The sequence below is a fragment of the Dendropsophus ebraccatus genome, chromosome 14 (genome assembly GCF_027789765.1).
Source record: "Dendropsophus ebraccatus isolate aDenEbr1 chromosome 14, aDenEbr1.pat, whole genome shotgun sequence".
In the NCBI taxonomy this organism is placed as follows: Eukaryota; Metazoa; Chordata; class Amphibia; order Anura; family Hylidae; genus Dendropsophus; species Dendropsophus ebraccatus.
The window spans coordinates 17,653,552-17,724,089 of record NC_091467.1 but is presented as its reverse complement, the minus strand read 5'-3'; the positions used below and the strand labels follow the sequence as shown (position 1 = coordinate 17,724,089).

At 43.3% G+C, this 70,538-nt stretch overlaps 1 protein-coding gene across 2 annotated transcripts; it reads right to left on the bottom strand.

The window, feature by feature from the left end:
* Positions 1 to 11,883: 11,883 nt before the first annotated feature.
* On the bottom strand, positions 11,884 to 65,426 carry LOC138771714 (serine/threonine-protein kinase 17A-like). Of its 2 annotated transcripts, none has more exons than XM_069951635.1 (8): positions 65,120 to 65,426; positions 54,920 to 55,373; positions 28,176 to 28,388; positions 16,676 to 16,820; positions 16,160 to 16,286; positions 15,104 to 15,152; positions 14,333 to 14,512; positions 11,884 to 13,050 (listed from the first exon to the last, which is right to left on the bottom strand). In XM_069951635.1, the coding sequence occupies exons 2-8, from the start codon at positions 55,015 to 55,017 to the stop codon at positions 12,798 to 12,800; spliced, it is 1,065 nt and encodes a 354-aa protein (XP_069807736.1). In that variant the 5' UTR covers positions 55,018 to 55,373; positions 65,120 to 65,426; the 3' UTR covers positions 11,884 to 12,797. The 2 variants fall into 2 exon arrangements, with proteins under 2 accessions (XP_069807736.1, XP_069807737.1); XM_069951636.1 differs by lacking the exon at positions 65,120 to 65,426 and adding an exon at positions 43,890 to 43,991 and having other exon boundaries at positions 54,920 to 54,983.
* Between the last annotated feature and the right edge of the window lie 5,112 nt (positions 65,427 to 70,538).

Sequence of the window (70,538 nt, the reverse complement as noted above, 5' to 3'; positions counted from 1 at the left end):
ATATAGATAGGGAATAAACTCCTGAGATGGGAATACCTCTTTAACAAGTTGAAGTTATGGTTAAGTGTTGTTCCAAATATGTCAAGAAGTGTTGTCATGGGGACACAGGCAAAGTTTTTAATGAGAGATATGAACTTCAGCCTGTGATATTTTCACACCGGAGTCGGGTATGAATAGACAACCCTTAAGAAGTCATACTAAGTCAATGAAAAGACCCCTATCCATTCTTGGAGGCTGTTAGGACTGTGCACGCTTACTGCATACTTTGAAGGGAGCCATCTTACAAGGGAAGCTTATGGCTTATCGCTGACACCATTGAGGCGCTATGTACGTTATGTCCAGTGAATGAATTGGTGCTTGTTGGTTTATCCTTGTGGAGATTGTGCGCACACTTTCACCTTCCAGGTACTGAAGTCCCAATCCATCGTTGCCGACAACTCTCACTGTCCCGTATATGTTTACAATAGCGATTCCCCACTTTATCAGAATCCATTGATGTGACCCCCGTTGTTGCTGCTGTGAATCGGTAAATGAAGTTTCTCCTCGTCTGATAATAAACCTTTAATTTATGACATCCAGGACGCAGGCTCTTGTCGTCATTTGCAGCTTTCAATCAAACCACATGGAGACTTGACACTGATTCCTTCAGAGACATAAGCATGGTATAGAGATTTCTGCAACCCCATTTAGATTAATGGGACAGATGGAGAAATGTCTTTTATGTGTAGATCCAGAACCAGTCATTAAAAACAACTTTGCATATTAAATATCTAACATATTTGTAATTCACCTCCTTAAAAAAAAAAAGTAGTTTTCTGTATGAAATTTAAACATTATAACACTGGCCACTAGGTGTCACTATTTTTAGCTCCACTGCCCACTGTCAATGAATGCGTGTCAATAATTATAGCTCTGTATGTATTATCATGACTGGAAAAAAATCAATATGTCAGAATTTTTCTTTGGTCGTGGTTCGGGCACTGTCAGAATCTACGGATCTGTAGAGTGAGGTGCTCCATACGTTTTCTATACAGCCAGTGCACAGCAGCACAGAGATAGCGTGGAGAATATCTCAAACAAGCGCTACTCTCCATTAATCCTATCGATCAGTGGGGGTCACCTGGTGGGGGTCTCCCCTACTGATGAAAAGATTTGACTCTATGACGTTAAAATTTTCAGAAAAACTTAGCGGCAACAAACTAATGCAATACTGACCTCTTGTGGTCAGATTTATTTAAACATTTATTTAAAAAATTAAGCTGGGGATGCTGAATAGACCACAAATATAACTGTTTGCTGGATTATTAATATCTCTTTATTTTTTGCCACTGGGGTCCTGCCAAACTGATTCTGAGCCTAAGAACTCAGCCTTAGGGTCCATTTACACAGAAAGATTATCTGCCAAAGATTTGAAGCCAAAGCCAGGAATGGATTTGAAAAGAGGAGAAATCTCAGTCTTTCCTTTATGACCTGATCTTTGTTTATAGTCAGTTTCTGGCTTTGGCTTCAAATCTTCGGCAGATAATCTTTCTGTGTAAATGGACCCTAAGATAATTATTTACCAGGCCGGTCATTGTAAGGAGTAGGAAAGGTCTGGTAGTTGGACATGCCAAAAAATAAAGTGATTGTATATGCTGGTAATATGCAGTTGCACCATTTTATCCCTGTCTAATAGGATGTCTGACCACTATGACCTCCTGCGATCCTGAGAATGAGAATCTCGGAGCTCTAGCCTGGAGAGAGCATTAGTACGCGTACTCAATCACTGCTCCATTATAGGGGTAGTTCAGCAAGGAAAAAAAAATCTCTAAAATCAGCTGATGTATGTCCTGCAGGAAGTGATGTATTATTTTCAGTCTGACACAATGCTCTCTGCTGCCACCTCTGTCCATGTCAGGAACTGTCCAGAGCAGGAGCAGATCCCCATAGAAAACCTCTCCAGCTCAACTGACTGGAAAGAATACAGCACTTCCTGCAGGACATACAGCAGCTGGTAAGTACAATCTGTAAATCTGGCACCAGTTGATTTGAAAGAACAAATTGTTGTCAATTGGGGGAATGTCAAAGAAACCTCTAGCAGCTCCATAGGCAGTGAATAGAGCAGCTGTGCATGTAGCATTGTGCTGCTCCATTCAGGGCCCATTATGGAGACCCAGAGGTTGTAATAAAAACAACTTTAAATCCCGCAGCGCTGTGTCTAACAGCCGGGGCCTTCATTTGTATATGCATTAGGCTGGCGCACCCTCTCTGTCCTTCCTCCCCACCCTCCTCATCATTAGGAATGCTCCAGGCAGATTGCTTCCTATTCCCCATCTGTGTGTATAATGAACATGGGCTGGATCGTTAATACACCTGTGCAAAGCTCAAACATCAGTAAATGGTCCTGGATCATTCCTAATGATGAGGAGGGTGGGAGGAAGGACATAGAGGTGGTGCCAGCCTAATGCATATACAAATGTAAGCCCCGGCCGTTAGACACAGCGCTGCTCTATTAAAAGTTGTTTTCTAGGACAATAACTGCATCCCCTGCTGAACGGACCCCAGGACAGATCTTGGATTAAAAGCAGCTATCTGAAGGTACAAGCGGTTTGGGGGGGACAGATTGTGGGTACAGAGTTGCTTTAAAGGGGTTATCCAGCGCTACAAAAACATGGCCACTTTCTTCCAGAGACAGCCCTACTCTTGTCTCCAGCTTATCTCTTGTCTCCATGTTTTTCTGCTCAATTCCATTGCAGAAATCAATAGCCCAGGCTATTATGCCATTATCTGCATTTAAAAAGCCTTTCCCCAGGTCCCCCCCCTCCTCCCTCCTCTTTTCCATCCACTGTAAAAAATCAGGAAATTGTGACTTGTGGCATCAGATGTACCCAGTCTGGTCTATAGAGAGGGGAGGGTGAGGAGGGAGTTAGCCGACAGCAGAAAGCTGATAGAGGATTACAGGCACAGAGCTGGGTGACAGCTGTAATCAGAGGTCAGGGGTGACTGTCAGAGGAGATAAAGGCAGAGGTAGTTCTAAATTAGCTCTTTGTTGTCCTGTTTTGGTCTTTTTTTTAGCTCTCCATAGGAGAACAGTGAAGACAGGGGGGAGAGCTTCATACTGCTTTCTCATGATAGAAATGCATTTTTCGGCTAATAAACCTAATTACAAAGTTTCTTAAAATCGCCTGTACTATTGATTTCTGCAAAAAAAAAAAATTCACCACAGTGACACTTTAGGTTAAAAAACCCCTTCAATATTAGTGCCCTGTTCTATGTGAAATCTGAACGAGCCTTTCGAGAAAAGCTTGTTCAGATTTCATGAGCCGAAACGCGCTACAATGAATAAACACAAAGTTGGAATCAACTATGTGAACGATGTGGATGCGGCTTTACCACTAAATATTCACCTTTACACCTGCGCTGATCCAAAGAAGTGGGTCGATAGCTGCGTTCAATAGAGTTGTGCCTGGTACATTGCACAATTCGCTCAGGTGCGTGGATTCCAATCGCACTGTAGCTGAAACTCTATTATCTACATTACTACACCAGGAGGTGCCCCTGTGTTGTCTTTTTTTTTTTCCTCTCAAAAATTCAATATGTATTACCGGTCAGTTCCCCCTAGATGGCGCTGTTGGACTAACATGATGTCACATTACTAGGTTCCTGCAGGTAAAGGCAAGAATAATAAGTGTTAATGGTTGATGCAAGATAATTCCTGTTATATTAGACCTTAAGGGTGCTGGCGGTGGGACACAGACCTGTCAGTAAATTATGAGCCATCCAAACTGTGACTTTCACCATGTACACATTTATCGCTTCCTAGCGGATGTAATTATCTGATGCCCCCCAGGATTCTGTATGTTTTTCATGGACAAGTTGTTCAGACCTGACAGGCTACTAGCTGGTTAACTTCCAAGGTTAATGTACAGTTTAGTGTTTGTATCACTATGTATGACACATGGCAGCATATTCTAGCACAGGGGTAGGGAAACTTGGCTCTCCAGCTGCTTCAAAACTACAACGCCCATCATGATTTGGCTGCCAGGCATGATGGGAGTTGTAGTTTTGCAACAGCTGGAGGGCCAAGGTTCCCTTTTCTAGTAAAAGCTTGTCCTACATCAGTGTTGCCACAAGGGGCGCTGTTGCATTGTCTGTTAATGGGGTAAGGCGGTTTTCTGTATTCCCATATGTTAGTAATGAATGTGGCATTCCTGCAGTCCAGTAGCCTCCTAGTTCCCACACTCATCTTCCCAGGCCGGACACTATAATTATCACAGGAATACGACCCAAATACACCAAGGTTTTAAGACTTCTATGGCCAATAAAAGTCACCTTTCTTTCTTTTGAGTAGCGCACAGTAAAATAGTAATGAAGCATTAAAGGGGCGGAAAAGTCGAATTAAAAAGCCTAATAAGCATTGGGGGGCAGTCATGGGAAGGTCAAAGTTTTAGCAGAAAGGACAAAACTACTTTTGCCCTGTTGTGTTGTAGTCCATATAATTCCATGAGAGCTTCATATTGTACAGTCATGGTAGGGCAATTAAAGGGTTAGTTAAATGGTGCCACGTTTGGCCACGGGCTGTGACTAGTATTGCATCTTAGCTTAACTGACTTAAAGGGGTAGTGCGGTGCTAAAAAATTATTCACAGAATAACACACATTACAAAGTTATACAACTTTGTAATGTATGTTATGTCTGTGAATCGCCCCTTTCCCGTGTCCCCCCACCCCCACCCGTGTACCCGGAAGTGTGTGGTGCATTATACATTACCTGATCCGTGTCGAGGGCCATTCGCCATTTTGTGCCAAACGTCATCTTCGGACGGACGGACGGCCGAATCCCTGCCGATGTCCCCCCTCCGCGTCATCAGCTGCTCAGCCGCGATTGGTTGAGTATAACTGTGCTCAGCCGATCGCGGCTGAGCACAGTTGTGACGCGGCGGAGGGGGGGGGGGGGCGGCGGCAGGGATCCTGGAGCTGAGGTCCTGGAAGGCCCCTATCACTACATACAAGCAGTGGTCTGAAAGACCGCTGCGTGTATGTAATGCAGCTGCCCCCTTAACCCCTTCAGCTCCCGCACCGCTGTCTCCATACATTACCTGGCTCTGGCTGCACGGGGTCCCGGGGTCCTGCTCTGCCGCCCAGCCAATCAGTGGCTGCGGCTGGGCAACACACTAGTTTTTTGCTGCGAGTTGGTATGTGTGAAGGCACCCTTAAAGGGGTTTTCAGGGACTTTTTCTTTTTTTCCTATGAATGTCGTGATTGGTGGGGTTCTGACTTCCAGTAAACCCACTGATGAGCTGTTCAGAGGAGATGTAGCAATGGAGATAAAAGCAGACAGCACTGTGTAATTTGTAGTGGCCATTATGGGTTATTGCAGCTCTGTTTCATTTGAAGTAAATGGGAGCTTATCTGCTGCAATCAGCTGTCAGCCGCACATCCCCTGTTACATGGGGAGATGTGTGGCTGACAGCCAATGTTTTATTTTAAGGCTGCATTCACACGTTCCGTGTTCTACACAGACGTGGAATGCCTGTAACGGACTCTCCCCTGCTCAGGCAGCATCTGTGATAAAATGCTGGGAGCGGGAGAACTGTACACATATGCGCTGTGCTGTTATGAATATCTGTACAGTTCCTGCCCTGCTCTCAGCACCTAATTACAGATGCTGCCCGGGCGGGGGGAGGGTCCGTTACGGGCATTCCACGTCCGTGTTCCATGAGAATGCAGCCTTACTGTCAGAATGTGTGAATGCAGCCTTACTGTCAAAACAACATTGATCAGTGATGTTTGCTCATTCACTGGTCATATTACACGGCATGATATTGGGGGGGGGGGGGGGGGTCCGGCCCCATGTAATGAGGCTCTTAGGGTGTCTTTACACAGAGAGATTTATCTGACAGATTTTTAAAGCCAAAGCCAGGAACAGACTATAAACAGGAAACGGGTCATAAAGGAAAGACTAAAGGCCCTATTCTACAAACAGATCTGACGATAGATTATCTGCCAAAGATTTGAAGCCAAACCCAGGAAGAGACTATAATCAGAGAACAGGTCATAAAGGAAAGACTGGATTTCTCCTCTTTTCAAATCCACTCCTGGCTTTGGCTTCAAATCTTTGGCAGATGATCTGTTGTCAGATCTGTTGGTGTAATAGGGCCATAAGATTCTCCTCTTTTCAAATCCATTGCTGGCTTTGGCTTCAAAAATCTGTCAGATAACTCTGTGTAAAGGCAACCTAAAAGTCTGTTTCCACATATGCACTTAGATTGCATTACCCCCTCCTGGATTATCATCAAGATTAAGTGGCTCGTGGGAGAGACCATGGTGAATAGTTCCAGCATATGTGGAAATTGCTATGTTTCTAAGAAAAAGATGATTTTTAATAATGCGAGATTGAGGGTCCCATTGTTTATCAATAGATTATCATTGCCAGTTGTCCTAACAGTGCTCCGGACAGAGGAGTAAACTGCTAATAGCATGGGAACGGCACCACGGAGGATGGTAACAGACATCTCTTCATCCTCAGCACCCCATGTATAACAGGGAACTATCAGCAGGTTAGATTCATTTAACCTGCTGATAGTTCCCCCTCAAAAATAGCACTAACAGTGGAGCATACCCTAAGGGCCCTATTCCACCGGACGATTATCGTTCGCATAATCGTTAATGATTAACGATCTCAAACGACCGCTATTGCGAAAGACCTGGAAACGTTCACTCATTTCCATAGAACGATAATCGTTACTTATAATCGGAATTGCGATCGTTTTTCTTCGCTATTTATCCGCTATTGCGTTCGTATCTATTGCGAACAACCGAACGATTTCTTATTCAATGCGAACGTTTTGCGAATGAGCAACGATAAAAATAGGTCCAGGTCTTATAAAGCGAACGATTTTTCGTTCGGTCGTTAATCGTTAACTACATTTCAACCGAACGACTATCGTTTAGATTCAAACGATTTAACGATAATCTGAACGGTAAGGGCCCTATTACACGGGACGATTATCGTGCGAAAAATCGTTTGAATTTAAACGATAATCGTTCTGTGTTAATTGCAGGCAACGATCGAAAAATCGTTCGTATGTCGTTGATCTTTGATTTAGGGCCCTATTCCACCGGACGATTATCGTTCGCATAATCGTTAATGATTAACGATCTCAAACGACCGCTATTGCGAAAGACCTTAAAACGTTCACTCATTTCCATGGAACGATAAAATGGAACGATAATCGTTACTTATGATCGTATTTGCGATCGTTTTTTCTTCGCTATTGCGTTTGTATCTACTGCGAACGACCGAATGACGCCTTATTCAATGCGAACGATTTGCGAACGTTTGGCGAACGAGCAACGATAAAAATAGGTCCAGGTCTTATAAAGCAATCAACGATTTCTCGTTCGGTCGTTAATCGTTAACTGCATTTCAACCGATTATCGTTTAGATTCGAACGATTTAACAATAATCTGAACGATAATCGTCCTGTGGAATAGGGCCTTTAGGGTCCATTTACACAGAAAGATTATCTGACAGATTATCTGCCAAAGATTTGAAGCCAAAGCCAGGAACAGACTATAAACAGAGATCAGGTCATAAAGGAAATCCTAAAATTTCTCCTCTTTTCAAATCCATTCCTGGCTTTGGCTTCAAATCTGTCAGATAATCTTTCTGTGTAAATGGACCCTAAAATGGTGAACAATTTCAGGTTAGCGATAAACAATCTCGTTTGCGATTGTTAATCGTTAAAAATCGCTCATTGTAATAGGACCCTTAGTTCAGAACACCTTCCTTCAATGATGGAGTATATAGCAGTATATTAAAGGGGTTGTCCAGCGAAAAACTTTTTCTTTCAAATCAACTGATATCAAAAAGTTATATAGATTTGTAATTAATTTATATTAAAAATCTCAAGTCTTCCCATACTTATTAGCTGCTGTATGTCATGCAGGAAATGTTTTATTTTCAGTCTGACACAGTGCTCTCTGCTGACATCTCTGGCCGAGACAGGAACTCTGTCTTGGTTTTCTATGAATCCCCATAGAAAACCTCTCCTACTCTGGGCAGTTCCTGTCTCAGCCAGAGATGTCAGCAGAGAGCAGTGTGTCAGACTGAAAATAAAACACCATTTCCTGCAGGACATACAGCAGCTAATACGTATGGGAAGACTTGAGATTTTTAATATATTAAAAATCTATATAACTTTCTGACACCAGTTGATTTGGAAAGAAAAAGATTTTCACTGGACAACCCCTTTAAGGGTCTGCAAGCTAGCTGGAGTTTCTCAGCCTTACTACTAGCCGCCACAAGCCCGGTAGGAAATTGCATTGGTTCTGACCCGCCACAGTAGCTATTCATCCGGACAACACAAGCTGTTTCAGGAATTTCGTTCTGTTTTTTTTCCCAAACGAGGTCGAGCTCGGAATTTGAGATTTCATCTTGCAAAGGAGGCGACTAAAATAGAAACGAGTCTCTCGCTCACAACGTGTGGGAAGTTTACCATCGGTAAGTGACACGCCGATTCCGCAAAGTCTTGACGGCAATGATCACAGAGACCAAGTCAAATATTTATATCTTTATTTACAAAACATCCATATTAACAAAGTGACACTGGCAAAATATAATAATTCTATCATACAAGATCTGTTGGAGTACAGATGGATCACTTACAGGTGCGACACGGTACAAGCCATGACTGCAACACTGATCACCTATGGCAGGGGTAGGGAACCTTGGCTCTCCAGCTGTTGCAAAACTACAACTCCCATCATGCCTGGACAGCCAAAGCTTTAGCTTTGGCTGTCCAGGCATGATGGGAGTTGTAGTTTTGCAACAGCTGGAGAGCCAAGGTTCCCTACGCCTGACCAATGGGGTGCCCATGTAGCCCCAGCCTAGAATAATGTTACATATACAGTGGAGACCTGATGGGAATTGTAGTTGTACAACAGCTGGAGGGCCGCACCTTGATGTCGTTCTATAGACAATGCAATTCCTATGGATGATAGATTTCAGACCTATTTTGTCTTGAGGAACCATAGGCTCATTGAACCTATGGCCGCCATAGACAGTAAAAGTACTTCCATACCAGCATCAGCCTGGATTACCCAACTCTATTAGACAATAGATGGGAGAGGGGGACTGAAGGTTTTACCTAAAGGAAACAATAAATATTTGCTGAAAATTCGAGATTAGATTTTTATTTTATTTTTTTTATTAACGGTTCCCAGGAAAAGCAAAAAAAAAGTGGAAACCCGCTCTAAAATGACCAGGGAACCTGTCATCATTTTCATGCTGCGCGAACTACAAGTCACTGGGGTTGTCCCAGCAGTTTCTCCCCTCCCCAACCAGCCTTGATGATAAGATGTCTACCTATACCCAAAAAAGGAAAGCGCTATCAATAAAGGCCAGGTGGGCGGGGAGATGCCACCTGGGACCGCCCCAATGACTCCTAGTCCAGGCAGTATGGAAATAATGGACTGGTCCCCTAAAGGAAAACATTCCCTTTACTTAAGATCTGAAGCAAGACACTTAAAAATGCACAAGATGCAAATGGCCACTTTCAGCCCCTACCGTTCCTGCGTCTTGCTAAGTAACCAGCATCTGACTGTTTTAAAAGCGACTTTTCTGGCTGCTTTGTGATAATGTATCCACTAGGTGGCGTTTATTGCGAATAAAGTTTATAGAAACAAGTGCTCTATGTGCTCTCTACACCCAGACAACTACATACCTGCAAAGGAACACACAGATATTTCAATACACTTAAAGGGTTTTTTCAGGCAAAAATGACTGATGACCTATCTTCAAGCTAGTCTATCAGTATCAAATTGAAGGGGTGTTGACATACTGTTTGACAGAGATATAGCATATAGCTATAACACTGAATGATGCAAGAGAAGCAGACAGCGCCATACATTGTGTAGTGGCTGTGCTGGGTTACTGCAGCTTTTATTTAATTCAATAGGAGCTGAGCTGCAGTAACTTAACATGGCCACTACACAGTGTATGGAGCTGTTTGCTTCCTGTTCTCTGCATATGCTTATGCTGCACGTCTGGCAAACAATCTGATATTCATGAAGAATACATCATAAGTGAATTTTGAGCAAAAATGCCCTTAAAATTAAATTCATCAGGCAACCCATTGATGCCGTAGTAGCACAAGAAGTTGCAACCATCTTTTTCTTTAGAAAAATAAAATAAACCACATTTATAAATATATCAAATTTTACATAACTCGGGAATATATACATCTTAAGTGAATAGGTTACATGTTAAATCTATTCAGTGCCATTTTACAATTGTTCACCAAGGGCTATACAATATGTTCCGTATAATACGTGTGCATAGTAGGGTCTATGTGACAGCTGCAATTCCTGGACTCCTCACAGGGATCCTCCAATTATTTTAGTTTTTTTTCTTTTTCTTATTATTTTTATTTCATCCATATATCCAGGGTATGGAAACTAAAATGAAGTCACTCCATGAAAGGAGCCATGTTTTTACAAGGGTCAGAATTTGTAACAAGTTCCTCCTTGTCGAAGTCTATTGTACAACCTGCACAATGGTTGTAAGAATGGGTAAGGGCCATATCCTGCTAAAATCTATACAAATCACAATACGGCACCCAACCATGCCACTTTTCAGTTGTCAGCAATGGCAGACTAGACAGGAAAGAAATATTCTAGCCAAGGAAAGTGTACCTGTCACTTTAAAAAAGTTTGACACATTTTGAATGTTCAGACCCAGACCAGTCACTAGAATGAGTGAAGAGAGAAGTGTATGCCTCTCTCTACATGACTTATGCCGCGTTTACACAGAACAATTATCGCTTGAATTTTCACAATAACGATCGCATTTGAGCGATAATCGGCTCGTGTAAACACAATGAACGATCAAGCGACGAGCGAGAAATCGTTTATTTTGATCTTTTAACATGTTCTCAAATTGTTGTTCGCAAAAAATTTGCAGATCGCTTCGTGTAAACAGTTTTTCAAAGATTCACCCTATGTGTGAGATCCTAAAAATGATCGCAACAACGATTTTTCTAGCGATTTATTCGTCTAAACGCTGATCATTATAAAAACCAAATCGTTGCTTCAAAATCGTTAAATGATTGATTAGACAAATTATCGCTTTGTGTAAACAGACCATTAGGACCCTATTACCATGGACGATTAACGTGGGAATAGTCGTTAAATCTTTCCGTGTGTATGTAGGCAACGATCATATGGCTAAAGGCCCTATTACACTAAACGATTATCGGCTGTACTAGGCCAACGGCCAGCTTATCCGGCTGATAACTGTTTGGCGTAATAGCTCATTTTAAAAGACCATGATCAGCCATCATGCACAGTGTCGACTGATCGTGGTCTTTCAAAATGTTTAGAAATGTTGCTGGGTGTAATATGGCCTTAAAGGGGTATTCCAAGAAAATCAACTTTTCCCCTATCCACAGGATAGGAAAAAAGTAGGAGATTGCAGGAGGTCTGACCTCTGTACCCCCCACCGATCTGTATTATTAATACGCCACCTGACTCTTGGCTCTATTCATTCCTATGGAGCGACGGAAAGAGCATAGTACGCTGGAAGAGCACTGTACTCATCTCTCTCCGGCTCCATAGGAATGAATAGAGCCGCGGGTCACGTGCCATACCCATACCAATACAGAAGCCGGGGGCCAGATATAGAAATCTGGACATGGTACGGAGGTCGGACCCCGGTGATCTCCAACCTTTTGTAGAAAAGAAAAAATCACTTTGTTTACAAGGACCCTTACAGTAGGAGTCCGTCTCAGGTGTGTCTCAGCGCACACTTCTCCTCACTCATTTAGTGTCTCACTCAGACCCCCAACTGACAGACAATTTTGACTCTAGGATATGTCAAAAAGTTTTTTTTAAAGTGACATAAGTCTATGACATAAGTTTATGTGAATACAGAATTATTTACAGTACCTAAATCTAAAAGTGAACCCAAAATGAGTAATCTCCCTATTAAATACAATGCCATGCATTATAATGAAAGAAAGGCTTGATATTTTGTTGGCACCTCTTGTTCCTCACCTCCGGAAAGTCACCAGATAGCTGGGCCACAAACACTGGAGCTTATGTCAATGTGCCCGATTGTGGGTTTTATGGGCATTACTGGGTGGTTTGGAGTTAGAGCTTAAAAAGGTTCCACAAATGGGGTTTCCAATGTTTGGGAGGTATGGCTTCTGTAAATATCTGGGTGCAAAGTAAGGGTTTCAGACCTTTACCACCATAGCAGCCATTGCGACTGCTACGGGGCCTGGTGGCCCACTCCTGCAATACACTGGACCCCCTGAGCCGTCATCATTTGGGGCACCTAGTGTCCGAGCGGGCCTTCAGGGTGATACAAATGTCCCTTTAATTTGCAGTTAAAGGGACATTTGCCCCACCCTGAAGGCCTGCTCCTTGCTTGCTCCTTTCTCCTTGCTAAATTTGCTATGGGGCCCAGCCATTTCTAGTTACCCCCCTGGTTTTAGACTTAGATGGGATTCTGAACCAAGCGTAAGATCAAGCCGGATCTTAAAGACACCTTCAAGTCACGTAAGTTTTATACGCTTTAAAGTTGGCCAGAATTCTGGTTATACGACAACAGACTGAAGCCTAAATACGGATAGCTTCTGAGAGTCAATGATATCCCTCAGGCAATGAGGCAGCAATACAAACACGGTATTGCCTGAATTGACCCGTTTTATTCCTGGCGTGTAAGACACCTGGTGTTGGTACAAGACGCAGATCTCCTAATCCGGCCTTGAAGGACAGAAACCGCTTTGGACTGAGTCAAATATCCTCCAGATGTTAACACACAACTTCCGTCTGGATTTCCTTCAGGGCTGTAAATTGGTTCCTCACGCCTTTGAGGTCAGTCTCTATGGTTTCCCGACATGGACAGTGAACTGTATAAGAGGCCAAAAGCACAATTTCATCGGACTCTTCAGGAGCCTCCAGTTCACTTTCATCCTGCTCAAAAGTTATGGCCTTCAAAGGCTCTGGCTCCTGGTATGAAGTAAGCCATCCGTGTGTAAGACACTGGTCAGCTCGGGCCCGCTTCCTGTTGAGAGAGGGTTGAGATGGGTTTACTTCAAGATTTGGACGAGTTACAACAGATCGTATCACCTTTAGAGATGAGCGAACCTCAAGCATGTTTGGGTTCCTCCGAACCCGAACTCTCAGTATTGATTACCAGTGGCTGAGGAAGTTGGATGCAGCCCTAAGGCTACCTAGAAACCACAGAAACAGCCTATGGCCTATGGCTGCATCCAACTTCTTCCACCACTGGTCATCAAATGCCAAGAGTTCAGGTTCAGAATAGTTTGCTCATCTCTAATCACCATTCAGAGTGCTCAGTAGGTCTGGACCCACAATGACCTGTAAAGTTGGCCACTCAACGTAAAAAGTGAATGAACAAATGTTAAAATGACCAACAGCTATAACTCCTGATCCCCCATATACATGAACGTTTGGCCATCCACTGTAGAAGGTGTATGGCTTACTTTAGAGGCCATTATGGGTCCAATCCTATTGAGTAGTACAGTACCCCATGCCTGCTGTAGGTCACGTCAACATTTTTTTTTATGCCTATTTTAGTTTCTACATACAGCAACATAATCACTACAGTATAATCACTATTTCAGACTCCAACAAGCTACCCACTGCCCATGTTGAGACTAACAATTCATTCCATATTTGCTATTATCTATTTAGTCTCCTTCTCCCAGTTCTGAAATGCTGCTTTCTGCTAAAGACACCAAAAAACTGTGTGTGAGCTGTTTTCTCCGTCTCCCCCTCCTCCCCCTTCCTTCCAGAGATGGCTGATGTAAACAAGTCCCTATCTGCAACACTGTAGCTTCTCTGTAATGCCAGGAGAATTAATGACAGTGAGTTCATCAACAACGTGACCTCAGATTAACCCTCCCAGTGTTACAAAGAAGCTACAAAGTTGCAGATAAAGCCTGCTAGGGACTTGTTTACATCAGCCGTCTCAGAAGGGAGGGGGGAGGGGGAGACAGAAAGAAAAGTTCACACAGATTTTTGTGTGTTTAGCAGAAAGCAGGAACTCAGAACTGGGGGAAGGGGACTAAACAGATAATAACAAGTATGGAAGGAATTGTTAGTTTCACCATGGGTAGCAACATATGAAAAGTTATGTTTGAGCAGAATACCCCTTTAATTATCCTAAGAAAGAATTTTAAGTACCAATATCCAGAGGACAGTAATAGTTCTTAGGCCTAATTTTTTTGAACTATCAGCCTATCACCACCATAAACCAGTCTGAAACTTATGCTTCTTCTCCTCAATTGAGCTTCTTTTACGCATTTCCCATCTTTCCTCACCTTGGGTTTTTAACAAGTAGAGACTTAATGAAGTTAATAGCCTCGTCGGAGATTCCCTCAAACTCTTCGTGTGTGTACTGAATGGCCACTTGCGAAATATTTAGGAACGTCTCCTGCTTGGTGTCTCCCAGGAATGGAGATATTCCAGTAAGCATGACATATGTAAGCACCCCGATACTCCTAAAACACAAAAACAATCATTTAGACAATAGGTATGGAGAGTAATCTAGGGGGAAGTGCACAGCTGTGATAACATGACGTTGCAATGGATAAAGTACTGTGTAAAGTACTGTGAATTTTCATCTTCATTCATGGACTTAAAGGGGCACTCCAGCTAATATATATATATATATATATATATATATATATATATATATATATATATATATACACCCCAAATCGACTGCTGCCAGAAAGTTAGACAGATTTGAAATTTACTTCTATTGTAAAATTTCAAGTCTTCCAGTACTTATCAGCTGCTGTATGTCCTGCAGGTTTAAGTGGTGTATTCTTTCCAGTCCAGTGCTCTCTGCTGCCATTTCTGTCCAGAGCAGGAGAGGTTATGGGGATTTGCTACTCCTCTGGACAGTTCTTGACATGGTCAGAGGTGGCAGCAGAGAGCATTGTGTCATACTGGAAAGAATACACCACTTCCTGTAGGACATACAGCAGCTGATAAGTACTGGAAGACTGGAGATTTTGAAAAAAATATTTAAAAAATTTCTGTGGGGTCCCCCTAATACTCTCATGATAAAGTCAGATTCTACTTACCACATATCTGTCGCCGTGCTGATTGGTTCATAACTCAACACCTCAGGAGCTAAAGTCAAGAAAAAAAACTATTTTAGTATCTTTTTGAACTAAAGTCTAATATTGCATTCTGCCCATTCCTGTATAGGGTACTATTATATAATTACACAGAATATGTTTAATGCTTCACACGAGCGTTCGCACGTACAGGATCCGCAGCAGATTTGATGGCCCAGTTTAGATTCAAAGCAAATCTGCAACTTCAAATCTGCTGCAGATCTGCTGCGGATCCTGTACGTGTGAACGCACCCTTAAACAATGATTCCACATTGACCACCCACAGCAGTAATCCAATACACTGCATGATGCACACCATGACGTCATAGTACAGGGGTAATTTACCCAGTACTAGAATGACACACCCACACCCAGTGATGTATAAAGTAGGCATTCACATAATGTCAGAAGTGTCCTGCAGGAAGTGAATACATCACTTCCTGCAGGACATACAGCAGCTGATAAGTATTGAAAGGCTTAAAGGGGTACTCCAGCAAAAAAGTTATATAACTTTGTAATATGCTTTAATCAGCTATCTGCCCCCCTTCCCTATCTTTTCCCCCCTCAACCCCCCACCAGGAAGGGAAGTAAACTCATTCTTACCAAATGACTGTTGACCCCAGGCTGCTCTGTGGCAGCCATTTTTGTGACAATGACATCATAAACAGGGAGGCGGGTCTAAACCCTTAGGCCAAACTCCCTTTGTCAGATGACTCAATTGCTCAGCTCTGATTGGCTGAGCAAGCTGTAAGCCATCTAACAGTTCTACAGAGTCAGTTAGACATCACAGGAGACAAAGTGCATCATGGGAAAGCCCAAACCAGGAAGTGAAGAAAAAATGAAGCCACCAACTGGAGCTTTAGGGACCTTCAAACAGTGGGAAATTTAAACGGAGACAGACTCAGGAGGGATGGTAAGTGGGAAAACTATGTTTATGATTCATTGATTGTTTTTTTTTTAATCAGCGTCAGAGTACCCCTTTAAGGCTTTTCAAATACAGATCATTTGAAAATCACTTACCTACATACTCCGGTGTCCCAAGTATCTCTCGCACCTCTTTAATGCTGTCCACCTGCCGGGACAGCCCAAAGTCTACAATACGAATGTCTCCTAGTGGTTTACTGCTGGTAAGCAAGATATTCTGAGGCTGTAATAGAGGGAACCAACACACCAAGATTACCGCATATGCATAATATACGATTAAAGGGGTTATCCAGTCACACTGATCTTATGATCTGTCATAGATATATGTGGGAAGGTCATATTGGGTAAGTGTGTGATCTCAGACCATCACAGAAGCCTGACATAACATTCATATCAATGTGAGTCCAATACAGAGACCTTTCATTCTGAAAATGATTGGTCATCCGAGATCATAGACTTCCCCAGTATAATCTCCCATGTATCTATGACACATCCATAGATCATTCAGGCTGAATCTCCCCTTTAAGGCCATAATGTACAGTATTTCAACCACAGTTGATGCTGACTCTTTCCTTGTTAGGTTATATTAGATTGTGTCTATAGTTTCCTTACTTTTAGGTCCAGATGGACGACATTATTCCTGTGCAGGTACAGCACCCCCTGCAGGATCTGGCGTATAAGCCGCACAACATCCTTCTCTGTGAAAGCTTCGTCTTGGTCGGCCACGCACTGATTGAAGATTTCACCACCAGCCGCACTAGAAAAGGAAGATTAGGGAGGGAATTAAAACTTCATGTTCATTCTTCAATGATTTCCATTGAAGTCTATGGAAACAATGGCCGTTGGTTCACACAATGTATAAAATAACGTCCGTTAACTGTACACACACAGTTTACTAAATTCACCGTCCTTTCACGTCTTTTTCATTACAGGGGTACTCCTTGTTCTGGTTTCAGAAAGTTCGATAGATTTGTAATTTACTTCTATTTAAAATGCTCCAGTCTTCTAGTACTTAACAGCTGCTGTATGTGCTGCAGGAAGTGGTTTAGTCTTTACAGTCTGACACAGTGCTCTCTGCTGCCACCTCTGTCCAGGTCAGGAACTGTCCAGAGCAGCAGCAAATCCCCATAGAAAACATGGACAGAGGTGGCAGCAGAGGGCACTGTGTCAAATTGAAAAGAAGACACCACTTTCTGTAGGACATACAGCAGCTGATAAGTACTGGAAGACTTGAGATTTTTAAACAGAAGTAAATTACAAATCTGTATAACTTTCAGAAACCAGTTGATTTGAAAGAAAAAGATTTTCCCTTTAAATTCAATGGGTCTTTTAATAAAAGACATACCTAAAAGGGCCGTCGTTCTATTGGAACTAGAATAATGTTTCAACGGCTGTCATTGCGATGACGTTTACCAAAACATGCTTAACCATGACCGAAATGTTCCAGAATAACTCGTCATTTATTTACATAAATTGCTACCCATTCTGGGTTATGTAGTCAAGTGGGCGGTCCTACTCAGTGAGTGACAGCTTTCTGTGTAAAGGGATACATAAAGAGAGCTGCCAATGACCGCCCACTTGACTACTTAGCCTAGAATGACTAACATGAATATCCTGGAATTTTATTTTAAACAAAACTTTATATAAATCATCTCAGCTCCTCCGATAACTTGGACATTGTCATAACTTGCTCCGCGCCTTTTCCATCAAATAAATTATAGATAAGAGAGGCACCATTTTAGTGTATATATATATATATATATATATATATATATATATATATATATAGGTCCAAAAGTAAGTGGACAGTATGTGTAATAGGGTTATGAAGGGGGAGATTTATCAAACATGGTGTAAAGTGAAACTGGCTCAGTTGCCCCTAGCAACCAATCAGATTCCACCTTTCAATTTCCAAAGCTTCTGTGAGGAATGAAAGGTGGAATCTGATTGGTGAGCCAGCTTCTCTGTACACCATGTTTAATAAGTCTCCCCTGAAACCCTATTACACATACTCTCCACCTACTTTTGGACCACCCTGTATATATCACTAGAAAGATAGTCCGATTATTCAGCATTTCACTCCCGTGGCTGAAGAAGTTGGATGCGCACCTAGGGAGTCTGGGAAGAAATGGACACGGCCTACGGCTATATTCAAGTTTTCCCAGACTCCCTAGGGCTGTATCCAGCTTCTTCAGCCCTTGGTAATCAAATGCTGAACGATCGGACAATCAAGCATGCTCCAGTTGCTCTATATATCACACAGCCCCCATTATCGCACAGTGTAATGGTACGTTTACACAGATTTATCTGACAGATTTTTGAAGCCAAAGCCCGGAACAGACTATAAACAGAGAACAGGTCATAAAGGAAAGACTGAGATTTTTCCTCTTTTCAAATCCATTCCTGGCTTTGGCTTCAAAAATCTGTCAGATAAATCTGTCTGTGTAAACGCACCATAATATGTACTTGAAAGTGCCTAAACCTGTTTTCCAACTGGGGAAATAAGCTTCACCATTGATAAAAATCCCTCCATAGAAAACCAACCACTTGTATCTATCCTATTACACCAACACATTTGTGACCGATTTATCTGACAGATTTTTTAGGTCAGGAATGGATTTGAAAAGAGGAGAAATCTCAGTCTTTCCTTTATGACCTGTTCTCTGTTTATAGTCTGTTCCTGGTTTTGGCTTGAAAAATCTGTCAGATAAATTGGTCAGATATCTATTGGTGTAATAGGGCCCTAACACTGAACCAGACAATGGAAACAACATATTATTAGCAACAAAAGGAATTACGCAGACTGGAACCGCTAAATCATCCATATGGGCGTAGATCCCTTTATACCAGGGGTCCTCAACTGGCGGACCGCGGTCCGAACCCGGACCGCGGAGGCCAGCTGTCCGGACCCCTGGTCAGACCTCCTAACCGCCCCGGATCCGGTCCGTCCCGCTCCCCACCGCACTGCCTCCCGCCCCATAGGCGTACTGTCCTTAGATGTCAGTACGCCTGTGGGGCTGGGGGCAGTGTCGGTCCGGCCCCCGGCTGATACGCGCTCTGTAGGGATGTCCCGGGGATTCCCCAGCAGAGCGCGCACCACAGACCTCAGTGTACGCTGCCGGCCTGTCCTTTCCGGAAGTGCAGGCCGGCGGCATACGCTGAGGTCACTGATGCGCGCTCTGCTGGGGAATCCCCGGGACATCCCTACAGAGCGCGTATCAGCCGGGGGCCGGACCGACGGGAAGAGATGAAGACAGGCGCGGCGGGAACGAGGTGCTAGGTGAGTTGTTTTTGTTATTTTTTTTTTCTGTCTGGGGGGCATCTACAAGGGGAGAGCGCACAGGTGGACTATATACTACAGGGGGGACCTCACAGGGGGCTATATACTACTGAGGGGGCTATATACTACTGGGGGGAGCGCACAGGGGGCTATATACTACAGGGGGGACCTCACAGGGGGCTATATACTACTGAGGGGGCTATATACTACTGGGGGGAGCGCACAGGGGGTTATATACTACAGGGGGGACCTCACAGGGGCTATATACTACAGGGGGAAAGCACAAGGGGGGCTATATACTACTGGGGGGAGAGCACACGGGCGCTATATACTACTGGGGGGAGCTCACAGGGGGCTATATACTACAGGGGGACAGCGCATGGGGGGGCTATATACTACAGGGGGAGCTCACAGGGGGCTATATACTACAGGGGGGAGCTCACAGGGGGGCTATATACTACTTGGGGGAGCTCACGGGGGCTATATACTACTGGGGGGAGCTCACAGGGGGCTATGTACTACAGCGGGAGAGCACAGGGGGGCTATATACTACTGGGGGGAGCTCACAGGGGGCTATATACTACTGGGGGACAGCGCACAGGGGGCTATATACTACAGGGGGAAAGCGCACAGGGGGGCTATATACTACTGGGGGGAGCTCACAGGGGGCTATATTCTACAGGGGGAGAGCGCACGGGGGCTATATACTACTGGGGGGAGCTCACAGGGGGCTATATACTACAGGGGGAGAGCGCACAGGGGGGCTATATACTACTGGGGGAGCAACAGGGGGCTATATACTACTGAAGGAGAGCGCACAGGGGGGGCTATACACTACTGGGGGAGCAACAGGGGGGCTATATACTACCAGGGCAGTCACCCCCTTTGTACCTAATATCAAAGGCCTGGTGAGAGAGAAAAAAAATGCCAGTTTTCTCGCTAATAAGCAGCAATTCTGTATATAAATAGTTGAACGTTTGTGACAAAGTAACAAAACACGTTTCCTACTGATGTTCAGCTCGGACCTTCACCTGACAATAGACCCCGGTAAGTGGACCTTCACTAAAAGTTGTTGAGTACCCCTGCTTTATACTATAGTATTTGTAGTGTACTTCGGTAAGTCACCTTATTTTTGATATACGAGTCACCTTGTTCACCTTCCCAATATGACAGTGTAAGCGGCTTGTGATTGTTCAGGGGGAGAGAACAGAACAATTGGTATCTATGCGATTCTGAACCAGCGCAAACATACAAGTCAGATCTTGTCACTGTATATTGCTATAGGCTGTCATACGCGGAGAGGTAGCAGTATAATATTCTGCCAGATGATACTTATCTTAAAGGCAAATTCGTCATTCATTTTTTTTTTAATATTCCGCTGGGTTTTAAATGAAAGGTGAATTTACTTTGCAAATAGTGCTAAAAAGGGGGTGTCTCAACAATAATACTAAAGATCCCCAGAAACTCCTTTCAAATGGGAACCTGAGACTGATCAACTGTATATAGTAGGGATGAGAAACCTTCAGCCCTCCAACTGAAGGCCGAAGGCTGGAGGGGAACATCTGGAGGGCCGAAGGTTCCCCATTCCTAGTCTTAAGTGTGTGTGGGCCTCCTCTGGATTGTAACTGCCTGATCCTTTTGTTCTCAGAGAGATAAACCCCTGCCAGTCTTACAGCGGCCTATCCCTCCATTGAGAACACATGAACCTTTATTTGACAGATACGAATGTTCGGCCGACGGCTATTTAGGTGTATTGCAGTCATTATCCCTTCTCCCATAGGCAATGAACTGCCACTCCATTGAGACAGGAGCCCCCCCCCCCCCCCCCCTTCGGCCCTTACGACTTCCTGCAGTGCGACCGCTGTGCTGATCACTCTACAAAGTTACAGATCAACCAGAGGTTTCCATGCTCGGAGTCAAACAAAGACGTCTTTACAGATCCAGATTATAGGTGCTAACCAAGTGCAATATAGCTAGAGGGACACTACTTAACATGCCTGTGTCACCATGGAAAATGTGAATTACCCCTGGAGGCAAGGTGCTGCAAATATTAGCTCACAATGTCCTTCAAAGCCTGAGAACTGTCAGCTCTGAGCCTTTGTAGTTGACTGTTTCTTCTCATGCTTTGCTTCTTTTTATGTATGGCCCGCGGCAAAACCTCCTTACACACAGGTAACAGGTCCGTACACCCCGGTCTTGTTGCTCGGGTACAGTATTTTGATGGTCGGCGTTTGCTGAGGAATATATTGCAGACATCTTCTAGGTATAGATCGGTCTTATGTACAGTCACAAAAACACCCACGATATCTGCTTTGGCTTTCTAAGACCATGTGATCTTAGGGTTCTATTTCACGGCCAAACCTTACATGTAAACGTGCTAGATCAGCAATGACATGGGCCGACTATCGGGCAGCAAGGGCTGCATTGACATTGCATAGCTTTTAGTGTAAAATAATACGGGTTTCCTCGGGGTCCTTCTCTGATCTCTGCAGCTCTGCCTTCTGTTCCCGTCTCTGCACTGACAGGCCGCTCAGCCAATCACTGGACGTGGTGCAGCGACTGGTCCAAAAGGGAATAGAAGGCAGAGCTGCAGAGATGGCTCGGGGACACTGGAGAAGGCCAGAGGACACCAGGGAACGTGGTAAGGTAAGTACATACTTTATTATTTTTTACTACAATAACTACAATTACACGTAGAGATGCGCACCCGATGATTTTAGGTCTGGACCTAAAGAAACAATCAGTCTATGATTGTTTTATCAGCTGATCGTTGTCTCTATGACAAGGAGCAATAAACGTCCGATTATCACTCTGTGTAATAGGGCCTTTAGTCAGAACGACTTCCCTCATTTTTACCTACAAAACTTTTGATGGTTTTGATGCGCAGAAGTCTCTATTTTTTCCAAGAAAATCAACTATCAACCAAGAAAATGAAGGAAAAAAATGCAGTATGGTTGAGTTCACACATAGTATTTTGGTCAGTATTTGATCAGTATTTTGATCAGTATTTCGGTCAGTATTTTTAGCCAGAACCTGGAGTGGATTCAAAACAAAAATAGTTGCAGATCTTTCCATTATAGTTTTTCCGTGTTTGCGTGGGTTTCCTCCGGGTACTCCGGTTTCCTCCCAAAACATACAGATAGGTGAATTTAGATTGTGAGCCCTGTGGGAACAGGGAGCAATAATTGGCAAAACTATGTAAAGTGCTGCAGAATCTGTGTGCGCTATACAAATAAAAAAACATTCTGTACGTTGGTTCCACTCCTGTTTTGGCAAACAATCTTGAATAATATACTATGTGTAACAACGAACCCTTATTATATGTAATATGTAAAAGGACCGACATCCTGGGCAGAGTCTAACTAGGAGACCTTAAAGTATTACTGTCGTTTAATTTTTTTTTTTTTGCAGAAATCAATAGTCCTGGCGATTTTAAGAAAATAAGTAATTGGGTTTATAAGGCAAATATGCCATTATCTGCATTCAAAAAGACTTTCCCCAGGTCCAGGGGGGAGGAGGGAGATTAGTCGACAGCAGAGAGCAAAGAACAAAGGATTACACAGTGGGAGCTGTGTGAAAGTGGTATTCAGAAGTCAGTGCTGACTGTCTGAGGAGATAGCCGGTGATGTAGCTGTAAATTAACTCTTTGTTGTCCTGTTTTGGTGCCTCATCTCCCTCCACCCCTCCCCTCTCCATAAGAGAACAATGAAGACAGGGGGGAAAGCTTCAAACTGCTTTCTCATGATAAAAATGCATTTTTCGGCTAATAAACCCAATTACAAAGTTTCTTAAAATCGCCTGGACTATTGATTTCTGCAAAAAAAAATTTAACGACAGTCGAAGAGAAGTCAGAGGACCATGCCGGATGTAATGTTCTCTTAGCCTCGGGTATATCACAACCCGGGAAAGGGTGGGATTTAGACCCCTCAGCCAATCAGTGACTGCAGCACTTTCGCAACCTAGTCATTGACTGGCTGAGCGGGGAATCCAACAGTCGGATCATGACGTTCCTGGAGGGATACCAGGAGCATGCTAGTGGGGTCCTGGAGCGGGACGCGGTGCTGCATGGACACGGGGAATGGTCAATATACTTTCTTGTTTATATTCCTCCCACCCCCAGCCTGAACTGAGTTATTTTTTTCCTGCTGGACTTCTTTAAAGGGGTATTCCGCTCAAATTAAACTTTTAGTATGCTGCTGCGCTTAACAAACATCCTATTCCTCCTCCTAAGTCCTCCTACGTGATCTTCAGGTCCCGGCAGAACAAGAATGTTTAAACCTTTGGCTAAGCTGAATGTTCCAATGTGGGATCAGCAGAGATAGCTGTTAGCTCTAGAGTTAGTAAAGTTGTATGGCCACCTTAAAGGGGTACTCCAGTGGGGGGCACTTTTTTGCTGGGATCGTGGGAGGAGGTGGCTCAGGGAAAAGACGTCCACTCACCTCCCCAGTTCCAGCGGTGGGTCATGCATCGCGTCGCTCCGGTGCCCGGCCGCTTCAGGGTGTCTGACGCGGGCCCGTGACGTCTCAGGTCCGCTCAGCCACTCAGTGAAGGAGGCGGGATCCGTTTCAAGTCCTGTCACGTCTCAGGCCGTGACAGACACCTGGAAGCGGCCGGGAACCGGGCACCGGAGCGCTGCGATGCGGGACCCTCCGCTGGAACCGGGGAGGTGAGTGGACGTCTTTTCCCTCAGCCACCTCCTTCCCGGTCCCAGCAAAAAAGTGCCCCCCCCCCCACTGGAGTACCCCTTTAAAGGTGCCCATACATCTTATCTGGGTTCACACTACGTATATTTCAGTCAGTATTATGGTCCTCATATTGCAACCAAAACCAGGAGTGGATTAAAAACACAGAAAGGATCTGTTCACACAATGTTGAAATTGAGTGGATGGCCGCCATATAATAGCAAATATTTGCTGTTATTTTAAAACAACGGCTGTTAAATTGAAATAATGGCCGTTAGTTACTGTTATATGACGGCCATCCACTCAATTTCAACATTGTGTGAACAGATCCTTTCTGTGTTTTTAATCCACTCCTGGTTTTGGTTGCAATATGAGGACCACAATACTGACTGAAATATACGTAGTGTGAACCCAGCCTTATAAGTGTAAAAGAGAGCTGAAACTGCTACCTTTTGTCAGATGTGGCCAATCATCTATGGCATATGTCAACCTCCAAACTCTCCAACGACAGATGACGTTGAAAGAAGGGACTAATCTGTTTTTTTTTTAACACCCAACCCTATTGTTCTAAGAGGAATAAGCCACAGTTATCTGGTTGCAATTTTCCCCACACAAAAACGTTTGTCTGTGCCAAATGTCCATGTGCATGGAGAGGTTATTGAAAATATATGGCCACCTTAATAGCCAAAGTATGTAAAATCCCAATACCAAATCAGCTTCAGAGTAGCAGTTCTCAATAGAACCTGTGCACCTGTAGGGTCTCCGATAAAACGCTGACCTCAAACTATTTGCAGCTAGTTGGACGGATCATGATATAAACCACATTTGACTTTTGCAGAGCTGATGAGGTTAATCTCCTCCCTGGCCGCGATAAGACGCCTTTATGAGAATGTATTGTCTCAGCGCATTCCATGTCCGCAGGCCTGCAAGTCCCATTGACTGTCTACACGAGCGGCTAATGAGATCTGGAGCACAAGGCCGACTGACAAAGAAATAAGTAAAATCATTATTTCCTCCCGCTCCTCTCCAGCTGCTGGATAGACGTCATGGAAAAAAAAAAAATCAAATAATAAGCCAGGAATACGGTGTGAAGCTAATCTGCGGCAGAATGCACACAGCACCTGGCCCTCCATTTATAACATGAAGTCAACTGTGCAGGATACACTAAAAGTCCATTCTGTGGTTAAGAGAAGGAATGTCCTAATCCTATTTACCTCCCAGATAAGTCTGGCTTTTTGTTTCCTGTTTGGTGTCAGTTTCCGCACAACTTACTTTACTGCTGTATCTTTATTAAAGAGCATCTCTCTCTCTAACAGAAGACTATCCACCTGCGAATAGAAGTCCTTCTGTTGTCCCTGTTTCTTCTAAGAATTAGGGGTACTCAGGAGAAAAATGATTAAAAAAAAAAAAAAAAAAGTTATACAGATGTGTAAATTACTTCTATTTAAAAATCTCAAGTCTTCCAGTACTTATCAGCTGCTGTATGTCCTGCAGGAAGTGGTGTATTCTTTCCAGTGTGACACATTGCTCTCTGCTGCCACCTCTGTCCATGTCAGGAACTGTCCAGAGCAGAAGAGGGTTTCTATGGGGATTTGCTGCTGCTCTGGACAGTTCTGGACATGGACAGAGGTGGCAGCAGAGAGCGCTGTGTCAGACTGGAAAGAATACACCACTTCCTGCAGGACATCCAGCAGCTCATAAGTACTGGAAGACTTGCGATTTTTAAATAAAAGTAAATTGCATGACAAGGACTGTCCAGAGCAGGAGCAAATCCCCATAGAAAACCTCTCCTACTCTGGACAGTTCCTGACATAGACAGAGGTGGCAGCAGAGAGCACTGTGTCAAACTGGAAAGAATACACCATTTCCTGCAGCAGCTGATAAGTACTGGAAGATCCCTACTGAAGTTCAGTAGGAAAATCTGCAACAAATCTGCTGAATTTCAGTGCCATGTGAATATACTCAAAATAGGTTCTGTTCATCTGAATTGGGATAGTTTTGCAGCATGGATATGGTTTGCTGCAAATTCTATTTAAATGAATGGGAAACTCATCTGCCCTGTGTGAATTCACTCTAACGGCCCTATTACACAGAGCGATAATCTGCCGAATCAGGCCGGACGCATATAGCTATGTGTAATAGTGATGCGCGGGAGACAGCTGATAAACGTATAAAAAAAATTTAACTGGTAGAGCCACTACCAGTGATTGGCTGAGCGTCCTGTCACTTCAGAGACTGTTCCAGCGACGGCTGCGTGTAGCGGGCCTATCTGCAGCCAGTCAACACCCTGCTCTGTACTGATGAGGGGCAACAACCTTGAAACAGCTGACTACAGACCTACAGCCATCAAGGGAGTTTATGGCTTTGCTTCTTAAATCCCCAGTTATGTTCTAAGGCTTCTTAAAAGACTCAAACTTTTAAGAAGTTTGCTTTGCGTATGCTTCTTCCCAAAATTTGCAGTGGAGCACTTATGGTCTATAAGCCAAGAAAAAAACACTAAGCCTTTGGTCTGGAAAAAAAGAAATGGCTGAGGGGAGTTTTCCACAACTTAAGATAGAGAACAGTTAAAGGGGCTGTCTACTTAATACGACCACATGTAGAGAGCTACTACAAAGAGAATTGAATATTTGTAGGAGAAACAGTCACCGGCACTACTGCAGCATATGAGAACTAGCTTCAGGTATGAATTTAATGCAGGTATGAGCGTGAATTTAATGCGGGTATGAGCGTCTGTAGAAGCGTACCTACGCTACGCGAAACAGCTGTCACGCTGCCGCACTGATTAGAAGGATTTGGCATCCTCTCCCATGCTCGCCCTGCTATGATGTTTTTAAGGAGAAAATGAATAAAGAATAGTTTTTATATGGTGAGTGCCCTCAACATTTTTCTCTTTTTTTGAGAGTTACTACAAAGAGTTGCCCACCTTCTGGAAAAACTGGCTAGTGGTTAGCTAAACTGGACAACCTTTGTCTCTTGTCCCTCCATAAACACTGAGACCTTTTTAATGTGACCATCTATCTATATTAATCAGATTTTAGGTGAACGGGTGAACCACTTTACTGCAATTCCTGTAAATGTTCTCCGCGTCAGGTGAGATTATATTATATTATACATGTGCAATAAAAATGGTGTCAGGAGAGGTGACATTTTCTGCAACATTAAACCTCTCATTTAAAGGTGCGACCACAACGTTTTCACAGACGCTTTCATATTCTCCATATAAGGTTGGATGCGTCTTTATAGACATCGCCGTCTGTGATCTGGTCAGGATGTGGTTACCGGGGCTCAGCTGACACACACGCCAACATACATTTCTCAGAAAATATGACATGGTTATAGAGCAATGCGGTAACGTTTCCTCTATCGGTATTCTGAGATGATCGACCTTAGATTTTACATAGACTTTAGTTGGTAGCATATCTCTACATCTCACTGACTGAGAAATTCTATGAATTCATTATCATCGCAAAATGGAAAATTCACCGGTTACTTGTATTACCCATAGACACAGTAGTAGACGGCAAAATACTCATGGTAAAGTCCAAAATAGAAAATAAGGGGGGAAAAAATTCTCGGCACTCACCAACGCAGTTTAATGGTTTATATAAAACTCAGTGTTACATAGACTTAGAGTAGGATGTGTTTCAGCGTTTCAACTCATGATGATGAAAGCTGCAAAGCGTCCTACTCTGATTCTATGTAACACTAGGTTGTGAATAAACCCTTAAAGAGACTCTGACAGTAGGTGTATGCTTTCCTATTTAAGGGGAGCAATAACTAGTGACAGAGAAGCTAAACAGAATGATGTATCACTTATATTGTTCTGTAAATCTTATTTGGAGATAAACTCCGCCCACCAGCTGCTGATTGGCAGTTATTTATCCATGCTGTGTATAGGCACTCAACTGTCAATCAGCAGCTGGAGGGTGTGGGGAGAGGTGTGCCAAAAATCCTATTCTCCTGCATATTAGGAGAACGGCTGAACAGAATGATGTAAGTAATACACCGATTTGTTTAGCATTTCTGTCACTAGTTTATGCTGCCATTTGAGGCAGAATAAACCTAGATTCCCTTTAAACTACATTGTTGAGTGCCTGGATTATTTTGCATATACCTTGTATAACCCAATAATAATAATAGTAATACTTACTATTCCATGACAAGAATGATTTCACTATTTGTCTCAAAGACTTCATGCAGATCCACCACGTGAGGCGAGAATCGAGCCATCTCCAGAATGGCGATTTCATTGATTATGTCACCTCGGCAGTCTTCTCCCTTTCGCCGTTTCCTCAGGAACTTTGCTGCGTATTCCTTGCCGGTCAATAACTCCACACATCTCTTGACAACTGCAAATTTTCCCCTAAGGCCGTAAAAAAAAAATAAAAAAAAATCAATGGTTACAATTAACCTGAACTACAATTCTAGATTTCTCTATTGTATTCTTGGTAACAATGGAGGAGCTGCTAGTCTCGTGTTATGAGTAACACAGGAGATGAAGTCTCGTAATGCCAGGCTGTAAACGTAATGGAGGAAATTCACTGTAAATTATATGTAATTAAGAGACGTAATACCTATGTGCACATGTGAGCGAGGAACCATTCCTAGAATGCATTCCACAGGTGCCTCTTAAAGGGAACGTGTCACCTGTAAATTATCTATTGTCTAAATCACGTTCTTATATAAAAATTATTTTTTAAAATGTACCTGTCGTTTAATTTTTTTTTTTTTTTTTTTGTTGCAGAAATCAATAGTATAGGCGATTTTAAGAAACGTTGTAATTAGGTTTATTAGCCGAAAAATGCATTTTTATCACGAAAAAGCAGTTTGAATATCTCCCCCCTGTCTTCATTGTTTTCTATGGAGAGGGAAAGGGTGGAGGGAAATGAGGCACCAAAACAGGACAACAAAGAGTTATTTTACAGCTACATCACCGGGCTATCTCCTCTGAAGTCAGCACTGACCTCTCTGACCTCTGAATACCAGCTTTCACACAGCTTCCACTGTGTAATCCTTTGTTCTCTGCTCCCTGTTGCTCAATAATCTCCCTCCTCCCCCTCCCCTCTCCATAGAACAGATAGGGGCATGTCTGATGCAACAAGACATAATTTCCTGATAATGAGCAGTGGATGAGAGAGAGGAGGGAGGAGAGGGGACCTGGTAAAAGTCTTTTTGAATGCAGATAATGGCATATTTGCCTAATAAACCCATTTACAAAGTTTCTTAAAATCGCCTGGACTATTCATTTCTGCAAAAAAATAAAAATAAAAAAATACGACAGTGACACTTTAAGACTTTTTTTTTTTTTCCATTTTACTATATATACAATAGAATAATTAAGGTGATACCAGTATAGATATGACATAATCAGGCCATTCACAAAAGGTAATGGTAAGATCTCTCTTCCCCTCCCTGCACAATGCCCTATGCACAGGTCACAGAGCATGCCTAGAAAGCTTTTCCAAAGAAATCATAGAGTTGCCTCCAGTCTGTTGTTCATATGCCAATGTTGCTGCCGTAAAGCATATTTCTAGATGCTGTTAAGGGAGCAGAGCAGAAGCAGAAGTATGACTTTCCCCATAAAAAATGTAGAAAAAAACCCTAATAGAAATAATCTAGAAAAGAATTTACATGTTTTAGTCTCTATTCAGTAAAACAGATATATATGACACACTCCCTTTAAAGGGGTACTCTGGAGATTTTTTTCCTGATATCAGAAAGTTATACAGATTTGTAATTTACTTCTATTAAAAAATCTCCAGTCTTCCAGTACTTGTCAGCTGCTGTATGTCCTGCAGAAAGTGGTGTATTCTTTGCAGTCTGACACAGTGCTCTCTGCTGCCACCTCTGTCAATGTCAGGAACTGTCCAGAGCAGGAGAGGTTTTCTATGGGGATTTGCTACTGGTCTGGACAGTTCCTGTCATGGACAAAGGTGGCAGCAGAGAGCACTGTGTCAGACTGGAAAGAATACACAACTTCCTGCAGGACATACAGCAGCTGATAAGTACTGGAAGGCTTTGAGATTTTTAAATAGAAACTATTTATAAATCTGTATAACTTTCTGACACCAGTTCATTTAAAAGGAAAAAGAAATCTGTGGAGTACCCCTTTAACCCTGATATTTAATATTGGTTACACCAATACTATACAAGAGTGCAGGAAGCCATAATAGAACTTTCTCATGATAGGAGAGGAAGTCAGATGGTCCTCAGTGAAGCGTGCACATCCCACGCTCGCTACTTACATCTTTTTTGACTACTTTGCATTTTCCAGTAAACAGGAAACTCTAGATCAAAGGTATTATAGAACGTTCAGAGTCCTCATGATGTAGCAGCAAGTGCTCCAAATAGGTTCTACGCTTTATAGTAAGAATAACTATATCACAAGTGCATGCAGCCCCATCCACGGCACATAGGATGGGGCTGCTGGCACTTGTGGTGCAGCTGCCCCCGTGCCAGCAGTGAAAACCCCCACCCCCTAAAGACCCCCAAACTACCCCCATCACAAGTGCCAGCAGCCCCGTCCATGGAACTTCTCCTTTAAAGGGAATCTATCAGCACCTGGACCAGAACTGATGTGCTGACAGTGTAGTGTAAGTGTGTGTGTCCTTTTGTGTATGATGCTGGTAAGGGCGACATGCACCAGTTTGTGTCTGTGCCCCTGAGCTCTCAGTTGTGTCCCCCTGATAACCGTGATTAAGCCGGAAGAGCAGCACACGCACATTGAGCATCTCAACTATGGGCATTGGCTTTAGGCCCATATCGCGTCCAACGCTCGTCTGTCGCATGTGCAATCGCAGTTATAAGGGGGACATGACCGCAGGGCCCATGCCAGCAACGGCGCATGCGCGGAAGAAGGTGACACCAGGGTGGGGCAGGAGGCCAGACATTGGTAAATATGCAGCAGAATTAGGGAGGAGGAAGTAGTGATGAGGCATGCCGAAGTGCGGCACAAACACCAAGCCACAACTCCTCTTTGACACTTGGTTCGCAGGTGTGGGACAAGAATGTGGCAAATCTACTGAACAGACCACTACAATGTCAGCACCTCGGTCACTAGCAGCACTGTTTGATTTTCCCAGCCTCTGGGCTGAGGGTGCCCATTCACCTAGAATGCTCTAGGTCAAATATGGCCACTCCTTCTACACGGTTGGCTAAGTGTGTATGTATTCTCAATGGGGAGAAGAAAAGTCAGATACCTAATCTCCCTTGAGAAAAAAAAAGGATTGGAATGTTGAAAATCTTCCAAAAGCTCCCCACACACTTTACAATATAAAGTATAAGGGGCTCTTCCGCCACTTGGACATAAGAGTCGGGTATGATAGAAAACCACTGCTTTACCCCTTTGTTGTCGGAGAGATAAGCTGCCACCGGAACAATATATTTAAAAAAAAAAGCTAAAAATTTTTTTTGCAAAAATGGCTGAAAAAAAAGGATTCAAATACCAGAAAATAACATTTGAAGTGAAAGTTTAAGACTGTGCAAGACAGATGTTTTTCTTTTTTTTTGGGGGGGAGGGGGGCTTAAACAGGGATTAAGTGCCTGTAACACAAAGTGATTGACTTTATTTCCATGGTTTTATTGTTATGGCCAATCAGTGTTTATCCAGATGTTGTAATGGAAAATACTGGATCAGACTGGATATAATGTTGTTTAGTTACTCAGCGCTTACCTGTAATCCTCCACTTATCTCAGTTACCTGGCTGTTGGCTACAGATTAGGCCTGTACTTACAGATAACCTTGAGATGTCCAGGCACGCAGCAGACTGACTCCACAGCCCAGAACCACAGACCTTATCTCTAGTGGAGCCGGCGGGATTGCTGACTCTTTACTATAATAGCTGAAAGGATACAGGTGCTGCAGGTGAGGGCAGCCTGCCCAGGTATATGTGCTGCTCGGTGCAGGACGTGAATGATCCGGCTACAGCTGCCCTTACAAGTAGATCAGATTAGGGTCCATTTACACAGAAAGATTATCTGACAGATTATCTGCCAAAGATTTGAAGCCAAAGCCAGAAACAGACTATAAACAGAGATCAGGTCATAAAGGAAAGCCTGAGATTTCTCCTCTTTTTAAATCCATTTCTGGCTTTGGCTTCAAATCTTTGGCAGATAATCTGTCAAATAATCTTTCTGTGTGAATGGACACTAATGGTACAATTACACAGGCAGATTTATCTGACAGATTCTTGAAGCCAAAGCCAGGAATAGACCATGAACACGGAATGGGTCATAAAGGAAAGACTGAGATTTCTCTTCTCTTCAAATCCATTCCTGGCTTTGGCTTCCAAAATCTGTCAGATAAATCTGCCTGTGTAAACGCACCATAATGCTACGTTTACACGAAACAATTATGGGGCGAATTTTCGCGATAACGATCGAATTCGAACGATAATCGTACGTGTAAACGCGGCGAACGATCGAAAAATCGTTCATTTTGATCTTTTAACATGTTCATAAATCGTCGTTCGCCGATCGCAAAAAATTCGCCGATCGTTCAGTGTAAACAGTCGTTCACTGATTTTACCTATGTGTGAGATAGGCTTAAGCGTTCGCAAAACGAATTTTCGCAATAGCGAATTTTCTGTACGATATATCGTACCGTCTAAACGCTGATCGTTAAAAAAAAAAAAATCGTTACTTTGAAATCGTTAATCGTACGATCGGGCCAATAATCGCCTCGTGTAAACTTAGCATTACACAGCCTGATATGCAGACAATATCTGTATATTTAGTAAGGCTGGGTTCACACTACGCTCTTCGCAATCCATTTTTTTAATCCGCTTTTGCATAAAACGGACGGAAAAACAGATGCATTTAAGCGCATCCGTTTTGATCCATTTTTCTATTGACTTCTATTATGAAAAAAAAAGTCAAAATACATCCGTTTTTTTAATTTACACAAAAACATAGTCGACTACATTTTTGTGGACGTTAAAAAAAAACTGATGCGTTTTGATCCTTCTTTTTATAATGGAAGTCAATGGAAATACGGATCAAAACGGATGCACACAAACCCGTCAGTTTTTCCACCACTTTTTTCATCCGTTTTTTTAAAAAACGGATGAAAAAAACTAATTACAAAAACTTAGTGTGAACTCAGCCTAATGTGGATTTCTAGATTTGGCTACCCATGATAAAGCATGGTGCATTTCCAAAGCATAAGGTAAAGCCTAAACTTTATTATATTCCTGTTAGGGCTTAGACTACAACAAAACGAATGCACGCCTTGCATGCAACTTACTGGTGGTGATTTATTAACCCCGCCTTAAACATCTTTAATAAATATAAATAAGTGGGGGAAGTCATGTGACCTTTGAAGAGGTCATTCCACAGGGAGGGGGAGGCTAAACTGTGAGCTTCATCTATTGAATTCTCTATCTATTGGTGTAATGCTGTCCAGATCACTTTACAGCAGCCTCTTCCTAATCACTACAGACACAACAGGGTCTAGTGGTGAGAATGAAAACTGCTAAATTTCAGGATTTTTTTTATAATATTCATAATAAAATGGAAAAGAAATCTCCCAAAAATATTTAAAAAACGGTTTAATATATAAACTCGATTTGCTTTCTGTATGACACCTTACCTTTAAGAGCACAACCACATGATGCATGTGGTTATCATACTGTTGGGAATAGGCCCAAAAATACCACTTATGACTAGCTTAATAAAAGGATGTATGATGCTTTCAGTTCAGGTCAGCAGTGGTCGGACTAGGACTTACAGCCAGAAACACAGATGCAAAAATGTGTCCACGTTGCACATGCCGGGAACAAGCCAACAAACTTAATGGCAACCCGAACCTTAGTGTAACATAATTGCGAGCACATGAACAAAACAAATATAAACCCAGTTAAATCAGTCATCCCAGATTCTTGCTCTCTCAGTGTTAGAGATAACAGCAAGAGGGAAGGTTGCTGTACAGCACAGGGGGGAGAAAACCCTTGGAGGACAGCTCACACTGGCTGGAGAGAGAGAGGAGGGCAGATGCAAGGCAGTCTGTAGAGAAGAATCATACAAGCTCTCTATACCGAGAGATAATAGAGCTCACACTTCTAGCTGTAGAAGTAAAACTAAGCAAAATTTTAAATAAAGACTCTTGGAGTCTTAGTTTTTTTCACCATAGTAAGTATAAACAAAGAAAGTAAAAACAAAGGGGGTCCATAGGCCAAAAATGCACTTGTTTTATGGCCGCCTGAAAGTCCCAGCACTACTGTGAGTTGTTTAACCTGTGACTGTCTCACCTCAAGCCTTATACAATGACAGATGTCTTTCCCCAATTGTATTGTATACAGAAGTAAAAGAAAACTGTTTGTTTGAAAAAGGAGGCTGTTAACTAAACAAATTAACCTCACGGGTTAACGGCGACGAACAGATGGCCGTCAAATACTAACAGGAATCGTATGGAATTCTAACACACGCTAATGTTTTCCACCTGTGCCCTGTAGGTGCCCACTCCAAGACCTTCATCTTCAAGGTCAGATACACAAGAATGCAGGAGAGCAGATTAATTCCCAACTTTGTTATACTTATCCCCACGAGGTGTGCGGGCCTAATACTGCAGCTGTAATTGAATTACCGTTCTCTTGAGGATATGTTAATACCATTTTATATTAGCCCGAATTCTTCTAATTTTTTGCTATTTACTGCACGAGATTCCTAAATCAGCATATAAACCAGCATTATATATTAAATTAAAGCAGTACTCCAGAGAAATATTATTTTTTCCAATCAACTGGCATCGGATAGATTTGTAACTATTTAAAAATTTTAAAGTCTTCCAGTACTTTTCAGCTGCTGTATGCCCTGCAGGAAGTGGTGTATTCTTTCCAGTCTGACACGGTGCTCACTGCTGCCACCTCTGTCCATGTCAGGAACTGTCCAGAGCAGGAGAGGTTTTCTATAGGTATTTAATACTTCTCTGGACAGTTCCTCTCACGGGCAGAGGTGGCAGCAGAGAGCATTGTGTCAGACTGGAAACAATACACCACTTCCTGTGGGACATACAGCAGCTGATAAGTACTGGAAGATCTTTAAATAGAAGTAATTTACAAATCTATATAACTGCAGATTCAAATCAATTCTGGGCCATCAAATCTGCTGCAGATCCTGTACGTGTGAACGCACCCTTAAAAAGTTTTTTCAAATCACTGTCATTTAACTAGGAGAAATAAAAGACTGGATTTTTCCCTGTGAGGGGCTCGGCTGTGTTGGCATTGGTCTGGCCTCTTATCCTCAGGTTAGGAGGTCATAATTTAGGTGATATTAGTAACTGTTTGCTTTCTCTAATGCATCCGAGAAGATAAGGAGCGTTTTAATGTGTCATTCGTCTATTGACCGAACAAAAGACTTTGCCCTCACATTCACTAAATGGATTAGTGACGTGTATATCTTATTTAACGTCCGCTTATGGGGATAAACATAGACTCATTTCTTTCTCTTTTCTTTGCGGCTTCAAACAGACCTGACACAAGTCTGATGATGAGACAAGGACACATCGCGACCATGTGGAGAACCTGAACTAATCCCATTTGGTCCGACATGTTTGTCTAGTGCTTGTGAGAAGGGGAACAACTTTTTCTATAGATTTTGGGGGAGATTTATCAAACATGGTGTAAAGTGAAACTGGCTCAGTTGCCCCTAGCAACCAATCAGATTCCACCTTTCATTCCTCACAGACTCTTTGGAAAAAGGAAGGTGGAATCTGATTGGTTGCCGGGGACAACTAAGACAATTCTACTTTACACCAATTTGATAAATCTCCCCCAATGTGTCACAGGAAATAGTGGAGAGCAGTGGGGACTGGGAGCTGCAGGAGATAAGGGCGGCTGAGTATATATATATTTTTTTTTTTATTTACAACAATTTGAAAAATCATAGAAAGTCTCCTCATAGAAATAGAAATTTTGACCAACTTTGAATTTTTATCACCAATAGATAAAAAAAAAAATTGTAAAAAAAAAAAAGTTTCGTTTGCACACAGAGATTACCAGTCAACAAAATCAAGGCCATTTAGGCTGAATCACTTGTTTGCCTACGGTCTCTACGCAATGACTGAGTCTCACATAATACCGATACAAAAATGTTTATTGGAAATCCTCTACGTCAACATGCTTTTCTCAGAAAACAGGTCACTTCCCCACTGTAGTGTTCTCAAGGGGTGGTATATAGAAGATATTTTACTGATCATATGTCATATATGCCTTGGCTGTCCAGGCATGAAGGGAATTGTAGTTTTGTAAAAAAAAAAAAGAAAAGGTCTGCTTTACTTCCTGGAAACAGCACCACTCTTGTTTATTGGATGTTACTGGTATTGCAGCATGTTCTCATTCATATCTATGAGGCTGAACCACATAACGAACCATGGACAAGACTCTTTATTAAAATTTATCTAAATTCTATTAAAAGGTGATCGATGCATTGAACCAGTCCTGACAATAGAACACATCAATGTGATGCCATTAGAAATTGACATTGTATTTTAGTGACCCACAGGAGCCAATCATCAGTTAATGGCAGGGCACTGTCTGGGTACACATAATAGAAGGAGCCCTGATGTCTCGGCTACCAGAATGGGCCATAGTGCTATTATACAGCCCTTTGCATTTAGGAATTCCTTGAAGTTGGGGAGGGAAGCACATTACAGACAAAGAAAAGTCCTAAGACAAGAGGCCCATTGTTAGAATGTGGAAGGTGGTCAGCCAGGGGGACAGTGAAGACGTATGCTACAAATAGGGTGGGATTCTTGGAATTCCATCCCAGCAGAGGTGGTGAGCCCAGCGAAATACTTTAGACTTCAGGGACTTGACTCGTATCTGACTCTAAGCCAAGAATCTAACAGAACATTTTTATAACACGTATGGAAAGGTCAGATTGTGCCCGCAAAAGACGTTTTTTTTTCCATATTGGCTGCATACCAAGTCGAAAGAATCTTCACCTGCTGCGGCTTTGTTCTGGAACACTGTGGACTATAGGCCACATTCCCGCCTCTGTTTGTACCTGGAACTGGAGTTACATAAATGTCGTAATTCAGTCAAGCAGGCCTTTGGGATCTTCCCAGTTTGACAGATTTATTAAAGGGTGATGTAAATTCAGCTTCTGACACTATCAGGGTAGATGCCTTCTAAAGGCGGGATAAATGGCAGGCTTTATAGACAGATTCACTACTTTAGTGCAGATGATAAGGGCTAACTGTAGCCGTAACTCTTCACAGCCTTCACATGGATGCATACTGGAGAAATATAGTGTATTTAGGGGTCATGTGACCTTTTGTAATTGATGGCTATCCAATGGACAGGCCATCAATATAAGATCATAGTGGGTCCTAATCCCGGCACCACCACTGATGGGCCTCTTCAATGTTTACCTGGTCAAAGTACTTTTTGTACAGCATTGTCCCATTCAAATGAACGGGGCAACACTGCAGTACCTTGTACTGCCATTACTAAAACAGAGCTGATTTGGAGGCGGACCACCACCGATCTAGAATTGAAGTCTATTCCAATTGAAGGTATTCCAAGAACTAACTTGTCCCCTATCCACAGGTAAGAGATCACAGGAAGGGGTCAAACCTCTGACCCCCCTGGTGATCTCCGTATCGGCCCTCGGCTTCTGTGTTATGAATAGAGCCGTGGGTTCGGCATGTGACCCGTGTCTCTATTAATTCCTGTGGAGGTGCCAGAGAGAGCAGAGTAAACTGGAAGAACACTTAGGGCCCTATTCCACCGGACGATTATCGTTAAATCGTTCAAATCTAAACAATAATCGTTCGGTTGAAATGCAGTTAACGATTAACGACCGAACGAGAAATCATTGATCGCTTTATAAGACTTGGACCTATTTTTATCGTTGCTCATTCGCAAAACGTTCGCTTTGAATAAGACGCCGTTCGGTCGTTCGCAATAGATACGAATGCAATAGCGAAGAAATAGCGAAGAAAAACGATCGCAATTACGATCATAAGTAACTATTATTGTTCCATGGAAATGGGTGAACGTTTTCAGGTCTTTCGCAATAGAGGTCGTTTGAGATCGTTAATCGTTAACGATTATGCAAACGATTATTGTCCGGTGGAATAGGGCCCTTACTCGGCTCTCTCCAGCACCTCCAAAGGAATGAATAGAGCCACAGGTCTTGTGCCGTAGCCATGGCTCTATTCATAACTAAGAAGCCGGGGCCCGATATGGGAGTTTAGAGGTGGGACCCCCCCCATGATCTCTAATGGTGGTTTTACACAGAACGATGTATCGTTCGAATTTGCACGATAACGGTTGAATTGGAACGATAATCGTACGTGTAAACGCAGCGAACGATCAAGCGTCGAGTGAAAAATCGTTCATCGTCAAGTTCTCAAATCGTCGTTGATCGTTCGCAAAAAATTTGCAGATCGTTCAGTGTAAACAGTCTTTCAACGATTTCCCCTATGTGTGAGATAGGCTTAAGCGATCGCAAAACGAATATTCCGTACGATGTATCGTTCCGTCTAAACGCCGATTGTTATAAAAAAAAATTGTTCATTTAAAATCGTTAATCGTGCAATTGGGCAAATTATCGCTCCGTGTAAAACCACCATTACTTGTCCCCTATCCTGTGGATAGGGGACAGGTTAATTTGTCTTGGAATACCCCTTAAGGGTGCGTTCACACCTACAGGATCTGCAGCAGATCTGCAGCAGATTTGATGCTGTGTTCAGTTATTTAAATGAAATCTGCTGCAGAAAATCAGCTGCAGATCCTGTAGGTGTGAACGCACCCTTAGTACAAATGGCTGGGATGGATGTCTCCATGGACATGAAGATTGAGATCAGCCAAGTATATGTGTTCTGAATTGAGAGAGGAAGGGTAAGCCACATTAGACAGCTGGTTGCTGGGTTTGGATGCCTATTTTTTAATGTGCAAGAGAGTGTCCTCCAATCTTGTCCCCTACTTGAGTGTCCCCCAACCTTGGGTGAGAACACACATCCTTATGGGGAGATCAGATGTATTTAGCATCCGCTTATACCACTCCCTCCATAGAAATTACTTTTTGAACAACAATGGTCAACAATTGTGACTTTGGCCACTGAGTCTTGGTCACAGCAAAATACAAATGTCTATGGTTACCAAAAGTTCCATTATAGATCTTCAAGCGATTGTCCAGTTACAATTTTCTTTCTAGATAGGGCCTGGGTACTGCTGCCAAAATAACAAATGAAAGCATACTCCCTTGCCCTGATCCCCCCAATGCAGTCCTGCCTGCTCACAATATCTCAGTCACCATCCCAGCTCCTTTGGTTGATCATGCAGTTCTTGGAGAGGTTGACGCATTAAAGGAACCAGCAATGATGAGTGGGGACTGGGAGATGGCAGAACAGCAGCTGCGGGTGATCAGGGGAAAGTGAGTATGACTTATTTTAATTACTTGAAGTACCCAAAGCTCAGTATGAAAAATGGTCTGTCCCTTTAAGAGAACACGATTGAGCACTACTGGGTCAGGGACTGATATGAAAGCTTACAAAATGTACAGAATGTACAGAATATAATCATTTATATAGCGCTATATAAATGATTGCGATTACCAGTACCAGTCCATATCAGCGTGCCATGAGCTTATTTCATTAGGTATGGATTGCAGAGGCTGGAATGTATGTATATCTGCAAATACTTTATACTTCATATATTTCAAGATCTGACATCTATTTATGAGGTGCTACTGAGGAAGGACGTCCTGTTACCAATATAGCTTCTAACTCTTACATAAGCATGGTTCTATGAGTATGTGTAATGCAGCCTGCCTAGGAGCTTCTACATAGGGCATCAATGGTAAAGAAGTGCACCGCTATTAAGGGTACGTTCACATGTACCTCATCCGCAGCGGATTTCTCGCTGCGGACCGCTGCGGATCCCTGCCCAGCAAACTCTATGGGCAGACAAACTCGCAGCAGGATGTGCATCCCTGCGAGTTTGCCTATACTTCACCTGGTCCCCGCTCCGGCTTGTTTCGGGGCTCCCGGTGCCTTCATTGCGGGTCGGGGCAGCGCACTGATTGGCTGAGCGGGACGTTCCGAGAACCCCTAAAGCAAGCCGGAGCAGGGACCCAGTGATGTATGCGCTATGGCGGCCGCAGGGGGTTAACGGGGCGGGCTGCGGACAAACTCGCAGCAGGATGTGCATCCCGCTGCGAGTTTGTCTGCCCACAGAGTTTGCTGGGCAGGGATCCGCAGCGGATCCGGTACATGTGAACGCACCCTTAAGGGGTTATCCAGCTTTGAAAAAACAGGGCCACTTTCTTCCAGAGACAGCACCACTCTGGTCTCCAGTTTGGGTGCAGGTTTTGCAACTCAGTTCCATTGAAGTGAATAGAACCTAATTGCAAACCGCACCTAAACTGTTTTTCCAAAGTAGCCATGTTTTTCTAACACTAGATAAACCCTTTAACCATGGAAGATGATGATCCTGATTGGGATTTGTAGTTTTGTAACAGCTAAGGAACACTGCCTTAGATTGTCGGCGGACACCTGCGACATTTCATAAGATTTTTTGACGGCCTAAGCAGTTGTTTCTGCTTTCTGATGACAACACAAGGGAAGGGTCATAAATTTTTATTTTTTTCACCTTATTACAATAGAATGAATTGTAGCATTGCAACATTTACCATTAATCTCAATAGGCGTATAACAATCCCCGCACTGTGTTATAAAAAGTTGACGTGAACTGTAACTTCTATGACCTTGGGTATGAGTTCTATACTCTATATCTGGAGGAACTAAAAAGGTCTCTGTGTGGCTCAATGATATTTTTCTTTACTACTAGACCAAATAGTTTCTTTGTAGCTGTTTGTAAGCAGTGCGGAGGTCTGCTGCTCCCCAGGCCTATCAGTCAGTCTTTGATGTTGGCGACATGACACACTATGTATATACAGATGTTCCAATCTCATGATAAGGTAGATATACGCTTCTGGGTCATGAAAGGTTTAGCCTACATATCTATAACCCCCACCATGTCCTGATAATGACAGCCTCATCCCTTACAGCACTTACATCTTCTGTTTTATCTCCGAGCCACAGCCTGCAGTCCCATACAAGTATAGCCTTGTGCTAAACACAGTGCGGCCCTACACATGTGGGTAACTTATGCTGCGTTTACACGGAACGATTATCGTGCGAATTTGCACGATAAAGATCGAATTTGAACGATAATCGCACGTGTAAATGCAGCGAACGATCAAGCAACGAGCGAGAAATCGTTCATTTTGATCTTTGAACATGTTCTCAAATCGTCGTTCGCCAAAAATTCGCAGATCGCTCCGTGTAAACAGTCGTTCACCGATTTAACCTATGTGCGAGATAGGCTTAAGCGATCGCGTACGATATATTGTTCCGTCTACACACTGAACTTTATAAAAAAAAATTGTTAATCGTATGATCAGGCAAATTATCGTTCCGTGGAAACGCAGCATTAGGGTCCTATTACACGGAGCAATTTTTAACGATTAACGACTAATGCTGCGTTTACACGGAACGATTATTCAAATTTTCGCATAAACGATCGCATCTGAGCTATAATCGTACCGTGTAAACACAGCAAACGATCAAACGACGAGCGAGAAATCGTTCATTTTGATCTTTCAACATGTTCTTAAATTGTCGTTAGTCGTTCGCTGAAAATTCGCAGATCACTTTGTGTAAACAGTCTTTCACTGATTTACCCTATGTAAAAGATGGGCTTAAGCGATCTTAAAAACGATCGCAATAACAAATTTTCTAACAATTTTTCTAACGATTTATTCGTCTAAACGCTGATCGTTATAAAAACCAAATTGTTGCTTCAAAATTGTTAAACGATCGATTGGGCGAATTATCGCTCCGTGTAAACGTAGCATAATGATAAACAATCGCAAACGAGATTGTTTATTGTTAACCTGAAATCGTTCATCATATTACACAGATTACATTATGCTGCGTTTACACGGAACGATTATCGTTCAAATTTTCTGAATAACGATCCCATTTGAGCCATAATCGGCTCGTGTAAACACAGCGAACGATCAATCGCCGAGCGAGAAATTGTTCATTTTGATCTTTCAACATGTTCTCAAATCGTCGTTGGTCGTTCGCTAAAAATCCGCAGATCGCTTACTGTAAACGGTCTTGGGCAAAATCGTTAATTGATCGTTTGGGCGAATTATTGCTTCGTGTAAACGCAGCATTAGTTACCATCGTTGCTACGATCGTTATTGAGATCGTTACTATGATCGTTTATTCCTTCTGATCCCAGCAAAACAATGGACAATGCGCTATTACACTGAACGATTAGTGAACAAATGCGGAACTTGAGCGAACGAACGTGGAATTACAGCGAACGATTAGCAAACAATTAACGATAATTTTAGGTTCAGATCTAAATCAACGATCAACGACATATGAACGATTTTTCGATCGTTGCCTGCAATTACGCAGAACGATTATCGTTTAAATTTGAACGATGTAACAATTTTTTTGCACGAAAATCGTCTCGTATAAAAAAGAAAATATGGTTTGTATTAATCCCCATTGATTTGGATGTGAGCGTAAAGTAACACAGTGATTGTACACAGTGGGGTCTGCATACTATAGTATAATCATACTATGGCGGTGCATTACTTGATTAGAGGAGGTTTTCGGGATGGTATAAGTATAGCAGGGGCTGATGTAATGGATTCTGATAAACCAGAGACCCTATGCACTACATTAGGGGCAGGGGGTGACCTACATCTGACTTTCTATAGACGTAGGATAAAGCTTTGACCTACATTAGACAATCAGAGCTATGCTGTGCTCATTTATAGCAATTGTAGTGACGTATTCCTAAAGAACCTCTTTATATTGAATTTGCAGCATTATGCCGCCTCCAGCAATGACAAAAGCTTTCCTAGTATACTACTACATGGTATATCTTACAGTATAGTATATGCCTTTAGATGGGATCCAACCCCTAGTAAAGTGTGGTGGGTTTTCTTCACACAGACCCATTCAAGTGCATGGAGATCAGCTGCTATTATTGGGCGGAAGGCAAGAAAAAGCTGCGCTTTATCAAGCCTTGTGGCCCCTTTGTTCTATGAGTCAAAGAGGATCCCAAGGATTTGACCTTTACCAATAAGATAATGATGGAATATACTAGTGCCATTGGCCGATTATCAGCTGAATGAACAGTCCGGGTAAATGGCCTGGTGAAAATGCTAGTTCATCAGCTTTTGCATCTCTTGCATCCTATTAAAGGGTTAGTACAAAGATATTTTTTCTCTCAAATCAACTGGTGTCAGCAAGTTATATATATTTGTAATTTACTTCTATTTAAAAATCTCAAGTCTTCCAGTACTTATCAGCTGCTGTATGTCCTGCAGGAAGTGGTGTATTCTTTCCAGTCTGACACAGTGCTCTCTGCTGCCACCTCTGTCCATGTCAGGAACTGTCCATAGCAGGAGCAAATCCTTATAGAAAACCTCTCCTGCTCTGGCCAGTTCCTGACATGGACAGAGGTGGCAGCAGAGAGCACTATGTCCAACTAAAGAGAATACAACACTTGCTGCAGGACATCCAGCAGCTGATAAGTACTGGAAGACTTAAGATTTTTAAATAGAAGTAAATTACAAATCTGTATAACTTTCTGACGCCAGTTGATTTGAAAAAAAGTAGTTTTCTTTTTTTTTTACCCCTTTAACAACGGTACATCACCCGATCCTGCAATGTTGTAGCATTAGACATAGAAGTTGGCACTACCACTCTCATCAGGATGTAAGGAGTGCTTGTTGTGTATTTAAGTCACGCATATTAGGTAATGCTCACTTGGAAAATGTAGCAGTCTTGGCAAATGCATATAGATGAAAGAAATGCAAAGGCACTCACCAGTCTCTGTGTGATTTTTTTTCTCAGTGTGGCGAGGACTATCAGTCGGGGTGATGGCGTCCTCGCTGCCTGCAAGAGCTGCATGATGAAAGCTATATCACACTGAGAATAAAAATCACACAGAGACGGGTGAGTGCCTTTGCATATAACTCCAGCGATCCTTTCTGCATCTTGGATTGATTGGGCCTTGTGAAGGCTTAAAGGAGAAGTCCGGGGAAATTTTTTAAAAAGGTATTGTATTGCCCCCCAAAAGTTATAAAAATCCCCAATATACACTTATTACAGGAAATGCTTATAAAGTGCTTTTTTCCCTGTACTTACTACTGCATAAAGGCTTCACTTCCTGGATAACATGGTGATGTCACTTCCTGGATAACATGGTGATGTCACTTCCTGGATAACATGGTGATGTGACTTCCTGGATAAAATGGTGATGTCACTTCCTGGATAAAATGGTGATGTCACGACCCGACTCCCAGAGCTGTGCGGGCTGTGACTGCTGGAGAGGATGATGTCAGGGGGATACTGAGGTACACAGGGCACTGGAGGGACACTGAGCATCCCCCTGCCATCATCCTCTCCAGCAGCCACAGCCCGCACAGCTCTGGGAGTCGGGTCGTGACATCACCATTTTATCCAGGAAGTGACCTCAACATGTTATCCAGAAAGTGACATCACCTTGTTATCCAGGAAGTGACATCACCCTGTTATCCAGGAAGTGACATCACCCTGTTATCCAGGAAGTGACATCACCATTTTAATCAGGAAGTGACATTACCATGTTATCCATGAAGTGAAGCCTTGATGCAGTAGTAAGTGCAGGGAAAAAAGCACTTTATAAGCATTTCCCATAATAAGTGTATATTGGGGATTTGTATAACTTTTGGGGGGCAATACAATACTGTAATAAAAATTTTCACCAGACTTCTCCTTTAAGCCCCTATTACACAGGGCAATGCAGAGGAGCAAATGAGCACTGTCAGCGCTCGTTTGCTCCTCGTTCCCCGCTTGCTGCCGCCACTATTACAGGCGTTGGCAGCGAGCGGGTAAGTGCAGGGGAGGCTGCGGGGAGCTGCGTGGGGGCTGACCGGGCGATCGCCACTCCCCAGAGCGACTGATCACCCTGAGCCCTTAGATCTAATAGGAGTCTTGGACAGGCTCTGCTGGACTAACATGACAGACAATAAAGCAAGGTACAAAGAAGTGCATATATAGTAATATTTAGGGGGGAGGGGGGCTGCTGACTGTGTCTTCAGCCTGAGAATCCCCTTTTGCATAAACTTTTTAAATCCTGTAAATAATATTTTTTTTTATTGCAATAGAAGCGAAAACAAAACAGAGAAGTGACAAGTACATTGGAGGGAAACTCCATTTTGCTGTAACGATGGAGCCCTATACATTACCCAAAGGACGTGTCTGTTATGTGCATGTCCTATGGAGACCTGCAGTGTAGCGGATGGCCGGCTGGGAATTCCTGACTTTAGGTTGTTGTTGGCAGTGTGGATATTTCTATATCGTGTCCTGTCATTTTTTTTAACATTTTTGAACCATCCTAGAGGTATGTCAAAAGTTTTGATCAGATGTTCAGACCCTCGCTAATCGTGAGATATTGCAGGGAGAAGCGCTTGGCTCCCTGACTCACTTACTTTACCATCTCGCTGCAGGAGACAATCTACATTCTATGGGTCCTATTAGACTGAACGATTTTTCGTTTCCACCGATTAACGATAATTGACCACAAACGAGCGCTTTTGGGAACAACCTCGTTCACCATAATATACGGAACGATACTAGTCTACGAACGATCGTGATTACAAACAAACGACATACACTGAAAGATTTGCGAACGATTAGCAAAGAATTAACATCGGTTTTATGGATGACTCAAAAGATGCAATTTATGACAAATGAACAGATTTCTCTTAGCCGTTCGTTGCCTGCATACACACAAGATTGTCGCTTACATTTGAGCAACATAACAATTTTTCACTCAATGGGGGAGATTTATCCAACATGGTGTAAAGTGAGACTGGCTCAGTTACCCCTAGCAACCAATCAGATTCCACCTTTCATTCCTCACAGACTCTTTGGAAAATGAAAGGTGGAATCTGATTGGTTGCTAGGGGTAACTGAGCCAGTTTCACTTTACACTATGTTTGATAAATCTCCCCCTATGTGTATACATACAGTATATCATTAGTGATGTGTGTGCAATCCTTGCTGTATATAGTAAACAATAAAGATATATATACTACCTGATCACGTTCCCCGGTGTCCTCAGGCCATGTCTGTGATATATACTACCTGATCATGTTCCCCGGTGCCCTCAGGCCTTGTCTGTGATATATACTACCTGATCATGTTCCCCAGTGTCCTCACAGAGCGATAGCGTCCTGATTCGGACAATTTTCGCTCCATGTATTAGGGCCCTTACTCAGTTCAGAAGTTTACATGCCGCTACATGTCAGGACTACCGCTACATGCCGGGACCGCAGCTACATGTCGGGACCGCCCCTACATGTCGGGACCGCCCCTACATGTCGGGACCGCCCCTACATGTCGGGACCGCCCCTACATGTCGGGACTGCCCCTACATGTCAGGACCGCCGCTACATTCTGGGACTGCCCCTACATGTCAGGACCGCCGCTACATTCTGGGACTGCCACTACATGCCAGGACTGCCGCTAAATGCCAGGACTGCCCCTACATGCCAGGACTGCCGCTAAATGTCAGGACTGCCCGCTAGTGGTGTAAATACAAGAACTATTTATATGAATTGCTTTAAAAAAATTTATTTAAAAAAATCACTATAATCAGGACCAAATATTACCTCCATACCGTTATTGAAGAAAACACACTATATATAGGCCAATATTACCACCATAAAAGTGACCGCCCCATAATGACTATATACACTATATACAGACCAATATTACCGCCATAGAGTGACCACCGCATAATGACTCTATATACACTATATACAGACCAATATTACCGCTATAGACTGACCACTGTATAATAAATGACTGTATATACACTGTATACAGACCAATATTATGTGGCTGTCACCCTATGGCTGTACTATTGGTGTATATAGTGTATATATAGAGTCATTATGTGGCAGTCAATCTATGGCAGTAATGACTCTACGCTATATACGCTATATACAGACCAATATTATTGCCATAGGCTGACCCCTGTATAATGACTTTATATACACTCTATATACAGACCAATATTACCGCCATAGAGTGACCACTGCATAATGACTCTATATACAGACCAATATTACTGCCATAGACTGATCCCTGTATAATGACTCTATATACACTGTATGCAGAACAATATTATGTGGCGATCACTCTATGGCTGTACTATATATACTGTACTGTGGCTGTACTGTATATAGTGTCATTATGTGGTAGTCAATCTATGGCAATAATGACTCTATATATACGCTATATACAGACCAATATTAATGCCAAAGAGTGACCACTGCATAATGACACTATATACAGACCAATATTACCGCCATAGAGTGACCACTGCATAATGACTCTATATACAGACCAAAATTACTGCCATAGACTGACCCCTGTATAATGACTCTATATACACACTATATACAGACCAATATTATGTGGGCGATCACTCTATGGTTGTACTATTGGTCTGTATATAGTGTGTATATAGAGTCATTATGTGGTGGTCACTGTATGGCGGTAATATTGGTCTGTATATAGTGTCATTATGTGGTAGTCAATCTATGGCAGTAATGAGTGTATATATATATACGCTATATACAGACCAATATTAATGCCAAAGAGTGACCACTGCATAATGACACTATATACAGACCAATATTACCACCATACAGTGACCACCACCTAAGGACTGAATACCACCTTATTTTTTTCTCAATAAAATACACCGTATTGCCTTAGTGATGTCATCATACACTATACATAGGAGCTGCAGCAATTACATAGGACTGATGAGGCCGGAGAATGGCTTCAGCTCCTATATACAGTCTATTCACCTCAACACTTGGAGTCAGCAGTGCTTATACACACACACCATTATATATATATATATATATATATATATATATATATATATATATATATATACACACACACACTCATACACCCATGAAAACACATTATACAGATACAAACCATCCAGTCCACACACTATACACATGACACATAACACACACTGCATTCATGCATTATACACCTACATTCATACACATTACACACTACATACACAGTATACTTACTCCCTCTAGCATGCTGGTTGTAGTGGTGAATCCCCCTCATGTTCCTTGCAGCAGCAGCAGCAGCAGGCTGTCATCCTCACCCGGCAGCCCTCTCCTCCATCGTCCCGACAGCTCCACACCAGAGGAGGAAGTCACGTGCAGTGAGAGAAGCTGGAGGGAGGGGGAGGGGGAGGAGGAGCAGACACCGAGCCCAGCGTCCTGCAGCCTCTGCGTGACCCCTGATAGCAGCAGCCAGGGATCATTCACAGACGCTGGAGGACGCTGTCTGTGCTCTCCTCTCCACTGGAACTGCGGTAGAGGGCCCCTGGGGGATGGGGGCCCTGGGCATTTGCCCTGTTTGCCCCCCCCTAACGCCGGCCCTGCACGGAGTAAAGCAGACAGAGGGCAGGAGAAGACCGGGAGCATGGAGAAGTATGTATGAACAGTTTAGGGCAAGGGCTGCACGGACATCACTAAGGATATCCATGCAGGCCTTGCTAACCAATAATCGAAGCATGTAATATGCTCAGTACACGACCCGTCATTTGGACTTTTCTAATAGATTTTCTAGTAGTCAGATAGTAGGCACTCCCATAGTAGTAAAAAAAAAAAAAAGTAATGAGGACACCATATATGTGAAACCATTTAAAGAATGGATGCCGGTAGCGTACTTTTTTTTTCTTTCTTAACAAATCCATAGAGACTTCAAAAAATGTTAAATGAGGGAAAGAGGCCCCGGGCTAAGACAGTCTGTCAATGTAATTCTGTCAGGATAAGATTGTACATCTCTATAGGGAGATGAGGTGTAGACATGTTATAGTGAATGAAGGACAGAAATGCTGCATTCAGTGAGATAATATGTCCTACAGGATCTTAAAGGGGTTATCCAGCGCTACAAAAACATGGCCACTTTCCCGCTACTGTTGTCTCCAGTTTGGGTGGGGTTTTGAAACTCAGTTCCATTGAAGTAAATGGAGCTTAATTGCAAACCGCACCTGAACTTGAGACAACAGTAGGGGGAAAAGTGGCCATGGGTTATCCAGCACTACACAAAAATGGCCACTTTCTTCCAGAGACAGCCCCACTCTTGTCTCCAGCTTGGGTGCAGGTTTTGTAACTCATTTCCATTGAAGTGAATGGAGCTTAATTGCAAACCGCACTTGAACTGGAGAAAAGAGTCATGCTGTCTCTTGAAGATGCCCATGTTTTTGTAGTACTGGATAAAAATGCATGTAACAAGAAACAGAGGATACATGGGGCAGGTTATGGTGGACATACGGACGTGTGGCCAATTCATCCATGGCAGGGGTAGGGAACTTTGGCTCTCCAGCTGTTGCAAAACAACCATCATGCCTGGACAGCCAAAGCTTTAGCTCTCCAGGCATGATGGGAGTTGTAGTTTTGCAACAGCTGGAGAGCCAAGGTTCCCTACCCCTGATCCACGGGGTGCATATCAATAGTGTTTTAACGTCAGGAATGATATCCCTTAAAGATAGGTACAACTTTTTGGTATATGTTGGTGCTATAAAGATAAAGGATCCTCATATTACCTAGAATTTGAAAAATGTCCGTCAAATGCTACACCCTGATTTATAGACGGCATTGTCACGGATGGACAAAAACTAATGACAGGGTAACCTGACACCTGGATTGTTACAGCGGGGATTACATTTGTTTTTGGTGTGCGCCACTTACGTAGTTGACCATCGCCTAAAAAACAAGAAAGCAGAAGCCTGTCCTGATAGTAAATAAGGAGGTCGGTCATGTAACCATTGTCTTCTGACCTGGCCGGGCTGCCTGGAATTCCAATGCGTCAGCTCCCAGCTCTCTATAAACAGGCCAGGGGGGTATGGTTTCTCCTGTCAATGTGTAGCTACGACTATCAGAACACCTGACCGTCCTCGGATCCCGCGCTAGCATTCCCAGACGGACAGTCACGTTTTCTCATTGTGTGGCCGGTTAATAAATTCAATGTGGCTCCAGCAAAACCCGCAGGAACCACGAAAGAGGAAGCGTCCCTTCTGACTTTCTGCATAATATGATTCTTACCGAACAACAAAAACAAACAAAATAATCTACATATCTCGTTCACAGCTCCAGTGAGCTCGCTTCTACCTATAACGTATATAATTGGAATTTAAAGAACACTCAAATATTCAATGGCTTAAAGGGGCACTCCGGAGTTTTTTGGTTTTTTTTTATCAACTAGTATCAGATCAGATATTTAAAAATCTCAAATCTTCCAGTACTTTTTAGCTGCTGTATGTCCTGTAGGAAGTGGTGTATTCTTTTCAATCTGACACAGTGCTCTCTGCCGCCACCTCTGTCCATGACAGGAAGTGTGAAAAGCAGGAGGGATTTTCTACTGCTCTAGACAGTTCCTGACTCGGACAGAGGTGGCAATAGAGAACACCATGTCAGAAAGGAAAGAATAGAACACTTCCTGTAGGACATACAGCAGCTGATAAGTACTGGAAGACTGGAGATTTTTAAACAGAAGTAATTTACAAAACCGTGTAACTTTCTGGCTCCAGTTAATTTAAAAATATTTTTTTCTACAGAGTACCCCTTTAAAATTTAATAGTATCTGCTAACCCGCTGTCTGTGACTGGAGATTGCAGATTCCCCTCTTATGAGACACACTGGGTGGAAATCCTTTAAGTACTGGTAAAAGGGTCTACAACGCACTCTAAGTGGCTATTCCATTAACTCGGCCACCTTGTCCTCAGGAGTTTTGAGAACTCTCAACCTTCTGTGAACCACCTCCAACTTCCTACTTAAGCAATATTAAGAGACCACAACCCTACATAAAGTACTTAGTGCAGAGAACTCCTAATTCCTCTAAGAACACCAGATACGGAACAACCTGTGACCCAGGTCACGTTAAAAAATATATTTTCAGACCTAAACAATAGATTCTTAATCCATCATGCTTAAATTTCAGTGTCCACCCCTGGGACACCACATCCAAACAAAGTCAGGAAGCCATCGGGAGTTCAGGTCACTGGGATCCTTCCACATTCACATGCAGCCACAATGGAAGAGAAATCTAAGACTTACTATCCCTTAGGTATGGGAAGCTTTGGGTGATAGCAGCAAATCCTACAAGTTGATGGATGCCGGCCTTCTTCCACCATGCCTCCCTTTATGGCAGTCACCTTCAACTGTTGCAAAACTACCTTTCCCAAAACAGCCACCACTGCTTTACTGCATAGTATATCCAGGAATATGACTCCACATTAATATGGTCACTTAAGACGTCTTGTGTGGTCCCGGGTGGACAGACGCCAATTAACATTCTCTAGTTCCGCAATTGACGGCAAGGCCTGAATTTGTAAGGTTGGTGTTACTCATAAAGATACTGTCTCCATTGGGAATAGCACAGTGGTGTGAATGGCCTATGATCTGCCGTAAATAACCCATTGTGTTATCTCTTCACTACAGAGAGTCATTGGCCGTGCATCGCTGATCAGTGGCACAAATGGTTTTACGGTCCATCATGTGACAGGCCGAGACTAACAATAACAACTGTCCCTAATATTAAGATACTTTGATCATCAATTGGCTATATCACTGCCTGTAATGGATGGGTATATAATGATATCATATAATCATAGCTTTATGGCTTTATTGTTGGATCGATGCTTGGAGCATTAGCATGTTTGAAAAATAAAGCATGGCTATGGAGTGCTATTTAGATCAATGTCCGACTTCCTACTTTTTTTTTTTTTTTATCTTACAGATATTCACTGATCAGCACTAAAATTAAAGGTGTAGTCCCACCTTTAGAAGTTATCCTCTATCCACACCACCAGTGTTCGACTGTTTCTGGGGTAGCTCTCATAAAGAATAGTGATGCCCCAGCAACTCCATTCCAATGGGAGACTGGTGGTCCCCACTGGCGGTCCCCATTCTCCCCACTGGGGTCCCAGTGGTCAGACCCCCCCCCCCCCCCCATCAGCTACTTATCCCTATGGATAGGAGGCAACATCTCAAAGTGAAAATACCCCTTTAAAGGGGTTATCCAGCATTAGAAAAACATGACCACACAACTCTTGCTTCCAGTTTGGGTGCAGGTTTTGAAACTCGGTTCTATTGAAGTGAATGTCTTGTTTCCAGTTCTGGTGTTGGTTGCAGTTAAGCTCCATTCACTTCAATGGAATGGAGTTTTAAACCTGCACCCAAACTGGAGACAAGAGTTTTTTTTGTCTCTGGAAGAAAGTGGCCATGTTTTTTTCAACGCTGGATAAGCCCTTTAAGAGCATTGTCACACATGGCGGTACTGGTGAAGGTTGCTATGGGAAAAATTCCACTTTGGCCTGCAGTGGTATACAGGGCAGAGATTTGGAGGCAGCCATGCATTTTTGCCCCTTCATTTTACCAATGGGTGGGGGTGTAAGCCTCTTGACCTCCACTGATACAAACTTCAGACATGTCACTATGACAGTAGGCAGCAAAGCCAAAAGGATACCTATCATTCTATCAAACGTCTGACATCTTAGTACTACCCAGCCATGAACAGAGTAGCTGTGCACATAATACTGCAACCCATCAGGACCTGCACTAAGTATAAAGGTACTATTACTACGGCTAGATCATTTTAGTAAACAAGCGCCGACTCTTTTACTGGACCTATTAGACGGCCCCATAATCGGGCAGTAAGGGCTGCATGGACATCGTTAGCAATGTCCATGCAGCCCTTGCCCAAACAACTGACACCTTACCTCTCCCCACTCCTGGTCTTCTCTCCTGTGCTCCGCAGCTTCTCGGCCAAAACCGCCACAGCTTGTGATTGGCTGAGCAGCCTGTCAGCTGACAGGCCGCTCAGACGCTGCAGCCGATGGGACCGGGAAGCTGCGGAGCACAGGAGAGGAGAGAGGTAAGGTGTTCGGGGAATCGTCAGCTGTCGGGCATGCATCGCTATGTAAAGATGCGCTGTCGGCGCCCGACGATTTTAGGTCCATACCTAAATCAACGATCGGTGTCTCTATTACACGGAGCGATAATCGGATAGATGGGCCAGATTCGGCCAATTATCGATTTAAGTAATAGGGCCCTAACGCAATATGAGTCTTTGCCTGGAATAGGAAAAAATACTACTTGGCAGTCAATACTTCACTGAAGAAAGAGAAGAAGGTGCTGGACGTATTAAGCAATGAGAAGGTTTGCCTACACACGTCTTCATAATCATAGATATTCTAGGTTATAATACTATTATTACAGCGATCTGTACCCAGACATATACATCTGCTTTATCTACAATAGTAAAAGAATGCATGGGAAGAGAGCGGCACTATTATCTTAACCCATTTGAACAAAGGCCGTAATTGGGCAGAGCGCTTAAGTCAACACCTACTAATGATCACTAATGATGTGTCAGGAACCAGTTCCCAGTGGGGATTCAATGCCATTCAAGCAAGTCTCTATGGGGTGTGTGATACAGTATGTCCCTGGTGGGGGGACATTCCAATGTAAGGTCACGGACATGGAACTGGTGTGTCCGTTGACTGTATATATTCATGGTATTCCTATTAATCTGCAGGTAGAACTGTTTGGCGGCCATGCAGGATATGCCATAGATGCCTTTGGTCTGAATACCCATCATTAGAATTCTATGATGCAACCCAGTAACATCAGAGTTACCCAAAGTTAGTAGCTGTATACTTTACCTGGTATACCTTATACCATTGTTCTCCCACCTGTGGGTTTCCACAGCTGAAGCGAATGATGAGAGTTGTAGTTTTGCAACAGCTGGGGAGCCGCAAGTTAGGTAACAACGCCATAGACATTGATCAATCATATCATCACTGTACAGACATCCTCTGGTATAAAGGACCTGTTCCTATCAGTATTCAATAGTCAATAATCCACTGCCAATACAAGTCTTTGAATAGACTGAGAACTGTAACAGATAGATAGTAACACTGATGGGAGTGAGCTTCAATTCCAAAACTTACAGGGTAGTGATGCTTGTACTTTATAATATAGCAGGGAGGGGGAACCTTCAGTGCTCCAGCTGGTGCAAAACTACAATTACCATCATGCCAAAGGCCAAAGCCATGATGGGAATTATAGTTTTGCAACAGCTGGAGGACTGGCTATGTAATATGGCAATATTGTGCTATATCCACTTAAAATGATAAGTCACCTCCATGGATACAGTCAACTAATGTAGCTAATTTATTTTCTTTCACATCTGTGACTGACAGCCACTAATCTCAATGCAAAAATGATTATTATACAAATTACCATATCCCCAGTAATATGGTAGTACTGGAGGGTAGAATAGAATTAGGCGATTTATTTCTCTCAAATGGCAAACACTGGGGTCCCCATAGACAATAGGCTGTCACCCTAGTCTTAGGAAAGTGACAGAATCCAATATATAATCTGCTTTGAAACAAGTCGATTTTAGGGTATGTTCACACAGGGCTGAAATGCTGCAGATTCTAGCAGGTATCTAACTACTCACAGCACCAAAGCAAAGGGGAACAATGTAAATATTACTGAATTCAAATTGTAACAGAACTATAAATATTCTGAGTTCTATTTACAAACAATAACTGTAAATATTATTCAATTCATATAGTAACAGAACTATAAATATAAATAAATATTCTATTTACAAACAATAAGATAACTGTAAATATTATTCAATTCTACTTAAAAAAATATCTAAAAGTTTCTATATTCTAACATATAAAATTTTATATAATATAAAATATTATAAAACAGACTGACCCCCACCCTCCACCCCCTATGTCTTACCTGCCCAGCTCCTTGCCCACAACACTGTAGTGGTCAGTGAAGGGGTCAGTCCTCAGGACAGTCTGAGTGTGAGTGACCAGGCTGCTTTTATCCATCATTCCAAGTGCAACAGTCCCAAAACAAAGTCACAATTGGAGTAGAACAAGTTACTGATCCTGAACTCTTCCCACACAGTCCAATGTAGAACAAGAATAAAAGCTGGGTCCTTAGTCCTCAGAGTGGAAGGCTGGCCTCACAGACATGATGCATGGTCTCTTAGAGGGTTTCCTGTGTCTGAGCTCCCACTCCTGACCTTCCTCCTCCACAGCTGCTGCTGCTCTGTATAGAAGGTGCTGTGTGCAGGGACACATACACATCTGCTCACAGGCCCGGCCAGGCGGCAGCCAATCACTGGGGACGTGGCCACACAGCGCTCCCAGCGGCAACTTGGGGGAATTGCATCCTGGTTTTACACCTATGTAATAATAAGACACTAAGTAGTAATAATAGTATATAGCTATCATTTATAAACGCTTATGAAACAGCTTTGCAACTTATTCAGTAATTATTTTAAATAGTTATAGAGGTGACTGTAGTAAAAAAAAAAAAGTCTTGATTTTATAGTTTTTTTTATATGCAATGAATTTATTATTATTATTATTATTATTATTTTGATTTTAGAGCACCATTAGTTCCAGGGTACTGTATATATGATAAGGGATTAGTATACCTTATAACATAGCACAAAAGGAAGTACAATGACATAAATGACAGACAGGTACAGAGAGGGGACCCCCACCCACCGGGGATCACAATTTACAGGAGGGGTGCATTCAAGGCTAAAATACTGTATCCCCCATCCACAAGACAGAGGATAAGTGTCAGATTGCAGGGGTCCAATCGCATTGTCTTAGGGTAATATTACGCGGAACGATAATCGGCCGAATCGTCTGATTCGGACGATTATCGCTCTGTGTAATAAATACAACGATCAGCTGATGACAACGATCATCAGCTGATCTTTGATATTGGTTTGAACCTATAATTGTCGGGCGCTGACCGGGCATTGCTACGTGTAATAGCAGTGCGCGGCCGGCGGCTGATGATATACATTACCTATGCAGGCTGCAGGGCTCCTCTTGCGGTCTTCTCCTACCCAGGTCCGCGCACTCCAGCTTCAGAGCGGCCTGTCTCAGCTGACAGGCCGCTCAGCCAATCACAGGCCGGGACCGGCGCGGCCTGTGATTGTCAGCTGAGACAGGCCGCTCTGAAGCTGGAGTGCGCGGACCGAGGGAGGAGAAGACCGCAAGAGGAGCCCTGCAGCCTGGATAGGTAATGTATAAAGTTTAAGCAAGGGCTGCTATGACATCGGTAACGATGTCCATGCAGACCTTGTTAAACAATAATCGGGCGTGTAATAGGCCCAGTAAAGAGCGCCGGTCTAGCAGATCGGCGCTCGTTTACAGTTATTATCAGCCCCCTCAATGGCCCATGTAACACCACCCTTACTGCGTGATACAACCAATCACAAGAAAGGGCTCAGTTTCCACCATATATGAGACTGAATTGTGAAGTAGTGCTCAAATGCTTCTACATTCAAATGGTTACATAGGACCCCTGTTCTCATAGCGGGTGGGGGTCCCAGCAGTTAGACTGTAAATAGGTGCTGATCTTAAAGCGACAACCCTTTATAAAAATCATTTAAAAAAAAACTTTTGACATGTTGTAGAGACATGTCAAAGCTTTTGCCAGAACTAGCTGGGAGAAGCGCTTGGCCAAGTGCTTCTCTGTAGGTCTCACACTTTTTGTACACTTTATTCTGATGATTAAGGGAGTTTCTGTCACGGCCGCAGCGGCGTCCCGCGTTCCGGGCCGCCGCCGCGACCGCCTCCTGCCCCATGCAGCAGCCGGTGTCCATAGTCAGGGACCCGGCGCTGCTATTACTTCGGCCCCGGGGGGCGCCTCACCTCTCCACGCTCCTGTCTCTCGCTGTGCCGGCCGGCGCGCGCGTCCCCGCCTCCTAGGGCGCGCGCGCCGGCTGTCTCAGATTTAAAGGGGCAGTGCGCTCCTAATTGGTAGTTGCACCCAATCACTCCCCTATAAATCCCAGCATGCCCTGTCCCCTGGGTTGGAGCCTCTACATTCTTCCCATAGCGTTTGGCCCAGCTCCCTGTTGTTCCTGATACCTGTCCGCTACCTGGTCCCTAGTCCTTGTTCCTGTTTCCTGTCCGCTACCCAGTCCCTACTCCTAGTCCCTGGTTCCTGCTTCCCGTCTCACTGCTGTTCCTGTGTTCAGCCTGTCACCTGCGGTACGCCTACACGCCACTGTCAGTACCTACTCCTGCCACGCCTCGCCTGCCGTCACCAGCAACCAAGCCAGGGGTAGCGACCTGGGGGTCGTCTGCCGCAGCAAGTCCATCCCGCTTTGCGGCGGGCTCTGGTGAAAACCAGCGGCCCCTTAGACTCCGCTCCCTGGTGAGGTTTGTGCCATCGCTGGTGCCGGTCCAGTGGATCCACTACTCCAGGCGTTACAGTTTCCAGTAGTTGCCCCCTCCCCTTCCCCCTTTGCTCAGGAAGTGATGCATTATGGTGCCAAGATGCCATCTCTACTGAAGGTGGGGAAACCCCTTTAAACTGCTGATTCTTATGAGTTATAGGAGAAGTCCGGCGAATTTTTTTTTTATCAAAGTATTGTATTGCCCTTCAAGAGTTATACAAATCACCAATATACACTTATTACAGAAAATGCTTATAAAGTGCTTTTTCCCTGCACTTACTACTGCATCAAGGCTTCACTTCCTGGATAACATGGTGATGTCACTTCCTGGATAACATGGTGATGTCTCTTCCTGGATAACATGGTGATGTCACTTCCGGGATAACATGGTGATGTCACTTCTGGGATAACATGGTGATGTCACTTCCTGGATAACATGGTGATGTCACTTCCTGAATAACATGGTGATGTCACTTCCGGGATAACATGGTGATGTCACTTCCTGGATAACATGGTGATGTCACTTCCTGAATAACATGGTGATGTCACTTTCTGGATAAAATGATGATGTCACTTCCTGGATAAAATGGTGATGTGCAGGCTGAGGCTGCTGGAGAGGATGATGGCAGGGAGGCACTGAGGGACACAGGGCACTGGAGGGACACTGAGCATCCCTCTGCCATCATCCTCTCCAGCAGCCAAAGCCCGCACAGCTCTGGGAGTCGGGTCGTGATATCACCATGTTATCCAGGAGGTGACATCACCATGTTATCCAGGAAGTGACATCACCATGTTATCTAGGAAGTGACATCACCATGTTATCCCGGAAGTGACATCACCATGTTATCCAGGAGGTGACATCACCATGTTATCCAGGAAGTGACATCACCATGTTATCCAGGAAGTGACATCACCATGTTATCCAGGAAGTGACATCACCATGTTATCCAGGAAGTAAAGCCTTGATGCAGTAGTAAGTGCAGGGAAGAAAGCACTTTATAAGCATTTTCTGTTATAAGTGTATATTGGTGATTTGTATAACTTGGTTTTTTTTTGGGGGGGGGGGGGGATACAATAAATGAATAAAAGGTTTCGCTGAACTTCTCTTTTAACCAGAAAGTATCATCAAGTCTTGCTTATCAAGGTTACCATGAGAAGTATACAGACAATACAATGCTATTCTGATGCTTTTAGTTGTGTTAATTTTTTATAAATCTGTTAGGGTTATGCCACAAGGACACCATGTCCGGCCTCTTGAGTAGCCTCACTATTACAGATTTTTCATTGGAATCCAAGAAATTCAAATGACACCTCTGGGCACTATCATGTGTTACATTATCACCTATATTATTGGGTAGGTGGGGGGGGGGGTTATTGTGTCTTCTTAAGGAGATCATCAAACTGGTATAAGGAGCCTCAAAAGCCAGGCAATGCTCCCTGGGAAAAACATGCAAAGCAGCTCTTTTCCAGAAAGAAGCAAGCTGGCTCTCTAGTGCCACCTATTGGAGGTGCAGCTTGGTGCTGTGTAATATTACATGTCCTTTACAGTATTGTTAATCTGGTTTGAATAATACTAATTATACGGCAATAATAATATAAATGCCTATAAGCAGAATATATAGTTATGTAACTACATCTATAGTATAAACACATTCCACCTTTCTATACACAGATTGTAATAACTCAAGCCACGCACTGAAGAGGACACCATGATTCTTTACCATAGCCTTATGTAAGACGAATAAAGCTCTATGCTGTTGGTTCATGCTAACCTACTCTCGGTATAGGAGAGTCTATGCTCCCAGAGAAAGGGGGCATGTGCATCCTTTGAGAAATACAGCCCTGTACTGGGTCACACCACCCATGTGGAAGAAGGGGGAGGTACAGAGCCGGACTGGCCCTCCAGAGGACCGGAGAATCCTCCGGTGGGCCCCCAGCTCATAACCTGCAGTAACATTGACTGACTGACAAAGAATTACACAGCGGGACCTGTGTGAAAGCCGGTATTCAGAGGTCAGTGCCGACTTCAGAGGAGATAGCCCGGTGATGTAGCTGTAAATTAACTCTTGCCCTGTTTTGGTGCCTCATCTCCTTCCACTACTCCCCTCTCCATAGAAAACCATGAAGACGGGGGAGAGCTTCAAACTGCTTTTTCATGATAAAAATACATTTTTCGGCTAATAACCCCAATAAGAAAGTTTATTAAAATCGCCTGTACTATTGATTTCTGCAAAAAATTTAAAACGACAGTGAAACTTTAAGGCCACATGCTGAAAGACAGCGGCCGTTCTGTGACAGCCGTTGTTTAATGAAAACGTGTACATTTAATGAAAACGTTTGTTTAATGTGAACGTGTATATGTTTATTTTTATGTATTCACCCTCCCCCCCTTGCAAAAATATGTAAGACAACATGTTTATCTAATAGGGTGACAGACATAAGTGGCAGCCGGGTCTCCTCATTGTATAGAGAATAGGGTCCAGGCTATGTGTCTATTCAGCACAGCAGCCCGTGTGCAGCCCTCATGGATTCTCCAGATTCCGATGTGTTTTCCATGGAAATTGCAGGAAACAATTAAAAAAACAAAAAGGGACGTTGCAATAGAAGTGGTTCACTTACATGAAGACCCCAGAGGTAATCGAGCCAGACCCATTACTTCTATGCTACCGGTTAAAGTGACAGCTACCTATTGAGTTACATAGACGACATTATTTAGCTGCATTGTCACCAACCATCTGATCATATCAATAATTATTGTTCCGCATTCTATGCTATATAATTTATATAGATGTTTATGTTATAGGCAGATGGGAATATACCATATATATAACTCATTCATGGTTGTTGTTTGCTGGATCCCTAGTTCTCCCAACCTGTTCCTATGCCTGTACATGACCTGGGGGGACACTATTGCCACTAGTGGTGTTTTGTCCCTCTCCAGAGTATAATATATATATATATATATATATATATATATATATATATAGTCTCTAAAAGACTCCTTTTTTGTCCTGTGTCTAACCCCTATTAAACAAGGAGTATAACTATATAGGATTCTAAGGTAGCATTCTCATCTGAGGCTGTCTTAAAGGGGTAGTTCAGAAAAAAAAAATCTTTCAAATGAACTGGTGTCAGAAAGTGTCATTTGTAATTTACTTTTATTAACAAACCTCAAGTCTTCCTGTACTTATCAACTGCTGTATATCCTGCAGGAAGCGGTGTATTCTTTCTAGTCTGGAGAGCAGGATTTGCTACTGCTCTGGACAGTTCCTCCCACGGACAGAGGTGGCAGCAGAGAGTACTATGTCAGCTAGGTTAGAATAAACCACTTCCTGTAGGACATACAGCAGCTGATAAGTACTGGAAGATGAGATTTATTTTATTGGAAGTAAATTACAAATCTCTGGCACCAGTTGATTTTAAAGTTTTTTTTAATTTTTTTGTGCTAAACTACTCCTTAATATATATTTTATACCGAGAACCAAGGTCTGAACCATGACCATTCATGCATTAAGATGTGAACTATCAATTGCTATACACTGATGACATCATAGGTTTTTAATCCATCATCAGCATGTAGTTATACCGGCCCCACACTCTGTAATAAGAAGAACTAGCTATTTGTCCTAGTCCACCTGACCCCCTAAAATCAATGATGAGGGTGATGAGAGAATATAATTATTGAACATGGGAGATAATGTGGCTGGAGGATGACTACTGACAGTCCTTGCCATGAACCTGTGTGGTCATCATTGTAACATACTGATGGCTACAAAGATCCGACAGACCCTGTGTGTGGCCATGCTGGGGGACTATCTTGTCTTCTGATGATCTCATCGAGCGCCAGGATCATGGGTGGGTTAACTTTCATGATATATAAATGTTATGTCTCCTATAACACTTTGATGAGTTCTTTTACTCTGTGTCAGAAAGCGCCGGAGATTTCTTTAAAAAAGAAGTACTTATCAGCTGCTGTATGCCCTGCAGGAAGTGGTGTATTCTTTACAGTCTGACAGGGCTCTCTGTTGCTACCTCTGTCTGTGACAGGAACTGTCCAGATCAGTAGCAAATCCCCATAGAAAACCAGACTGGAAAGAATACACCACTTCCTGCAGGACATACAGCAGCTTATAAGTTCTGGAAGACTTGGAGAGTCTTTAACAGAAGTAAATTACAAATCTCTGGCACTTTCTGGCACCAGAAAGAATAAAATAGAAGACCTATTTTTTATCATTATTATTATTTTTAGTACCCCTTTAATATAGAAAACCAATATAGAATCCCATAATTCCAGCCATTATAATCATAAACTGACTAGCTTATTATTATACAAGACGCCATTTTTGTTACGAAACCTCGGCGTGGCTGTGACAACAAAAACTATAGATAGATAAGATACCTAGATATAGGAGACTTATATAACTCCCCAGACAAATGAAGAACTTCCCATGGCCGCAGGCTGAGAAAACACGTAACCAGTATGCTAATCTATATCTGCCTGCTTCCAGTCCCCATGCTTTTGTACTATAGTATCAGATGGATACAAAGTCACTCTAAGAGCTATGGAAACTCCAGTAACTAGCAAAAAAGCCTAAAGAAAGGAAAATTATAATCCAAAGCTTTATACTTCACACTTTTGGATCTTTTCCCAGCTCTGGAACTGATTACTAATCTAAAGTATTTCCTCTCCAAAAAGTCATCAACTCCATCAAAGAGTACTAGGTCTGATTCATATATACAGTGTATATATATATATATATATATATATATATATATATATATATATTCTCTACAAAACTAAGCATGCATAGGTGTAAAAGCGTCCTAGAAAGACTCTAGGAGGCTACTTTTGGGTAGTGTACATCCAAGTGAGAGATTGCTGACTGCTAGGCATGCCTCTGTGACACACTTAAAAAGTTTTTGCCCAGTTACTGATAAAATTATGAAGCTCTTCTATATTCTTATTATACCAACTCCTGCAAGCAATAGCCCTGTACAGCGAGGGTTCCTATAGGAACTCTGTGTGGTGCTTTGGGCTGCCACCATTTGATACTATTATACCCACCTAGTGAGAGTGCAGAATCAATATGTATGTATCCTGAAATTTAGAAAAGTTAGCAAAACACAGTGCTCTATGCTGCCACCTCTGTCCATGTCAGGAACTGTCCAGAGCAGTAGTAAATTCCCATAGAAAACCTCTCCTGCTTCGGACAGTTCCTCACATGGACAGAGGTGGCAGCAGAGAGCACTGTGTCAGACTGGGAAGAATACATCACTTCCTACAGGACATACAGCAGCTGATAAGTATTGGAAGACTGAAATTTTTTTAAATAGAATTAAATTACGAATCTATATAATTTTCTGACACCAGTTAATTTGAAAGGAATTTTTGTAGCCGGGGTACTTCTTTAAGTCAGACATTATATTTTTATTTCATTGGAATTTAAAAAAAAAGTCACACTACTGTCAAAGCATCTGTTCTTAAAGGGATTTGTCTAGCTTCACGGAAGCAATAGTCAGCTATGTATTACCCTAGTGATGGGAACTAAAATGGAGCCTTATAGGCTGGTCCATGTTTTGCATAGGTGTGGCAGAAACGCATGTTCTGGCACATAGAGGGTGATCCTGGACAGTAATTCCTTCTTGATGATGAGTATAGTATATGACCCATAGGCCATATATAGTCAGGATTAAATAGAAAGAGAATCACTTTAACTAAATTGTTATAGATATGATTGATCCATTTCCAAATATATCTGTTGCAGTGAAATGATAGAATCAGGGATTTGATCAAATCCCGGGAAATGATGAAATGTCTGCGCCGTTCCATCATTTCCCTAGGAAATTTATCAAATCACTGATCCCTTTCAGGGAAATGATGGAATGAACTCTATCGTTTTCCCCTGTGACATAGAATTCACTTACCGTATCACCTCTCAGCTTCCCCTGGCCTGTCCGCTCTGCTCCCTGTCCTGCCTCCGCCGCCTCTCTGCTCCCCCCGGCCGGTCCGCTCTGTTCCCCGTCCACCTCTGCCACCTCTCTGCTCCCCATTCCGCTCGTATCCCCTGCTCCTGCTCCCTCGGCCTGTCCGCTCCACCCCGCTCCCCATCTGCCTCCGCATGGCTGCCGGGAGGTGTGCAGCTTTGCTCCCCATCCACCTGGCCCTGAGACATGCCTCCTGCTTCCAGAGCCCGTCTGCTCTGCTCCCCCATCCGCCTGCCGGGAGGTGTGCCGCTCTGCTCCCCCGTCCGCCTGCCGGGAGGTGTGCCGCTCTGCTCCCCTGTCCGCACCGCCGCCATATGCGTGCCGAGGAAATGTGCCGCTCTGCTCCCCTGTCCGCCTCTGCCACCATATGCCTGCCGGGAGTTTCCATATGCCCTTGTCGCTGTATGCCTGCCGGGGAGGTGTGACGCTCTGCTCCCCCGTCCTCCCCGCCGCCGTATGCCTGCCGAGGAGGTGTGCCACTCTGCTCCCCTGTCCGCCTCCGCCACCATAAGCCTGCCAGGAGTTTCCATCTGCCCCCACCGCCGTATGCCTGCCGAGGAGGTGTGCCACTCTGCTCCCCTGTCCGCCTCTGCCACCATATGCCTGCCGGGAGTTTCCATCTGCCCCCGCCGCCTTATGCCTGCCGGGGAGGTGTGCCACTCTGCTCCCCTGTCCGCCTCCGCCACCATAAGCCTGCCAGGAGTTTCCATCTGCCCCCACCGCCGTATGCCTGCCGAGGAGGTGTGCCACTCTTCTCCCCTGTCCGCCTCTGCCACCATATGCCTGCCGGGAGTTTCCATCTGCCCCCGCCGCCTTATGCCTGCCGGGGAGGTGTGCCGCTCTTCTCCCCCGTCCACCTCCACCGCCACACATAGAGCCGGGGCGACTCCTCGATTGTTCATTCTATCATTTCCCTGAAAGGGGTCAGGCATTCGATCAAATCCCTAGGAAAATGATGCAATGGCGTGGTTATTCCATCATTTCCCGGGATTTGATCAAATCCCTGGATTCTATCATTTCACTGCAACATATCCACACGTGTCTCCTCCAGCTCTGATGGATTCCAATGATTTACAATTTGTTCCATCGACTTTAATGGCAATAGGAATGCTGCAGACTATATGCTATATTTGCCTATTCTCTCCTGGCATCGGTAGGGTTAATAAGATGATGACTTATTACTAGTCACTTATTTTTCTCTCATGTCAGAGGCGGCCTGGCAGGGTGAAGTCACCGCTTGGCACATCATATAATTTATTTGGCATGTCGATGTGTGAGTCGGCTGGTCAGGTTGTAGCATGCAGGAGCTGAGGTGACTTTCCCATTTTTATGCTATGATACAACCATGCGTCAGGCAAGCTGGGCAGCTGCTATTCCGCTTGGCATCCATGTTTCTTCTGTGTGGCAGCATCTTTTATAGCAGCTGCGGGCATTACCCATAAAATTTTTGAGGTAGTAGAACAGAGGTAGGGAACCTTGGCTCTCCAGCTGTTGCAAAACTACAACTCCCATCATGCCTGGACAGCCAAAGCTTTAGCTTTGGCTGTCCAGGCATGATGGGAGTTGTAGTTTTGCCACAGCTGGAGAGCCAAGGTTCCCTACCACTGTAGCAGAAGAAAACTGTATTGATAATGATGCAATGGGAGCGATGATTATCCGAAATTCCTATCTCCTACAATAACTCACTGTGGTTTGATATCAGAATTATAGCTGGAAGTATGTAAATAGAGATAACTTACGTTACAACCACATCCCATGTCTTTGCCTAGAACAGTATGGGATCGATTGACTTGTTCTCATTCTAAGTGGTTATCCTTAGGTGTAATAGCCATTTGATAAGTTTCGGGAGGAAAGACTGACCATCTTATGTGTATGGTGGCCTCCTGACTCTTTCCCAATGAAAGATGTCAGAGAAGAGAAGGATTGGGCATATTGGATTTCCACTGTCCGATCCTTTTGCCCTTAGGAAGATAAGCTGCCGCAACAGTGGTCTAGCCATGCAAGAAATCAATTGGCCAAGCCAAGATCAAAGTACGAACCCTTTCAAGTTCTTTTCCATACAGCTCTAAACCTCCATCACATATCAATAGAAACCAAAAGGGATAATGGCGGAGATTTATCAAACATGGTGTAAAGTGAAACTGGCTCAGTTGCCCCTAGCAACCAATCAGATTCCACTTTACATTCCCCACAGACTCTTTGGAAAATGAAAGGTGGAATCTGATTGGTTGCTGGGGGCAACTGAGCCAGTTTCACTTTACATCATGTTTGATAAATCTCCCCCACTGTTTCTACTTGAGGTCAATGTCATAAAGACTAGAGATGAGCGCAACTGGAGCGTGATCCAGTCTGATCATTGGGCATCTGAAGAAGTTGGATGCAGCCTTAGGGAGTCCTGGAAAACATGGATACAGTCATAGGCCAATAGGCTGTATCCATGTTTTCCAACTTCTTCAGACACTGGTAATCAAATGCCGAACAATTGGAGGCGAGCATTGTGATCTCTAGTGGAAATTTATAGGCCATTCATGCTCTGATGGGAATTCTGGGAAGAAGGATACACAAAGCAGCTCTCTCTTCACGTCATTGACTTGAAGCCTTAAAACATGACTGGAGATCTTTTTAACAGAAAACTGTATAGAAAGAAAGGTTACCCATGTAGAGAGAGAAGGGTGATGGCCAGCTGCATAGAGGGCTATGGTGCCCAGGGGTTATAAGCCCATAACAGCTGTCTACACATAAGTAACTTCCCTTCCTGGAGACTTTTCTGACTTTTAAATTCCCCAGTCATGTTTTAAGGCTTCTAATCAGAGTCAAGCCCTGCATGATGAGAAAGCTATCTCCCAAGCATGGCATTAGAGAGTTGCTTTACATAGCTTTCTATTATGACAATACAGATCATGGAGTGTAATTAGTAGAAGGGGAGGTTGACGAGACCCTTGAGCCGGTCCCTGTCCCAGGTTGTATGTGGTATTCTATCTCAGCCCCATTTACTTTACTAGAGGTTAACTAGAAACAACCCATGGTCAGGTATACAGATGTTTGTTGAAGAAAGCAGCCATGTTTAATATTGTGGATATAGGTCCACAGGCAGGTTTACTGGAGTAAGGGGAATTATACAAGGGCAGCCCATGTGGCCCCAAGTTGAATAGCAGCCACATGGGCTGACACTGTAACATGGCCACTCTTGCTTCTATGAAGATTTTGCATTTGCACAGATAAACCTACTTGTTAAAGGGGTTATCCAAAATATGGCCACTTTCTTTCAGAGACAGCACCACTCTTGTCTCCGGTTTGGGTGCAGGTTTTGCAACTCAGTATCATTGAAGTAAATGGAGCTTCATTGCAAACCGCTCCTGAAACTGGAGACAAGAGCGGTGCTGTCTCTGTAAGAAAGCAGCCATGTTTTTCTAAGCCTGGATAACCCCTTTAACATCTGTTTTTATACTATGCATTACACAAGACTTTTCTATTCTATTCTTGCTGCCCACGTTTTTACCTTTTTTTATTGTTATTCTTACATTTTGATTCTAATCCTATTGTGACATAGAAAAACAGTGTGCGCCAAAATATTTCCAAACCTCTGCTTAGTTATTAAGATCCCTTGATAAGTGACAGATCAGAGCAGAGCCCGGAAGAATGGAGTCAGATGTTATTTTTTGGATTGCAAGACACTTACGTGAAAACATTTTACTATGGGTACAAAAGAGGCGATGCCAGTAGTAGAAGCGTATATCGGAAACCAGATATCAGCACTGGAACAGGTTATATGTCACACTTACAAATGCTAGCGCCAAAGACAACTATACCATCTGTAATGACTTCCCATAATAATAAAGGGGTATATCCGTGTGCGCCCGCATCCCAATTCACCGCTGCACACAGTCATGATTGATGACCATCTATTGGCCAGCTTACCTTGAGATCTGGGGCCCATATCTTTTTATACCCTATAGATTGAATTGGATCACATATACATTGATTGTTTTGTTATGTGCAGGATCGGAGTGGCCCACTAGAATACCAGATAATCTGTTAGTAAGCCCGGGCTCAGAAACAATATTGGATCCCAAAGGTCTTGACAAAGTCTTTCTGGTCAAGATAATATTGATTGTAGAGATTCCATCTGCTGTGTGTCTGAGATTTCTCCTATAATAAGTATGATCTATGTCCCCACAGAAGGTGGTCTTTTATGGGATGGGTCTTCTGGTATCCTGACCATGTAAAGTCCATCTATTGAGGGATCTTGCACCGCTGTTAGAGAATTCTAAGCAGCCGAGCTGGGTTTGGTATTTCTAGCTTGTGGTCTTTTTGACCGCATATAGGTACATGCAGAGAGATGATATATGCTTTCTGATGACTACAGATCACCAGTCAGAGGTTCTGAAATAGCATCATATCACTAAGATAGAGAAATGCTACATGAAGTTAAACATCTCTCTCTCTCTCTCTCTCTCTCTCTCTCTCTCTCTCTCTCTCTGTACACATATTTTTAGAAAGCTCAGTTGACAATAGCAATATCACAATGTGTCCCCTGCTAAAAAGAAACCTGGCATTAATTCTTCCATCACATGGAATATTAAGGGCGCGTTCACACCTACAGGATCCGCAGCAGATCTGCAGCAGATTTGATGGTGCAGATTTGATGTTGTGTTCAGTTATTCAGAAAGTTATACAAATGTCTAAATTACTTCTATTAAAAAATCTCCAGTCTTCCGGTACTTGTGTGTTCTTTCCAGTCTGACACAGTGCTCTCTACTGCCACCTCTGTCCATTTCAGGAACTGTACAAAGCAAGACAGGTTTCCTATGGGGGATTTGCTACTGCTCTGGACAGAAGTGGCACCATATTAAGTGGCCCTATAAGTCAATGTAATGACAGGGGAAAAAAACAAGGCCAGGTATCCATCCACATACAGCTGTTTCTGGGTGTTGCCCCTCATCAGTGTGGAGCAGGATTCTGGCTAGGTGGGAGCAATGCCTAGAAGAGCCATAAGAGAAACAGATCACTGATCTCAGGGAGACCAGCCAAACGATAACACTGATGGCTCAACGTAGTGAAATACCTGGCCTTGATTTTTTCCCTTGTCATTACATTGACTTATAGGGCCACTTAATATGGTGGTTTTGGTGGTTTCCTTACAGGAGCCACCCCTTGGCTGGGTCCTTCCCGGAGGGATATCTGCCTAGCCCATGTTTCCCAGGGGGCAATGCACCTAGGATTTCACTGCATTGAGCGCTTTCACTAGCAGCTGGCAGTGTTATCGTTTGGCTGGCCTCCCAGAGATCAGTGATCTGTTTCTCTTATGGCTCTTCTAGTTATTGCTCCCACCTAGCCAGAATCCTGCTCCACACTGATGAGGGGCAACACCCCGAAACAGCTGTATTTGGATGGATACCTAACCTTGGTTTTTTCCCTTGTCATTACATTGACTTATAGGGACACTTAATATGGTGGTTTCCTTACAGGAGCCACTCCTTGTCCAGAGCAGAAGCAAATCCCCATAGAAAACCTCTCCTGCTCTGGACAGTTCCTGACATGGACAGAGGTGGCAGCAGAGAGCGCCGTGTCAGACTGGAAAGAATACACCACTTCCTGCAGGACATACAGCAGCTAAAAAGTATTGGAAAACTTGAGATTTTTTTTTATAGAAATAACAGGGGATGTTCTCGTATAGTATAAGAGGCATACATCCCATTTTACCACAGACAATTTTTATTTTCTTTGAGCAGAAGGAGCAAGTCAGCCCTTGTATGTATGCCTCAGCGTGAGTGCGAAATTCCTCTAGCAGCTGTTTATGTTGATGGACAAGACCTCATGCCACTGCATTATCTGTGAGATTAAGAGCTCAGAAGTGAGATTTCATCAGCTCCTTTCCTTCTCAGTAATATGTATGGCAGTATAATTGACTGATAAGGTTATGAACTTCCAATTGCACTCACAGCGTGGAAATCGGGATCTTCCTGTCACCCCTGGAGGTCCTGTGTAGAGTTGTGTATGGATTACATATGGATAAATTTCAAGGGACATTTTCATGCATTATAAAAGTTAGGGTACTATTATAATCGTCTAAACCGGCCCTATCCGACCGATTATCGTTCTGTGTAATAAACACAACGAACAGCCGATGACAACGATCAGGTAATATAGGTTTGGATCTATGATTGTGGGGCGCTGACTGCGCATCGCTACGTGTAATAGCGGTGCGCGTTCGATGGCTGATGATTTGCTAAGTAAATACATTACCAATCCATGGTCCAGGGCTATTGCGGTCCGCTCACCCCTGGGTCCTGGACACTGCAGCTTCAGAGCGGCCTGTCTTAGCTGACAGTCTGCTCAGCCAATCACAGGCCGTGATCGCCACAGCCAGTGATTGGCTGAGCAGCCTGTCATTAAAGACAGGATGCTCTGAAGCTGCAGCCGGGGAGAAGTGGACCACAAGAGGAGCCCTGGACCCTGGATAGGTAATGTATGCCAGTTTAGCAATGGCTGCAAGGACATCGGTAACGATGTCCATGCAGCCCTTGTTAAACGATTATCAGGCCGTGTAATAGGCCCAGTAAAGGAGCGCCGATCATTGGGCCTCCATCGGCCCGTGTAATAGTACCCTAGTCTTCTACTATATCTATGATAGAATTGTATCCTATAGGTCTATGTTGTCCCAGTATTATGAATATTTAGGGTCAGGAAAGTTTTTTTTTTCTTTAAGATCAACTGGATTGTGTTTTATAGATTCTTTCCCCCTTTAGAGCAGCGGGGAAAACAACGTTATTTATCTATGGTTTGTCCTATCCCCATTTTAACTTAAAAGAGTACTACAGCAAAAATAAATAAATAAAAAATCTTTCAAATCAACTGGTGTCAGAAACTGCCAGAGATTTGTCATTTACTTCTATAAAAAAAACAGCTGCTGTATGTCATGTAGGAAGTGGTGTATTCTTTTCAGTCTGGAGAACAGGAGAAGTTTTCTATGGGGATTTGCTGCTGCTCTGGACAGTTCCTGACATGGACAGCGGTGGCAGCAGAGAGCACTGTGCCAGACTGGAAATAATACACCACTTCCTGCAGGACATATAGCAGCTGATAAGTACTGGAAGACTGGAGATTTTTTAAAAGAAGTAAATTACAAATCTTTATAACTTTTTGAAACCAGTTGAT

Coding starts and splice junctions, on each gene's coding strand:
- LOC138771714 (XM_069951635.1), bottom strand. CDS start 55,017: ATGATGGATAAAAGCAGCCTGGTCACTCACACTCAGACTGTCCTGAGG. Junction 16,287..16,675: donor TCGTCCATCTGGACCTAAAA/GTAAGGAAACTA, acceptor CCTCTATTACAG/CCTCAGAATATCTTGCTTAC. Junction 14,513..15,103: donor AGCACGGCGACAGATATGTG/GTAAGTAGAATC, acceptor TTTGTGTTTTAG/GAGTATCGGGGTGCTTACAT.